Source organism: Plectropomus leopardus, chromosome 15 (genome assembly GCF_008729295.1).
Source record: "Plectropomus leopardus isolate mb chromosome 15, YSFRI_Pleo_2.0, whole genome shotgun sequence".
NCBI lineage: Eukaryota > Metazoa > Chordata > Actinopteri > Perciformes > Serranidae > Plectropomus > Plectropomus leopardus.
In genome coordinates, this window is record NC_056477.1 from 30,628,777 (window position 1) to 30,700,865 (window position 72,089).

Here is a 72,089-nt window from a genome sequence, read left to right on the forward strand (position 1 = left end):
TGCTGATGCGGTCTTTGGGGGTGCCTCCGAAGGCCGCGTAGGCCGCGTCCTCCAAAGGATGCAGACCCTGAATTGGGACACAACTACGGACAGTGATGACGAGGCCTACGCTGGATCTGAGAACGTCCTGCAATCTTATCATTAGCTTTGTTCTCCTCGTCATCATCTGAATCTGTACTAATGTGACTGAGGGGCCTACTCAGCCACTTAACAGTCACTGGAATCTTTGCAACAGCAGTCGGGATACACTCTGGCCAGAACACACTCGCTTCATCATTGCCATCACTGTCTCCAATCTCGTCATCAGCTTCATACCCCTCGTCATCTCCGAAATTATGTACAAAATTTGCTTTGTCACCTTCGCCTTCTGAAGTTACCTAACATCGTCCTCCTCCTAGTTGGCGATGTGCACGTGGAAATTTCATACTATCACTTACCTGTACTGGATGTATGGAATCATGACGTGACTGTAGTAACCATGAGGCTGCCTCCATAATGTATGTGCAAATTGCAGAGCTGCATACCTATATGTGTAATGGTGCCCTGGGCCAAGATGTGTATAAAAAATTCTAGTGTGGTGAGATGCTATTTTGAGGTCCACATAGAGCAAACCACAGGTGCCCTGTAGCACAACACACTCCAGTTAACTCTGCAAAATTTCCACTGAAAACCCCACACATAAAAAAGTTAATTACAACATTAAGCTGGTGCTGTCCTGACAACAGATCAATTATTCAATGAATAATAGTGCACTTTGGCAGAGCAGAAAGCAGCCATAAGATTAAAATACCAGGGTTACCACTACAAATCTATTTTGTTATTTCAGAGAGAAATAAACCTCCTACTGTTCTCAATGTCAGAATGACCTGATGTAGCTCAGGTTAGAGTTTGGCTTACAGCAGAGGACAGAGTGGCTGTCAAGTGGCTGTCAAGATAATCCATGGGGGAAATCACTTCAAGACAAATGACATGAATAGACACCATTTGGGGGATGACATTGCATAACTTTATTCTGCTCTCTCTAGAACAAAGAACATGTCAAATATGCCCTCCCTGAAAAATATTCATATTTGTTCACAAATGTTCAGAGATATCTAGTTCTGTATACAGAATATATGTTGATACATACATGATACATAAAACATTACAGCAAAACTGTGCATTGCCAGATTATTGATTTTATGTAGAGAACACACATGCTCACTCGTTTCCATAGTTACCCAACTATAACTGCACACTGAGTTGCTTACAGCACTGTTATACACTGATGGTATTAGAATTATTGTATACTATATATACATGTTTAATGGTTGCCATTTGAATATGTTGTGCCTGTGGCTTCTTCACTTTGTGCTTGTAGGATTCCTCTAGGACAGGGATACTCAACTTGCTTTGCTTGGGGGCCACTTTAGCAAAATGACAGGGGGCCCTGGGCCAGTTGCAGGATTTTAGGACATTTCTAAGATTTCATGAAATTTCTGGAATTTCAAGTCACTTCTGAGATTTCAGGACATAGAGTTCAGGATAGGATATTGGGATGTTTCTATGATTTTCAGACTTTTCTATGATTTTCGAACATTTCTAGGATTTTTGGACATTTCTAGGATTTTCGGACATTTCTAAGATATTAGGGCAGGATATCCGTTTCTTGGAATTCAGGACGTTTCTAGGATTTTAGAACATTTTTAGGATTTAGCATGTTTCTACAGTTCTCACTTTTTTGGAGTTCTGGATGTTTTCAGGATTTCAGGATATTTCTATTTCTTTACCAGTGTGAATCATTTTATTTTACTGTGAAATAGAAAATGGTTGGGGGGTCACGGAGCACCCTATCAAGGGCTGTAAGTTGAGTATCATTGCTTTTTGAGATGGACAAATTGCTTTTCTCCATTATGATTGCTGTATGATATAAAACAGGAAGCTTTCTTTGGAGCATTGTTAGCTGTGGATATTGCTGTTAAGCTGAAGCCACATGTACAGACAACTCAATGAATGGTAAGTAAAACTGGGGTAAACTATGACAAAATAATTGCAGCAAGATGAGTTAAAAGTTTGAAAAACAATATTAATGCTTTTCATTATTCACTGACATCATTAGGTGAGTACTTAAATGTACCTTTTCACCATTGGTGGAAACACATTGCACTAAAGATGGCACCTGTCAGGTATGTCAGGTAATGATGTAGTTAAAATGAGTCAAGAAGCAGAGTGTGATTGTCCTTTCTGGTCAGATGTTTACAGTATGTTGGACCTCTGACCAACAGCAGCTGTTTATCCAGGTGTATCAACCTAAGTACATGTCAACATCACTGCAGCAAGCATAGAAACCAACCCTGCTGTTAATACTGGAATTCTTGTGAATGCAACTATATAGCAAATAAGTATCACATAGAGACCAAAATAAAATAACAAATTCTAACTCTTGGAATCAAGAAAACAACATCTGTCATGATCAAACTGCTGCAACACTGACACTGTAGCCCATCAATCTTTGCAAACGTCATTTCATCCTTTAACCACAACAGATCATGATTGGATATAAAATCTGCAAATAAATAGAAACTAATGCTTTAAGTATTTGAATATGGGTTATTGCCAATAGAGTTCTCCCACAGATTCCCCTACTCTTCACAATCATCCTGCACGTGCAGCACCACGACCAGGTTTTCATAGTACTTACAGAGGGTCTGCGACTCAAATTTACTGCAGGAGGGTCACATAATATTTATATATTTTAGATTTAAGTTTTAACTTAATTTTAGTTTTTTGGTTTTTCTCAAAAATTAAAATATGTCTGAAAATACACAAACATAATCCCAACATTTAATTAGAAAAGATAAATCAGCCTATTCATTAATAAAATTCTATTTAATTTACTGTACACAGCATTAATGATATATGATTACCCACAAATCCTTGTGCAGTCATGTGAGCTAGCTGGAGCTAAGTCACTATGCGGCACTTTTCCACTTTTCGGCAAGGTGAACTAGTTAGCTTTCAGTTACTATTAAAACAAAGTGGCCAATAAGCTTTGTCATTTTTCCAAATGCACGGGCATTCTCGTGAGCCACAGAGGATTGTTTGGTTACGTTTTGAACAAGAACCTCTGACACCATGTCCTCCTCAGAAACCACTAGCGAAAGTGCAGAGCATAAAGCTAACACACTTAGCATTGCTACAACTGCTGCTGACTTAGCAGCTAACCTTACAGGCAGTGCAAACAAGAGAAGACCCTAAATTATTCAGAAAACTATCTCAAAAGCAACTCAGTTCTATACAACATTTGTAATAGGGGGCAGTTCTGCAACATTTGTTTGTCAGGTCCATGCGGGTAGTAAGTGGGCTGAAAAATGGGCTCTGTATGGGATTGTTCATGGTTTCCATATTGACTCTATGTCAATTGCTCACATTCTGGGTTTACCAAAGTGAACCCCAGATAAGATGCCCATTTTGGGCCCATACATACTTGGTACCCGTGCAAAACCCTTGTGGTGCCCACTTTGGTAAACCCACCCATGTGGACAATATGGAATTTGTGGACAATCCCATATAGGGCCCATTTTTCAGCCCATTTACGATGGGCTCCACGTACTAATGTTGGCTGGGTAGTGGAGGGTATATGCAGGTATTGTTTTATGATAGTTTATGGTGTTCTCATAGCCAAAAAGCGATCGGAAAGAGTGTACCCACTTTCACGTCCATGCAGTACACCCATCTTAAACATGTTGAAGACCTCTGTCCCAGTATATCCTGAAAATAACTTCAGGGTAGACACAGCAAGATTCATTTGTGTGGAATTATAGGAAGAGCCAGAAGCTATGTTGGTTTCTTCTAACCATGACCAACAATAACTAAGTATTTCTTTCCTACGACAACAATAATTTTCTAAACTTTATCACAAGTTGTGTTTTTAAAAAAAAATAAATAAATAAATCACAATATAGATTTATTGCTTAGAAATGTGGCTTTGTTAATGGTTATGCTTGACTCTGTCGACCTTGTTCAGAATGACAGTGTTGATTCACAGACTGGATGATCTGGTTTAAAGTGCATTGATGATGGTTGAGTTGGTTATGCAGTTAAGATTCTGATGATGGAGGAAGTCTTTGGTCATCCTGACCAGGTTTCAGCCTGTAATAAATACCTCTGTCACAAAGTCAATTTTTATGTGATTGATTTGCAAAGTTAATGTTTAAGCTCATAGCACTGTACAGTCAGTTTGATATTAGCACTCTCGGCTAATGGGTTTATTTGTAACTGCCACTAAAATTAAAACTCATTTTAGATAAAACAATACTGCACAGACTTTTAACTTCCAGAGCTATTTTGTGTAAATCTTTCAAAGAATGTGTTTTAGCCAAAGTTCTCCCAACACATTAGTCACGTTATGACAACTGAGCCGTTTCCTCGACAAAAGAGCAAACGCCATCCACTGATGAAAGCCATGAGATTCAGTTTACACTCTTGGCCAAATTTTTAATTTTTTGCTGTCAGTTTGTCTTTTCATTCTCTGGTGGCACTTTCAATACAATTTAGTGCATTTCTGAATTTTTTGAGACTCAGAACTTCATGCAATACACTTGCAACTTAGCCTGCTCTAGAGGATGAATACCAGCATTGACAGATAAGTAATAGCAACATTCAGTGTGTACCAGCTGGTTGACATGGACTTGCATCCCATAAGATTATAGGCCCTGCTGAAACAATCTATAGTGTATGGTCTGCAGTGCATAGCACCGGAGAATTTAGGGTGAGTCCAACTCCACTTTTGATAGTTTAGTGGTTCATAATCTGGGTGCAAAGAAGCAACAAGGTGCAAAAGGGTTGTATTTAATCCCTTAATTAGGTGTTTTTTGGCGTAACATAAATTTAACCAATCAGAGTGTCATCTCACATTCCCTTTAAAAGCTGGGTGTGCCAGCAAAACAAAAAAATGTAGTTATAAACTTGACAGAGGGAACAGAACTAAACTTTAAGCTCCTGAAGTAATCAATGAAGTAGGCTGCTCCTCAAGCCTAACATGCACAATGTCTCAGACAGCAGCTTTCACTCACCCACAACCCATCCATGCATTTCTGTGTGCCCCAAATGCACTTGTGCTAAACATTTTAGACCACGTGCTAGATATTGTTTAAATAGGGCACATGATCTGAGTAGATGGATGCAAGTACATTTTGCTCCTTACACAACGTGGGTGCTGGCTGTGGATAGGCGCATAGGTCTGAAAACACCAAAGACAGTTGTGTTACGCTTTGTGCTGAATGTAAAATAGGGTGTAATATTCTTGATCCTGTACTTCAAGGACAGTTACAATAGTCACTTGGTCCCGAGCAAGACACCAAATACTACTACTACTTGTCGAATTGCAGAGACATTAGGTGTCCACAGAATGATGTGGGGACCATATTTTGTTTTCCTCCTTCACCTTTCCATTTAGTGCCACTGACAAATAGAAGGGAAAATGTCAATGTCATTATTATTATGTAGACTAGATTTTAAATAACATTTTCTGTGGATATGACCTTTTCTCTAGTGCCACTGTTGATGCTACATTTACTGAACTTTTGTATACAAGAAATGTCAAAATCTAAAAGATAGGTTGCCATGAAATGCACTGAGTAAACTCATACTCCCTCAACACAAACCCTCTCCATTTTGGACACAGTGAACTTTCTTCTAACTCTAGGATGTCTCATAATCCATCTAGTAGATTGCCATGGAAACCGCTCCTGATTGGACAAATCACTTTGGTTTTTAGTCTTGCTCATCCTTAATAAGTAACATTGCCACATAACAGGTGACATTTTTAGACGCTATTTGAATATTTAGTAATATCTGTGCGGTGAGATCACTTGAATTAAAGTATGTCATTGGATAAGAATAAGATGGATAGCTCCATACAGCAGATGACATCCTGTGTTGCTGCAGTGTGCTGGTTTATCTGGTGTCACTGAGAGTGGTCAGAATGGAGCCGGCCTGTGAGGCAAGTTTACTGCTGCTGTGATCCGTCAGTTTACTGAGGCTTTCCTTCATGTTCACAGAGTTCAACTCGTCCTTCATCACACCTACAGCACACAAGAAAGAACAAGAGCAAGAACAAGAGAGACAAGTGTAAGATTATTGCAACTAGCAGTGCAGGTAAAACTGTGATGCATGAGAAGATGTTGTCTCTGAACATCAGTGTGTGCATCAACATGAGTGTTGTATGCATATTTTTTTCAGTTGAAAAGCAACATAAATGGGTATTTAGTGTTGTTGACTGACTCTGAATGCAAAGTATAAACATTTTGTGTATAAATATGCATAGTGACTGCCCTTTAAAAGTTGAAACCTGCTATTGGAACTACATTTTGCTATTGGCTGATCCTGGTAAGAGGAGGCTGCTTTCATCATCAAATGAGCCCCCTGTCACTGACATAAAGCCAATTTGCTTAACTCTCAAAGGGTTAAATGATTCATATCAATTAAAAAATAATTCATTTTTTCATAAGGCTTTTATTACAATGACAAATGTGTTTGGTGTTTCTACCTCATTCAGCAAACTGCAGTTTAAAGGAGGACTGTGTAGGATGAAGTGCCATCTATTGGTGAGAATGCAGATTGCAACCAGCTAAATATCAATTTCCCTCAGTAGTCTCTCTCCAAGCTTGTGTGAGAACCTGCAGTGGCCTGTGGGTTTCTTAGTTAGATGTTAATATACAAAAATGAAAATGAGAACTATACTAATTACATGTGATTCAAACTTCTGCCAATGGAACCCCACAGTCCTGTACACGGCTCCTTTAAGGCACTTGTATTGGGACCATAAACCAGCTATGGCTATTTCAAATCATCCAGACAGAATCACTTTAATTTTAAAGCCAAACCATTATTGTATCCTGATGGCGATGAAAACTATCCATTAATACCAGATGATTGTGACCTTTAATAGAGGCATCTAAAAATAAATGCTGATAGTTAAAGCTTTCAGTGAGATGAAGAAGCTGCACTGTGTAATCCTAATTAGGTATACTCCCTTTATCATTTATGTCTTTTTTGTGATTTTGAGCTGGAATCTGAAGAGTACAAGAGCTTAATGTACCCCTGCAAAACACCTCAGATTCATGTTGCTAAAAAAAAACATGCAGAGACATCTTGACATAAGTGTTGGAACAGAGTTACTGTGAATGTGTGCTGTAAACTCAAACACATACTGGAGTTAGCTAGGCTGCAGATGAGACCTAAAGCACTGAACTTGACTTCGACCGCCCCCACAGGATCCTCCAACATCTTCTTTAGCATGGGCAACAGCTCTGCCTCCTTGAATGGATCCTTCATACATTCTGTAGATCACACACAGACACATGGACACACACACATAGATGATGACACACCAGCTGCATTTGCATGTGGTCTCTAGCTGTAGTTTCATCTCTACAGTGGCCCTAAGAGGTCATGTGTGTTTTAGTTGAAGTTGTTTTTGAATTCTCTTGCAGTGTCTGCTGTCTTGATTTTTCTTCCAGATTTTACTCAACTGACTTTGCTTTGCTGCAATTTTAGGACGTTTCTGGGATTTTAGGAAATTTCTGATTTTATGACATTTCTAGGATTTTAGAATGTTCCTGTGATTTTAGAATGTTTTTCGGATTTTAGGACGTTTCTAGGATTTTAGGACATTTCAGATTTCAGAACATTTATTGTATTTTAGGACATTTGTGGGAATTTAAGCACATCATGCGTGTAGCTTAGACATAGCCTTCACTGGCACTTTTTGTTTGATAAACAAGCTCTATTTCGCCATTGTTCTATGCACTCTGGCACCTTATGTATAGTAAATGTACAAAAATGATTCCTGGTGTGAATGACTTTAATTCTATTGTGAATTAGAAAATGGGTAGGGGGCCATCCAGTACACTATCAGGGGCCAGTAGGTTGAGTATCACTGCTGTACAAGTTGTAGTCAACAACAGCTGCATTCAGTTCTTTCCTGTTCTTTTCCTTTTCTTGTTTATTGTTTGTTTTTAGTTTAGTTGTGTAAGAGGTTAAATTCGATCTTAAATCTTGTATCTTTGTATTGGGAGGTTCTCTGCTTCTGCATAATCCATCACAGCAGAGGAACATACAGGCTGCTTGGAATCATACATGTTTCACACTGTTTATTGTAGTCTCGGGCTAATAATAGACCCTGGTTAGCCCAAGGCCCAGCTGTCCAACCAGTGTGGTGCTCATTATCACCCACACACCCAGCAGCTTGTCACTCTTCCTCCTTCCTCCTTATATACAATTTGCCTGAGTTGGGTTTTTTTTTTGGCTGATCAAGCCAAAAAAAAATAAATAAATAATTTTGAGTTTTGTGTACATTTGAACATAGAAATATTATTTTCATTGTGGTTGGAATTACATTTTATCCGTTTTAACCCTTTGAAACCTGAGCAAAAATTGCTTGCTTTCTTTAAAAAATGTGGAAAGAATGCAATGAGCAGGAAAAGAGGAAATGGTCCAAAAATTAGCAAGAAAGAAAAAAAGAAAAAAAGAAAGAGAAAAGAAAAGAAAAAAACAAACAAGGAAATTAGTTCAAGAAATGCTTAAAAATAATAAGTGTGTGACATAAGTAATTGCTATCATTATAAATATAGTTTTTCCATAGCTTTTTCTCATGTTTCCAAAAATCTTTCAAATCTACTAATTTCTTGCAATTTGTGAAATACGTCTTTCCATTTTGCTCATTGCAATTTTCCCATGTTTAAAAAAAAAAATCACAATTTTTCTCAGGGTTAAAAGGTTTAGATACTTATGGAAGGTTTCTGAAAGCAGCAAGAAAACCTTTCCAGGTTTCAAAGGATTAAAAAAAATTAAAAACTGCTGTTTTTTTGTAATAAAATAAAAAACTACATACCGCATGGGAATGCAAAAGAATGTTACAAGAGAGTCAAAGCGTGGCTCACTGGAGACTTGTGGGCACAGTTACAGTTAACACTGTGGTCCGCTGACATGCCCAAATATCCCTTTCCCACCAACATGGAATGGGTTCTTTTCCAATTCCTGCACAAATTTTTGAACCATCTGGAGAATTTTCACCAAAAATAAATTGGTTCGGAACCTGAATAATTGATTCCCAGCTGGAACCAAAAAATAGCAGGTTTTTCTTGATGGAACGGTTTTAGTTAGGTTTAGTTAGCATGTCATATTCTACAGGTTGTAAAGAGAGAACAGAGAAGACAACAAAAGAGATGCTAAGTAAGAAATCATTGGGGGAAAAAAGGGCGTGCATTGGTCTCATTAATAGGTTCATGCTTGATTGTTGGTAAAACAACTATTTGAAAAAACAGAACAAGAGTTTGCAGGTAATCAACACAATCTACCATCATGTGTTGTGCATTTTATGATGACCTAATTACAAGGGTTCTGATAGAAACTAGTGGAAAAGTGGGCTAGTTCACTACTTAGCACCAAAGTTCCTGAGATGAGTCCTGGATGGAAAAAGCAGAGCTAAATTGGTTAAAAAGGGGTAAAAGCGATGCATTTTTGAGCTACAGATCCTAACCAACCTCCAGGCAGCTCTGGTGGCAAAGGACAGACTGTTGCTGAGAGTTTGCATTTCATTTTTAGAATTATTCTGACATGCATGTTAAATTTGAGCTCAGAATCTCTGACTTTACATCCTCTCTGAGATTGGCTTACCAATGTCAATGGCAGATCCTATGGCCAGGGCAACCAGGGCCTCATTCTGCATGATGACATGTTCACTTGTTGCCATGGAGATAAGGTGCCGAACCCCGTCTGCTTTGGCTACAGCATGGACAACTTCCTATCAGAAAGAGGGAATCAGGTCAGAACACGTTAACTAATGAGTGTGTGCAGAAAGTGCAAATACTTCTGCTGCCTTCACATGCTCCTTGGAAATATCGTACTTCCCAGCTGTGCTGTCGCAATTATAACATTCACATATTTAAGTGTTCTGTTCAGAGAAAAAGTAAAACACATGGATGAAAAGTAAAAAAAAAATGTTATTCAGTGATTGATTTGTTACCAAAAGCAAGTAGCACAGAGCTCCTTTGTGCTTCAGGGGCAGAACGAAGCACATAGAATGCACATCAGGGATGTAGCTGACGATTTGTTTAGCTTTGTTAAGCTTTAATATCATTCTAATTAGTTGATATTTGTTAGCTAGCTAGCTTTATGTCCCTGTTATTTCAGTAATTAAGGGCCTAAAGTGTTGCAGGGATAATTGCAACGAAAATAGGCTACTTTAAAGCGCAACTTTAAAATGCTTGTGCATGGCGCAACAGGTCAAGTTAAGTCACTGTGACTTAACTTGAAATATGGAGATCCATAATGCAGCAGTCTATTTAGCAGCAGTGTGCTTCTGATGATACTTTATAAGGCTACTTTATAACATTGGAATGTGTGCTGTTTCAACTCCCATGGATATCCAACTTAAGGCAGTTTATGTTGTTATCAATTTAAGTATCCTCGCCTGGCATGCTTTATAGTTCAAAGTTTGCTTTGCTTTGCTTCAGCTAACTACTAAAGTAAATGATAGCTACTAAGAATAAAATAATGGAATATATCATTTTGTACTGTCAATTGTTGACACTGTTTCCATACCGTCAGCCATTTCTGCTGCTCAGACACGTAATGCAAACATTACAACTCGGGTATCATCGAAATTTCCTTTTTTTCCCCCATTTGTAATTAACAGTTTGTAGGGCTATTCATGTGCACATAACTGGTAAATACAATATTTCCAAGAGCATGGGAAGGCAGCATTTCATTATATTAAACTCCAGCCCACTGGGTGGATGACCAAGAAAAAAATAATAAAATTTAGCTCTTGCTGAGAATAAATGGTCTCACAGGGCTGCGGCTGTGTCTGATGAAGGCGGCCAGGAGGCGACTGGCTTCTCCTCGGACTCCTGCGTGGTCTTTAGCTTGACACCACTCCATGACCCGAGCCAGCAGTTCTGCATCTCTCCCCAGCACCAACGCTGCCTCTTCTGACACACAGCAGAGAAAAGCCAAAGATTCCATTTCAAACGGTCACAGAAAGAGTGGAAAGCTAAACAACTAGGAAATATGGGCACAAGCTGCCATTGAGTTATACAGAGATAAAAATAGTCTTACAGCTACTGTGGCAAATGTCCAGCTTGGAATGAGAATGGAGCTAGAGGAAATAGATCATAATCAAATGGATTTATCCTCCTGCTGAATGTGCTCAACAAACTGTTGGACTGAACAAAAGAAGACATTTGGAGACAACTTGGCCTCAGGGAGCTTGCGATGAGCATTTGTCTCTTTTTCTGTTATATACCAAATGATTAATTGATTGATTGAGGAGACTAACAGGCTTGGTGTTCCAGGGTAAAAGAGTGAAGGTCAATGCAGTTGGTGAATGGATAAATAAATAATCTTGAATTGTGTCTCTGTGAACGAGTCAAGCTGAACTTAAAGTTTACATTATGCTTGTGAAAACATGCATGCTTCACACGCATCCTTCCCCCAAAAGCACAGAAGATCGCTACAATCAGCACAGATTCAAGATTAGTGTCATCAACTCCAATGTCTTCCTCTCTGTTACTGAGATGTGACGTTGAGTCATGGCCAGAAAAGTCAAGACAGTTCAAGTCAGTTTTATTTATAGAGCCCATTATCACAAATCACAGTTTGCCTCAGAGGGCTTTACAGCATACAACATCCCTCTGTCCTTGGACTCTCACATCAACTAAGGAAAATGTCCCCCATAAAAACCTGTAATGGGGGGAAAGTATTTTGAAATTGACCTTTGACCTCACCCCACCTAAAATCTCATCACCTTTATTATTTTATCCAATTAGACATTTGTGCGAATTTGGAAAGTGTAAAGGAATTCCTCCTCAGGCTTTCAAACCACACTCAGTATGTTTGCATGCACAGTTTAGTAGAACTGCAGTTATAGCTCAATAAGGTCATTTAACTGGATTCCTGTCCTTGTCCCAGTATACAGTCACCAGGTGGGAATCCACTTATTGATGAAAAAATATCCAACACAGCAGGGGGAGATATGCCCCCTTTTAGGTAGTTCCTATAGACCTAGTATATTATTTATACAGTCTATGATACTGACCCAATCACAGTCATAACTGTTTATTTACAATAACTTTGGGGCAGACAACCACCACGTCACATTCATATAATCAAATGGTGCAGAGCAAACTCTGCCTTCATTGGTTAGTTTTAAGCCACATAAAAAAATGAATATCAGTTTAAGTGTAGGCTATATTCGGAATATTCTCACCACTTTACCTTGCTGTCAGACAGAACTTACTGACGGGGATTTGAAACTGTTTTATCAAAAACACCAGATTCCACTGAGAAAAACATTATTCTCCACTGAACAGCAGAGGTGCTGCTCTATCGCTGCTCTACCACTGCCTCCATCAGCTGCTGTGGAAGGTGAAGGTAAAGAGCAGTCAACACTTACACTGATATTGTTTTTTTTAGGTGGATAAAATGTGTTTTGCTGCGTCCACAGCAGGACATCACTTAGCTTCTGTGCCAGTGTTGTGGGACTGTACTTTATTTATCAGAGGAGGGGGGAGTGGCTGGGGTGTGACTTTTGTAAAATATAAAATACCACCTTTTCAAGTTGTACATCCCTCATTTGAGCCAAAATTAAAAACACAAGTCCCTCCTCAGGCCGTCACAGCAACGACGAGCACACGCAGATCACAGAGTCCAGTTTAAGTTTGACAGAATAGCTCAACTTTCAATCGCATTATCTGCATGTGTTAGTCCTATTTCGGGGATATTTGACTTAGTCCAATTTCAGTCAGACTAACATGTTTACATGTTTTTTTAAAGTCCACTTTTAGTTGGACTGACACAATAATTCCACTTTTTCTAACATCATGTAAACATAAAGAATTAATTGGCGCCAGGGGACTATTCAAAGTGGCCTTTCCCATGGCCAGCCCTCTCTGCAGGGTTTGGGTGCAGCCTACAAGTCCCTTTTAAATGTGGGAGGAACAATAAATGATTCAAAGATGAGATGAAACACAAGGAAACAGTGGGGGGAACAAAGGAATAATGATCATAATCAGAGACCTTTCTGACCACTCCTCTCTGCCTCTGACAAATGTGATGCCATGTTAAACTTTTCTTGAGTTATAAAGGAAAAATATGGCCTGATTGTAGCTCTGATTGACACAGGGGAATCATACCTGAGGCTAATATACAGTAAGTACTGAGTGCTAACAGCTGCGCTCACCTTGTCCATCCACCATCATACGTAGTGTCCCCAGCAGTTTGAACTGAACTGGTGGCATGTCGGAGCGCAGCAGGGTCTTTATCCTCTCAGTCACCCCGTCATCCAGCATCCGCACTTTGTTGGTAGCTAAAACACACAGGGCATCCATGTCAACTTAAATGACATAAAATAATTTAAGTAAAGATAATTTAAATTATTTAAACTTTCACATGTAAATTTACTGTCTGGTGATTTTATTTTCCTGACTGACCCATGACGTGATGTGTTTTTTTAAAGATGACTTAGTGTTACATGTTTCTTAATGAGAATATGTACAGTATGTGACTCTGTCCTTTTAAGTCTCAGTGTTAACCTTTAAACAGAGTTCATGGAGACTGGAGTACCAGGAATGGCGAGGTTTCTGAGTGCGCTCAGTCCAGCATGTTGAACAGACACGTCTCCTTCGTCCACATGCTGCTCCAGCAGGGTCAGGATGTGAGGAACCACACCAAGGTCCAGCATCTTTACACAGTTACTGTCTGACAGAAAGACAGCAAGCCAGCAAACACACCGTCAGCTCCTCATCACTTACATTACATGCACCACATCACAGCGTAGCTCTGTCATCCCATTACTTACACCAACTTAAGGCAATATGTCCAATAAGACCTTTAACATTTAATCACTATAGGCTGACTATGAGTGATTTGGTATGCACTGGTGGAAATGTGAATTCAAGATAAAATCCTTAAAAATGATCATAAAATAAAATAATAAAAATCATTTTGACATATTACAAATATTTTCACCTGTAGAAATTACATTTCAACAAGTCAAAATTGATTTAAAGATATCATTAATTTCATTATAGATATTAGTAATTCCTCTTCAATAGTAAGAATAACGATTACAGATATCTCAAATTTCATCCAATACTTTCCACATGTTGAAAAAGGATTGTGCCTAGTGGAAAAGTAATTTCCTATTTTAGATAACAACAATTGTGTTTCTGATATCTGCGACATAACAGCAAACAATTTTGAAAATGTGGGCCTCATATCATTTAAGTACCACAAAGCCATTGGTTGAATCACCATGTTGATTTTGGATATGTATGTGCATCTACAGTGATATTTTAGTTGCTCGTATTGGCGATCTCATTCTTTTTGTAACTACTCAAAGCTCAGGACCACAGGTAAGGGTCAGAACATGGATTAGTGCATCTAGATTTTGACTTTTCCTCTCTTTCAAAAACCTCCTCTCTGTCAAAAATTCCCTCAAGCTGTTGTGAACAGTCCAGTTACCATGGCAATGGATGTCCAAAACATTGGCAGGTTTATTTCTATTGCAGCCACTCACTAAAGCCAATCTAATATTGCTGTAATGTCTTTATCTTTCTTTGTATAAGAGTAAAGAGGATCTCAGTCTCTTCTTCCGTCCACAGATACTGAGCCATGTTTTGTAGAATATCATGTGACTTTGTTAGATTTTTTCTTCTTCTTTGGGTTTAATGGCGGTTGACATCCATAAAGTGGCATTACTCCCACCCAGTGTTGTGCATCATATGAACCATAAAAGCGAAAAAAAAGTGTTTCCATTGCAGTTTTGTGAAATTTGGCTTTTTGGAATTGCCTGAAATACCACTTCATGTGAGCATAGAAACTTTTTTGTGATAAACACAAGTTTTTTCAAAACTGACGTGTTTCCATGAGGTGTATTTTATATTCACATTTTCAATTTGCACAATTCCAGGGTTAATGGAAACCCGCTTAATGTAAAGAGAAGCACGTACATTTCACTCCGTGTTTGCTTCACTGACAAATGTCTTAGCTGTGGTGGTGGCTGCTTGCTTTTCCCACATCAACTCGACATAGATGGCACTGGAGGCAGGGAACCTGTGGATGATGTCACAGACATCCCTTAATGTTTTTTTTCTGAAAGATATCTCACCATTCCTGGCGAAGTTGGCGATGGCGAGGGCTCCGGACAGCTGCAGCTGGGTGTTGGAGCTCTGCAGCCAAGACAGAACGTCCTGATACACCAGACCTGTTCCCTCTCCAAAACACTTCTGCATAGATTCATCTGACACACACACACACAGACACACAAATAGATGAACATACCAGCTCATTACAGTAGCCATATACATTGTTTTACGATATAAGTATGTTTCTATTTTAGGACATTTAGGATTTTTAAACTGAACTATTGAATTTTAGTACAATTCTAGGATTTTAAGAAGTTTCTTGAATTTCAGGACAGTTGTAGGATTTTAGGATGGTTCTAGCATTTTAGGGCATTGAGGGCTTAGCTATGTTTACTGACATTAACATCCCTGTTTAATAATATAACTGAGTTGTAAAGAAAACGTCTTGAATATTATTGAGGTAAAATTAAATCACTTATAAGACAACAATTGTGCACTGACGTCAGAGATTTGTGGTGAACACAGAGACATAATGGTCCACCCTATCTGTCTGTGACACACTACCACACAGAAAGGTCACACTGTCCAGATAAAAAGGGCTGCACAGTCACTGTACTGTAAGAAACCTGCGTGGCTGCTGTATGTCACTGCCTGCCCCTACCCTCCTCCTCTAGCTCCTGTTCTGTCTCTTTCTTTAAATGACAGCTATGGCACCACAGTTATGGTGCATGCTGTCTGAATGCAACAGTAGAGAACAACATTCAGTATTGTTGTAACTGGCCAATATAAATATGAATATGCACAGTAAATCATATGCACACACTTGTATAATTGTACAATAAGGGCAATGACATGAAAGACAGAGAGAAAGACAAATAAAATGCAAATACTGAAGTTTGTATACACAAACATTAATAGATATCCATTGAGGCTGCAGCTGCATCACTTACCTCCCAAGAGCAGGGACACGATGAGGTTGGAGGCGATCTTGATGCTGCAGAGGTCATGGGGGTCAGAACCTCCCTGCAGACGCCGGATCATCTCAGATAAAGCCTCTGGTACTCCTGACTCTGCAAACTGCAGCTTCAGCGCATCTGGTGGTCCAACGCATTTCCTTTCATTATTAACAGCTCACATTATCTTCAACTAAATGTGCAACCTCACTATGAAACAAAAGAAAAAAACATGCATTGGATGATACTGAGGAGTATTTGAGGTTAGAAAATTGGACATTATACAGCAAACAACCCTCGACTTACAGAGGTCAAGCTGTGCTGCTTGGGATTTTTTTTGAAGTGTTGTTTTTCTGGAACTACGCCCATCATATTTGGCATTTAACCACGGTCCACTCCCAGCACAACAGCTCAAGGTGGACCATGGCTCAACTATACACTCTCCTTTGAGTTTGGGTGTTTTGATCAGAAACAAAAAGCCTCACAACCGCATCATGAGCTGCTGACTGCCTGTGATTCCACTGAAAAGTTGCAAAAAATACACCACTCAGCCAAAACATTAAAACCACCGGCAGGTGAAGTGAATAACATTGATAAATTCATTACAGTGCAAAGTTCTGCTGGGAGACCTTGGGTGCTGTTATTATGTGGACTTGGACATTTGGTATCTAAAAGTGATTTTTTTTGGCTGATTGGTGTATGTTTCTAGTTTACTGTGTCCTGTATAAATGAAAATACTAAAGGGGAGAGAAGCAGCAAAACCCTGAACAGAGCAGGCATCAATGACAATTATAACACTGATTTAGTCAGAACAGCATAAAGGAGGAGCTGGGGTGGAGGAGGGTGGCAAAAAGCGGCTTGCAGAGGGAGCAGCAAAGAGTAGGCAGGCTAGAGTATCTTAAATAAAGCAGCATTTAGCGAATTGGATGCTAAGAGGCAAATCAGGTGGCCATCAGCTGATGAGGACTTGCCTGAACTAATGCAATGCTCAATTTTTCTTGGTTGCATCATACAGCGTCATCACAAGGCAGTGTGAGAAATGTGTTTGTATGTTTTAATGAAATTACAGCAGATTCAAACTTCAGAAGCTGTATGCAGTCTGTTGCCATCATTTTCTTTGCTGATGAAGCTGCAGCACCATTGTCTTTTTTGATAATTATGTGCTTGTAACTAATAAGCATAATCAGCAATGGTCTGTGACCACTCTGTTATCCCCAGATAATCTGAATAGTGTGCACCTATTAACAGCAGAAATTAGGGATGACATTTTGGGTTATACGAAATTCTACATTGTGATATCAGTTTATACAATAGAGTTCAATTTAAAGCCCATATATAAACTGTTGAAGGATAAAATAACCAGATAAAATATCTGTTATTAGCTAACCCAGAAATTAACCTCATGTCATACTTTTTCTAAACTGGACTCTAGAAATGTTTCAGGTGTTGATGGGACGGAATATGTGTAGACTGTTCTGCAGGGATTTTCTTATTCTATCCTCTTCGCAGATAATATTCATTGTGTCAGTTATTTTACCTGTGTGTGTTTACTGTGTTTTGTAATTGACAATTGGTACATTTTTTGTTTTTCATTGTCGTTTTTTATGACTGATGTCCCCTCAAACAAATCTCTCCCTCACAGACAATTAAAAGTGACTGATTGCTATGACCCATAGTCAGAGATAGAACAGGTGTAGCCTTCCTAAAGCACCCTGCAGGTCTCACCACTCTCGCCCAGCGAGCCAAGGATTTCCAGGATGACATGTCGGCGCTCGGCATCAGCTGCCCGCTTCAGCTGTAACGTCAGGACATCTGCCACATCTTGTTCTGCCAGGGCGTCCCTCGCAGAGTCTGAAAATAAAGCAGCCAATAATGACAGTGATGGAGTTAAATAATTACCCTTACTACCAGATTAAGTGATTATACATCTGAGATCTATTGATTGTTTACCCTCATCCTTGATTAAATCAGTTGGGGAAGAACTGAGGAACGAGTAAAGTCTGATCTGTTTTGGTATATTTATTTATACAACTGATTTCTCTTGCCACTGTACACAAACAGTCAGTACATTTACAAGATGTTAGAAGAAGTAGAATTATTGTGTTAGTTCAATTAAAACTGGATTTTCAAAACACATGTAAACAACTAAATCAAATTTCTTAAAGTTGGGCTAACCCCTAATTTCCACCAGATCTGCGTGTGGTCAGGCTCCGATCTGTCATGGCAGATGGAGCAAATAAATTAAACTCAATGTGTTAATTTCCACTGGCTCTGCCGCGTTGAGGATCGACTCTGTCTCAGATCAAGATCAGGATACGCAAGGCACCCAGACAAAATGATTGGAAGTTAGAAGTTATTCTGTCATGTAAACACCTCAGTCAGACTTTAACTGGACTCCGCATTCTGCGTGTGCTCCTAGTCGCCTAGTTTTTGACAGAATGGCTTCAAATCCCCATCAGTAAGGGGTGTCTTACAGCAGGGTAAAGAGATGAAAATATTCTAAATATATAGCCTACACTTAAAGCGATATTGATTTTCTTAGGTGGCTTAAAACTAATAAATGAAGGCAGAGTTTGCAGAGCACTGTTTGGTTTTATGTACGTGACATGGTGGTTTTGTACCCCAAAATTACTGTAAATAAACAGTAATGATTGTGATTGGGTCTATTATCATAGACTGTATAAATAATATAGATTTATAGCAGCAAGCGGAAAGGAAGCATATCTCTACCTGCAGCAGCGGTTAGACTTCCATCAATAAATGGATTCGCCCTCGGTGACTGTTTACTGGGACAAGGACAGGAGTCAAATTCAATTACCTAATGGAGCTATGACTGCAGCTCCACTAAACTGTGCATGTAAACACACTGAGTGTGTGTGTCAGCATTACCATGCCTTTCCCTCTGTAAGCAATTTAGAGTCTTTAATTTCTATGACTGACTGAAAGACATCACATAGAGAACATGGAAACATAACACATAGATGAAACGTAGCTGTGAGAGATGTAGGACAACACTGCAGGGGACAGTTCTGTCTCCTCGTCTGTTCACCTTATACACCTCAGACTTTAACGGCAGCTCTGAGTCCTGTCATCTGCAGCTAATGGGTTTATGAGGGGGATCGAACAAGAGTTGGATAATGTGGAGGGGGTGACCAGCTTCTCTGAATGTGACCAAAACTAAAGAGAGGCTCATAGACTTCATGAGAACATTCATCCATCCATCCGTCCTTCCGTCCATCCATCCGTGCATCCATCCATCCACCCATCCATCCATGCATCCATCTATCCATCCACCCATCATCCATGCAGTCATCCATCCATCAATCATCCATCCATCCGTCCTTCTGTCCATCCATTCGTGCATCCATCCATCCACCCATCCATCCATGCATCCATCTATCCATCCACCCATCATCCATGCATTCATCCATCCATCCATCCATCCATCCGTCCATCCATCCATCCATGCACCCATCCATCCGTCCGTCCATCCATCTGTCCATGCATCCATCTATCATCTGTCCATGCATTCATCCATCCATCCATGCATCCATCCATCCATCCATCCATCCATCCATGCATCCATCATCCATCCATGCATCCATCCATGTACCCATCCATCATGCATCCATCATCCATCCATCCATCCATCCATCCATCTATCCATGATTCAAATCACAGCTAATAAATATGAAAATATATCCAGTGATGAAATAATCACCCATGTCAGCAAGGTTACAGAGGGCCAGCAGGCAGACGTTGACCAGCGGGTCGTTCTCTGGATACTCTCTTATAATGGACACCAGTCTGGGGATTACACCATTCTGGACTAACTGGTCCTGTTGGTATGCTGGATGGGAGGTCAGATAGAGAAAGAAAAAGGAAGTGATCATGCTTAAAGTGACAGATGTGAACACATTTTTTTTTTTTGCTAAAGTATTTTAACTTCACATTGACTTTCAGGTTATTATGCAATTCCATGTTCTCACAGGTTTGCTGTCATTATTATCTGATGTGTAAATGACAACTGGATACAAATCATCCAATTTAATAGGTTGATCTTTTTAAATTTGAAACTTATGATTCATATACACAGTGCCTGCTGAAACCTGAAGAGTGACTGAATGTCTGAACCCAGAAGAACACAGTCTGTGCCTTATCAGCACTCTGCTGATTATCAGTGAGTCTGCTGACTGAGCTGCAGTGTCACATTAACTTACAGTTGTCAAAGCAGATGCGTCCGATGGCCCTGCCAGTGTTTAGCAGCATCTCCTCGTCATTGCAGTTCAGATGGGGAACCAGGACCTTCACCAGGCCTGCTTTGATGCACGGCTCCCTGACTGCAGCTGCAACACACACAAACACAAGATTTCAGCTGCTGAAAAGCAGAAGCCCTGAGTTTCTGTGGTACCTGAGAGCACATCATTCTGTGATGCAGAGTGGTTAAAGTGCCATGGCCTGCCTGATTCCAGCAGCTCAAAGAGATTGATGATTCTCTACCCAGCCCTTCTCGTTTGCCTGTTTTAACTGGATACCTGGTTTTGATCATCTAAATTAAGTGAACATGGACTTTAATCATAACCCTTTAAACCTGAGCATATTGGTTTAAATACTTTTTCAAAACAAGGGTAGAAGGCAGTAAACAGCTTACAGCACATGACCCAAAAATTTGCAAGAAATTAATAAAAAAATAAATTTAAAAGAAATTGCCTGAAAATGAGCAAAAGAAGAAGAAGAAACATCAAAACAAAAAACAAGAAAATCACCTGTGTTAAAAATTGAAAAATAATAATAATAATAAAAGTGTATATAAAATAAACTTCTCTGTAACATAATTCAAAATATATTATATACCATTAAAATCACTGTCGTTATTGTTTTCTGGATTTCCCTTAGATTTTTTAACCCCCCATCCTTTTGTCTGTCCATCCGTCTGTCCGTCCATCCATTCATCCGTCCCCATAGTTTATTGCAGTTTGCTGGACATTTCTTGCCGTTTTGCTCATTGTCTTTGTCTGTCATGTATTCAAAAGAAATCAAACCACTTTGCTCTTGTTTCACAGGATTAAATAGCTTGTGAAAAGTGTCTGAACATAGCATACAGAAACTGATGTCAGTTCAGGTTTCAAAGGGTTAACCTTTCTGTATGTGGGTGGTGAGGTTATTTTCTCCACTTTGGGGAGGACGGGTGTTTGGGCAGGAACTCCCCCACCGCAGATATCGTTACTGCGCAGATGCAGGGCTCGCGATGACATCGCCCTCGCAAGATAGCAAGGCTTGTATCTGGGATATTTTAACCTCACTTCAGCATAGCGGGTGTAAGTGGGGGTGTGTCGTCCATCTTTATTTACTGTCTATGGCTCTGACTGGCTGTTGGAGACATGACATTTGATCAATTACAATGTCATGACAACTGGACAATTTAGATCATGTGATCTGAAGTTCTGGCCCAGCTACTGAGCTGACCTTCATTCAATAATATTGTGGCAGTAAAGAGCTTTGGTGAGAGGAGAAGTCTCTACTAAACTCATATACTGAAGTATCAGTTGTATCAGATATTCAAAATCATGTGTGTAGCCGTAGTATCATACCTTCTCTTGCCATCTCTGCCACCACCAGAGCCACCTGGCAGCTCAGGCTGCTTTTACTCCGTAAGGCCTGAGCCAGCGTGGGCAGAATCCCACTTCTGGCGATCTCCACAGCAGCATCCTTCTCTGTCCACACACAAAATCATACATTCAGAATGAAAACAATGACAGGATATGGAATCAAAGTATTTTATAGAAATATGCATTTAACTTACTTAGAATAAAAGTCAGTTAGTTTTGGCTAAAAGTTTTCAGTGTATACACTAAAGCCCTGTTGCTCCAGATGTTCTCAAAGCCCAGGAAACGCCCCTGGTTGCAATACATATCTATAATAAATCATTTATAATTGCTAGCTTTGATGCTGACAGCCATATTTGTTTTCCCATAATGCACTGCGAGAGTCTTTTGAACCAATCAGAGGTTCCTGTGTGCCCTGCAGGCAGACCAGGCAGGTCATTCAGTCCACCCCCTGGAAGTGCAGTTGTGATGTGGCTCTCTGTCTCACTGCAGACACAAACTGCTTTCAAAAATGGCTGTGCTGTGCCGTGCCGTGCCGTGCCGTGCCGTGCCGTGCTGTGCGTGTAATTTCAGTAAAAATCTGTGACATTTAATTTTTGTTTTGATTGTCTTTTGTCTTTATGGTCCCATCACTATTTTTACATTCATGTGACATCACTGCAGCACAAATATCCTTTTAGCCCAGGTTGTCCTGAAAAAAGACAATTATGTTTACAGCTTGACTGTTCATTACAGGGTCGATGTTATACATGCTTTACTACACTATGAATCAAATCAACAAAACTGGTCATAGATGGCTAAGGGCTCAGAGGGTTTTAAACACTCATGAAGTCAGTGCAGCCATTCATCTTTTCTTCAATGTACGCTGTTTTTTGATAGCCTTCCACCTATGTGCATGTAACCATTCTCTCTTAATTTGGAGCTATGAATATTTTCGTTTTTGGTGCCACACAAAGTCAATTATACGACAGAGTAGTACATCTGTTAGTACTGTGTGGTCTGTCTGTGTAAATTGTTATATCCTGACATGTTCGGCCTTCACAGTCAAAATGTGAAACTTTGGCGATATATGTGTCACACTTTTTTGTTGCCCTTTTACTTTTGCCATGACAGAGGTAAGCAGCATTAGATGGGGATCCATTAACCCTCAAATCGATCGAATTGAAATTGAGAATATAAAATATGCCTAATGGAAACACGTCAATTTAGAAAAAAAAACCCATTTATTGCGAAAAAGTTTTTACAATCGCAGTCGTATTTCAGGCAATTCACAAATGCAAAACTGCAATGGAAACACTTTTTTTTTCGCCATTTGGCTCCCTCGGGCATGATGCAGCAGGTGCTACAAGAGGTGCTATTGCATCACATAACTTTTCAAAAGTTGAGTTGATCATACAGAAGTTTTGATTCTACAATTCCTCGTGGACTATCACCTCCCAGAAATCCCTCATACGTGGCCGCTCCCACGTATAAGGAGTTTGTTTTTCCATAATGGCTCATAACACGCATATGTGGCCTTGGATCGGAAATAATGACAGCTAGTGTGGTGGCTGCAATAGAAATTGAGCTGCTAATGTTTTGATCATCCATCACCATGCTTCTTGGAATGTTATCACCAGAGGAGAAGTCGTAGATCATCAGTCATCATCTCACAATCTCACAATTGTGTTTTACTGACATTTTGAAAATATCGCTTAAGTAAATCTGTAATGGAAACCCAGCTGTTGTATTTTAGCCTTTCTGTTAAACTACATTAACTACATGTATAAGTTTACCTACTATCTTAAACTTATTGTGCAACATGTTAACATTTTTCTGTGTCATTTCATTTGTGTAGGGGCTCAAGTCACATAAGTGACTAACGACGGAGAATTTGGGGTTTTTTTTTTTACATTTTTTGTGAGGTATTTTGTTCTGTGTTTGAGTGCATCAACTGTTTTCCTTTTTACCATTTTGCAGTTGTTTTCCATGGGAGGGAGGCTCAAGTCACATAGATGACAATTGACTGAGGATTTTGTATTCGACATATGGTCAGAATATATGAAGTCTGCCGCCAAAATATTCTGCTTGGGCTCTTCATATAAACACAACACCGAACACTACCACTTACAACAGCCTTGCAGCTACATGATGTGCATATGATTTGTCCCTCTCAACTCTGAGCTCTAAATATTGTCATTTTTGGTGCCACTGTTTTTCTGTATAAATTAATATCTTGCTGTATATTTAGGTTATATATAACAGGCTTATAGTGCAATTAGCCTGCAATGTCAACATGCATGTTTATTTATGCATGTACATTTCTGATCATTTGAGCGTAATAAATACAATGCTGTATATTCCTGCTGCGGCCATCCATGTGCACTCAATGCACCATCTCCTGCCCACTGTGCGGAGGCGTTTTTATTGATTTTTGGAGGTGAGCTATTAGAATAAACATTACAACATTGCATTATTTTACTGTGTCTATGTATTCCCAGGCTTAAAATTCTTTGCATGAATTGAAATGTATTAACAGAATATTTTTGCACATAGGTGGATGCACTGATGTATGCATGTGCACATGTGAGGTCCATCACCCACCTGACCACCCACTGAGGCAACTTAGCAACACAGCTTGGACTGCAGACCTGTTGTGCCTACAGGATGGAATAAATATTACAACTGCAGAAACTAGAATGTTTCTGCAATGTGCATCCTGCCTTACAGGGCACAGGTTAGAACTGTGACATCACTAACAGACTCATTGATGGATGTGTTTGTGTGTGTGTGTGTGTGTGTGTCTGTGTGTTAAGGTGCGGTCCATGACTTACTTTTTTCCAACAGAGCAGCCAGCACTGTGTCCAAATGTGGCTTGAGCTCCTCCTCGATCAGCTCTGTACTCACACTGATGGCCTTCAGTGCCTCGCTCAGAGTATCTGCAACACACACACACACACACGCACACACACACAAACATACACTATCACAATACGGTCATCACAACCAACGACAAGAGATCAGAGTGTGACAGCTTCAAAAGTCTTCCTTATCCCAGCGTAATACCATAAAACTTCAATTTTTAGCCCGGGCTATTATTTGCTTACATCATTGAAATCAACAGGTTTATATTTAGAACAGGCCTCTATATAGGACGGGCTTTTAATTCCTTTTACATAAAACTGTTGCTCAGCAAAGATGGAAAATACAATCAAATTATTCATTTAACTCTTTTAAACCTGGGAAAATAGTTTTTAAAAAAACATGGGAAAGTCATATGCAACAAAAGAAGAAATGACCCTGATGTTGACAAGAAATCTGTTAAAAGTACAGGAAAATGACCCAAAACTTTGCCTGAAAACCTGAACAACAATAAAAAACAAAACAAAAAACTGAAGCAAAGTAAAAAAAAAAAAGAAGAAGAAAAGCAACAAATGACCTGAAAAAAAAAACTTAAAAACTTAAAAATTATAATAATTCTGTTGATATTGTACAGAACTTCTTTGACCCACCAATCGTGGAATCCAAATCTTTCATTCTAACCCTTCAGAACAAAAGCCTGCATTAAATGTCTCTGAAAATCTAAAATCTCTGTTTCTTTAGCTAAAGTCAAGCGCTGTGCATTGGGCTGAAATGTACAGATGTGATGCAATTTTTTGGGGGGGTCACAGAAATATGTCCTCCCTAATGTACAGGATGTGTATCAGGGTTAATCCATGCATTTTGAACACATTACAGTCCACAGTATGAAGCCTGATTTGTTTTCAGTCCTCTGCTTATGACAGAATATTGTGCTCTGGCTTTGCCATCTGTCAACAAAACCCAATTTTGTGCTTCATTAAAATGCTGGAACATTTTTTTAATAATTTTTGCTGAAGATGACAGATCCACATTGAAACTTCTCCAATATCTCCATGGAGACTATATAAATAACACTATAGGACATTAACTAAACACCAAATGTGAGGAAAGCTGTGAGGTGGGTGCACAAAAAGTGGATTGACTTCAGCCATATTTAATGTAGGCCCACTATAATTCACTTCTTCACTGCACTACTGTGCAGCTGTGTCATTACATGCACAGTGATTGATCATTTTCAATTTTTATGACCCCGTGCACTTTTGACTTGTTTGATTGATTATAGTCAGGGTAACGGCTAAATTCCACGGGGTCCATCATCCCCCATTACGGTCAGGACAAGGCCTCCAGAGCTGATGTGTTCAGTGTTCACTGTTCTAAACAATGCTGGTGATTCCGCCCAAGCCCAGAGGAAGTGACCCAGGCTTTGATGCAAATTTTACATAGTGGCCAAACGTGGAATTACACCTTCCAGGTTGGTCATGTGATGCACACTGGCCCAGAAAGACTTTTTCCCATTGACAACCATCGGGAAAGAGATGTCTGTAAATCAATAAAAAAAAAAATTGTGAACGCCACAGCAAAACTTCCTCTGTCACTTACGATTTAAACCATTTGGTTTGATAACATTTGGAAAGTCTAAAACAGCCTCAACATTACATTTAGGCTGCCATTTAAGCTAGTGAAGCACTAGTCTAGAAGTTGATCGTTGCGCCGGCGGAAGTTGGAAATGAACAAGGCAGCAGCACAACAACGTGTCTAAAAACATCAATAAACTGAATTTTACAGACATATGTAGCCTACAGCCATGGTATGATCACAAAAATCAAGGAAAAATAACGAAATAAGTACTATCTCAGCAAGTCTACAGTACCAGCCGGCAGGACGCTCCCCACGGGACATAGGGCCATGTGTAGGACAGAGAAAAACAGCACACAGACGTAATGTCACCGACACGTCTCGAGGAATTAGCGGGTATGACTGTCAGAGTAAGCCAATGCTGGTGCTATCCTGGTGCTATCCTTTGGAAAGCGACTTTGCGTCCCTACCAATATTTTAGGAGAACAAAATTTGTCTGTAACAATATTTAAGTGAACTACTTTGTATTATCTTCATACTGCAGTTTTTCACTATTCTAAGAACACAGTTCCTGAAACAAACGCCCTGCTTGTCGAAACTCCCAAGACAAACGCCAAAAACACAACATATACACAACATACAAAACATCTTACGTGTTTTGCAGAAGTGAGCACTACATTCAAAACTATACAAACTCTTCTAAAAATGCTACTTTTGCTTTCAAACTATACACACAAACACCAAATAAACACATCATTCCACCACCAACTACACACAGGGCTGAGCTAAATCTAAAACATTATTAACATTTCAACTTTTCTTATGATAAAAGTATAAAAACACGAATGTTGTCATGTGTTTCGTGTGTAGCATGTTGTAAATATGAACACAAATCCTTTGGGTAAACAAAATCTGTTTATTCTCAATACTCTGTCCTTTTCCTCTTTCTACTCTTACTCAATAACCTCTTCCTCTAACTTTCTCCAAAATTGTCCAATGTTGTGCACACCAAAGAGCAAACCTGACTACTATTTCTGGTGTTCAAGCTCTGATTTCTGTGATCTGATTGGTTACCTGGTGTCTTCACATGTGCATTCTGAGCTCAGGTGATTGCTAACTGGGTGTACTGTTTTAGTGGCAGCGTTAAGCAATTTAAACATACTCAGGCTTTCAGTGTTGAATGAAGTTTCTAAGAGAGAAGTGTGTTTGGTGCACACAATGTATTGCAAAAAGTATGAGCCTGAGAGTGTGCATACATTTGTGCAAATCTGGGCTGAGGTTTTACTCCTTATTTTCAATTTTAGTGTGTAAGCATTTGTAAAAAAAAAACCAACAACAATCCTGTAATGCTTCTGAGAAAAAATAAACGGGACAAATCACATCTTGCACTGATTCAGTAAGGGAAATCACATTTTATTTTTCACACACACACATACACACACATTCTCTCTCTCTCTCTCTCTCTCATACACACACACACACACACACACACACACACACACATTGAGTAGTGACCTGCAGATGGTAATCACCTAAGCTAATCTCCTTTAAGTCGAATGAAAATAGCCTGAGTGGAGGGGGCTGTCAGGTAGATACACAGTCTGCTACATCTCCATCTAACCCTCATGTCCCTATGTCCTTTTGTGTGTGTGTGTGTGTGTGTGTGTGTTTCCATATGCTCTAAGCATATGGAAACACACTCTATGCTCCATCACTGTGAGGCTCATTGTGTGCAGTGCTCAGACTCAGACTGTGTCAGAGAGCTGCCTCTATGATCAGCTGTACATTGTGATTCTGCCGATGTGTACATGCCGTTAGAAAAATAAGAGGCAGCAACGGCAGGAGACTGAGACGAGGCAGGTTCTTGGGCGGTGGTGGTGTGTCTGCAGTGTGTAAGGCCTTAGAGCCACTGAATGGTTTGTTTCCCTTCAGTCTGAAGCTGAACCGAGCTCTCTTACTGCTCCGTGACACAAAAAGCTTGTTGTTTCTGGGATTGTCTGGTGTGCGTGTGACATCGCAGAGCAGTGCAGCTCCACGCCTTGCATCAAAAGAGATAAAATATTTTAAATTTTTGGCAGTGATAAAAGAGAAAAATTAGCCCATTTTTTAATATATGAAAATAATTATTTTATAGACATTGTGTGTTTGAGAAAATTTGTAATAATGTATCCACAAGATACACATCTAAATCGTTTTCTAGCAGGTGAAAATTGGCCTTGAAATTGCAATGACTGACCCAGATGGATAGGACTTTTAAAAAAAACAAAAATAGAATTCACACACACACACACACACACACACACACACAACTTTGACACACAGTTGATGCAGTGTAGTGTGTGCAGTGTTCACCTCTTTATCTCTGCTGCTGTCTGTCTCTGTCTCACTCTCAACTGTGATTTTAAGAAGGTGCATTGTAGTTTTAGTTCGATTTGGAGCCATAACTTACACCATGAAGTTGATTTGATTTGTTTGGGACACAGTCTAAAGAGGCCTGCATTAACCACAATACACTTTTTTGTCCCTGGGGGAGAAAGTAACCAACACATTTAAAAAAAAAAAAAAAAAATATGTCTTCTGAGGTAATCATAAAATCTGTTTTTATTTTTGTCTTGATTTTCTATCCTTGTAGGAATGTACAGCAACCCAAAAAGGTATTGTAGCTGAGCTCCAATGATTCTTTTTCAGTGAACTGGAAAAGGGGGTAAATTACATTTTTAAATAAATTACATAATTTCATGAAAGCAAGAGAACAATATTATGTTTTACATTTATAATATACAATTTTGTATAGTATAGAAAATGTTATGTCCCTGATTTCTTGTAAAATAATGAAACTAAATTCAGTCATGGAAACCTGTTCAAATAATGTATGAATATGATTTAGGCCCCGTGTAAACAGATAATTAGTAAACAGATATTTTCTTCACTGTTTGGCTTCTCATGCACATGCAGAAAGTTTTAAGTCACTAAAATAGCTGATTTAAACTGCCCTCTGAGGTTTCTGTTTATGTGGCTAGATGTGTTTGGGGAACAATGATGTCATCTCCTCAGTTTGTGCATGCTCATTTTTGCTTTGTGGAACCATACACTTCAATGATGCATTCAAATGGGACCACGTATACCACGTTCATGAGAAGAGTCCATATGAACACCCCCGGCTGAAATTTTCGAGGAACTCCGAGATTAATTCATGTTTAAGACTTAACGTTTAAGATCCATTTAAACACAGCATTACAATAACAACAACAACAACAACAACAACAACAACAACAGTGCAGACTACTGACGACTGGACCAATGACTATGTAACACTTAATACCACTTCACAGACAAATGCAAGCGTCTGCTGCGCCACCACATTTTCATCCAAACTTGTCACATGGTGGCGCTCTGTCAGTTACTTATGACGTTTTAGGTATCCTTCTGCATCAACTGTTTACACTCCGGGATGCTGTTATTATGAAGTCAACAAATGCACATGGTGGGATGAAGCAGCATGGTCCTGATGTTTACACAACAGCACAGACTGTTGTGTTGGTTGGGGCAAGTGGCACATGGTAATGGGTAGACAAAAGACACACACACACACACACACACACACACACACACAGAGGAAGCGAACTCCAAACTCCTGCACAAGAGTGAGTTGTTTGTGGGATCCATCCACCTTTCCACCCTAAGTGCACTCATGGTTACTGGTGGTGTTATTAACTGACGCTGTCCTTCAGCCCGGTTCTGCCTGGCCGTGTTTTTAAGTGATGCCGCCTGTGCGCGTTGCCTGTGGACACGCCTGGTGCAATGCAGCCGTCCAGCAGCGTATGACAACAACAGTTGTTCTGTTCGAGCTCATTTTGCTCTGATGCCATCCAGCCATGTTGCAGTTGGACGTGGAAGCTAGGCATCATGCTTGTATGCTGAAAGCACAGACAGAGCAGCACTATTTGATGAGTTTGAAGTGATAATGGGCTGACTGCACCCAAAGTTTTTGATCCACCTCAGCATCTGCGGTTTAAAGTTGCCCGAATTGAAAGTTTTAGATCAGGCCCACGCTGTGTTTCAATAGCTTCATTTCCCCTGATTCACATGCTCTCACCTTGGTGTTAGAAACAGCTGATGTCACACAGAGGTCACTTTGAGATAGGAGGGAAAGCGGGCAGGACACTGAAATGAAACACACCTGTCCTCGTTCTCTGAGCCCAACAATCACAGACCGACCACCAGCTGCAGGATTTGTGTTGTACTGCTTTTTACAAATCAACAGAAATACATGCAGATTAATATCTGTGTGGTGAAGACATCTGCTGCAGATAATTGCAATGAACCAGCAGGATTTTGGTAATTATTTGCATCAGTTTCTGATTTAGAAATTTTTTTTGTTGTCTGTAGAATTATTATTATTGCTATTATTTTTATGGGTTTATGATATCTTCCTATGCATTTACTGAAAATGTTTGCAATACGGAGATCACACAAGCTGAACAGGACAATAATATACATATATATAATAAATTATCAAGTTATCAATGATATTTTATAAAGGAACTATCTGCTAACAGATGAGTAAGTCTGTGTACATGTAAACATGTCTGTACTGACCTATAAGATGCATTAGAACAAGTGAATATGAAAAGCATGTCAGATAGTGAATGTATTTAATTTTATTTTTACTTATTTACTAATTTATTCATCTTCTTCTGTGGTGCAACCAAAGTTTTACATACATCACTGCCATATAACCATGAATGAATTTTCTTGCATCGGAAGCATAACCGCAATGCATTGTGGTTGATATAGACCTCTGGAGTGACCATCATTGTCCCCTCAGCCCTCTGAGGGTTGACCTCATCAAGACAAATGGAATGGCACTCATGATGCGGTGTGGATTCCTCTAAGGGGAAGTCAACAAGGCTGAATGACGACTGGAACACAGCACTACTGGAGCAGATGGTGGGTCACTTTCCACAGTGGGATTGTTGTCAATGAGTAGCAGAAGGAAAACCACAGCATCACTATCTGTGAGCTACATCGTCATATCGACAGTTGAATCAGTAATAATGAGATCTCCAGTAGGTGTTTGGAAGAGGCTAACGTTGGCCTGTTCACTTTACTACCTTTATGACGAGGGGACACTAACAGAAGGGTTTTCTATTTATGATTTATCATCATAATTAGAATTTTCATATATATTATGCTCATTCTTGTTCTATCTATCTATCCATTCATCCATCCATCCCAATGATGCCCTCACACTCAAATTTACACATGTTCACGCTGCTTAATGTGTGATGCCTAAAACCACATAACCACAGCTGGTATTGTACATGATCACTTATATGAAACCACACACACACACACGCACACACACACACACACACAAGGGGATGTTCGATATAGCTACTCACCGGTCTCTGTCATGGCTGCTGGTCGACAGGCTCTCTGCTGGCTGGCTCACTGCCTCTGCCTGTTAGCACTGTATATGTGTGTGTGTGTGTGTGTGTGTGTGTGTGTGTGTGTGTAAGTGTATGTGTATGTAGGGCTGGCAGAGGAGCTACCCTCCCTTCCTAAGATCAGGTGTACCCCAGCCCTGTCTCTCACTCTGTCTGTGTGTCTCTCTTTACTCGTTGCTCTTACTCCTTTAATCTCATTATCCAGCACTCTCTCTCTATCCTCCTCTCTCTCCTCCCCCTCTCTGCTGCCCCTGCGCTTGCGCTCTCCCTCTCTGCTCATTTGCTCTTGGTTTCCACCTTGCTGTCTCTCTCTCTCAATTCTCAAATTCAGTTGCCGGTAAGCTTTATTTTATTCAGAGAAGAATGTGAGTCATAGCCAACAAATCATTTTTTTTTTTTTTAGAAATATTTGAAATGTCTTTTGAAATAAAAAATTTAAAAAATCATTAATATATCACAAAACACTAACGAAATGTCGTAAAATCTCAGGTAATAAGGTTAATTCTGATAAAAGTGTATTCATGCCTCTTAATGTCAGTGCTACTGTTCAACCCCCTGGTATTGGGTTTCAATGAAATCCTAATCACATCACTGGCTTAAAACTCTCATGAAATGCAAGATACATTCTGCCTCAGCTACACACTATTACTGAAGAGGATTGCAAAAGATGGTCTGACTTACCACTGCCATTAAATGGCCAAATTGCATTAAAATTAATATTTTTGCCAAAAATACCTGTCTTTTATTTAGATGCTTCCAACCTGAGTTCCAAAACTATTTTTCAAACTAATAAATTCTTGTCTCATGCAGTTTGGAGAAACACCCACCGAGGTCAAAGCTGACAGCACTACAAAACCCCCTTGAAAAAGGTCTTGAAAAGGTAGGCTGAGAGTTCCCAGTTTTGAGTTCTTCTATTGGGTAAATTTGGGCAGTCTTGATGCAGTGGCATGCAGGGTCAGCTCACCCATCCATTTGGAAACAAATCAAACAATATCACCTTAAAGACTTTAAACTGGACATTGTATCACATGCCAGCTCCTTGAATTCCCTCCAGGTTACAGCAACAAACCCAATCACAATCGCACAGGTTGTATTCAATCTATTTATGAAGTCTCCTGTTCACACAAACCCTGCTTTACCTCAAGTTCTTAGAGACAGCCAGAGCTTTGATTCTCTGCCCGAACATCACTGGGCTGACCTGAACAGCTGGGTTCAGGTCAGGCCTGAATCGAGCTTGAATCGGGTTGGGTTCTCGCCAATTTAACATTTATTTATTATTTAATGAAACAGTTGTGAAGTGCTTAAATGGCACTTTGACAGGGGTTTTAATGAACTGAATCAATAGGGAAAGAGAGAGAAAGAGGGGGTTGAAAGAGGGGAAGCAATGAAACATGGAAAACACCAAGAGAGAAAGAGACTGCAGGCAAAAGAGGGGTGGAAAACGAGACAGAAAAAGGAGAGCTGCAAGGCGAATTGGTTGGCAGTTTCTGTTTCTGCAAATGGGGTGCGAGGAAACACTCCAGCCCTTAGCTTGTAATACATGTTTTAATTTTAAAGATATTTATTTTAGAATATATAAAATGTAATATACTATAGGCCTATTTTAACAGTACAAACTCAGGTTTTTAATCAGGTTTGGGCCCAAAACTGTTCCCGTGGGTCAGGCTCAGGCTGGAAAAAAAAAAAAAATTAAACAACCAGCAAGTTGACCACAAAAATTACACTTTGAAGCAGGAACATGAGTCCGCAAGCAAACACATGAGTCCCTGGAACTAGAAATATAGGACCTCAATAAAAAGTTGTTGAACATTAAAGATTCAATAATACAAAAGGATGTGGCTCTTCAAGAGAAAGGTCAGGAGCAAAAGATTTTTCAGCAGGAATTCAAAGATTTAAAAGACCAGCATAACATCATGAGCCAGGGGAACAGATTTGTGAGACAAGAAAACTCTGGAACAAGAAGAGCAGACGCTTAAAAATATATATCAATGTCCAACAAATAGACAACTATACCAGTGACTCCACAGCTGGGGTTGATTAGGTGTTGTGCAATACCTTAAATTGGATAGAGCTACTATTATTTCATTCTCAACAACTGACAGCCATAAACAGACAAGAGGCTGTGTGTTGCAAACTGCGGTAAAAACCCCAGTTGAGCTGCATAATTGAATGTGCTGCATACATGCTAAAACATGGCTATACTGACCAAATACATTTGCAGGGAATTTGAAAGATTTGTTGCTGACATAAAACATGTCAGGTAAACAGTAGGCCTAACTATATGCATAATAAAGGCACAAATGTAGAAACACAAAGTAATCACAACATTTGAAGCACAATAGAAATGAAAATAAAATTAAAAAATATTAAAACATTCATCAAGTGTGCAGCAGCACAAGGTCAATAACAGGTTTACTGCGAAAAGATTCGCCTAATACCCGCCGGTAACATTTCCTCTCTCTCCCTCTGTCCCTTCTGTTGGATGATGAGGAGTTCAGGTGACTACGTAAATGTAGGTAGTTGAGCGAAGCACCGCTTCACACATAAATGGCCGCAACAGGAATAAACACAGAAGTTAAATAGTGGAGACAGATGTTCGGAAATGGAATGGAATGAGTGAATAAACACACACCATTGACATATTACTTCTATTCTATTTTTAAAAATGATTTTAGGAACTTGTATGTGCAGAAAATATATAATTTGTAACACAAAAGTGAACCATTTTTTAGAGCTCCCCCTGAACGTCTGAGGGGAGCAGAGCTCCTCTTAGCTCTCCCGTGATTTGAACTATGCACACACTGACTTGCACTTGTTGGATACTGGGTGTGATCTTTCTGGTTGCCATTTTGGGAAAGAAAAAAAATGATACAAAACTGCAGCCGCTACAGTAGCTCAGCTGTTTGCGCTGTTCAGAGTATTCCGTGTCTCCCACGCAGTGACATTTCTCACTGACCAATCAGAGATCTGCATTAAGTTCACGTCAGCTTTTAGTACCTCTTAGTACCTCTTAGTACTCGGTCAGCTGTTTTTGGAACCCCAGGAGAGCAGGTACTAAAAAGCTGGTACCAGGTACCAGATACCAAGTACTTTTTCCTAATGGAAAACCAAAAAAAAAGGTGAGTAGAGTAGAGCAGAGCCGATACCACGTAGTGGAAAAGCACCATAAAAGACTTTCCTAGTGGTCTACCCTATCAAGGCTCCACCTCTTAGACTACCCGATCAGATCATATACATGCCCTATAGACTGTAGGCACACCCTTCACTTAGCTGAATCTTAGGCTCATTAACTGATGACAGGGTCCAGCTGGGTAGGCAATGAGAATGCCACACATGTAGTCATAGAAGGGGTTACATCCAGGTAAAAACTAGATGCTCGGTTCCCAGGTGAACAGCCCTGAACCTCAAGGCAAATGAAATGTGTTGAAAGTAAATGCCTCCCAGCTGTGAAGTGGTCAAAGCAACTATAATCAGTTGCGATGGCTTAAGCAAACACCCCTGAAAACACTCCTCAGGTTTGACTGTAATCAGACCTAACAGATCTGCAGAGATGCAACATATCCTGCTGGAGGCAAGGACAAAGGTTGATGGCCAACCTGTGAACGTGTACCAAAAGCATCAAAGGACTTTAATGCAGGGCGACTTCTAGCTCACCTGCTTGAGTGTGCACTCCATATGCCAAGGCCTTCACAGCAGCCTGGGTTCCAGCCTGTTGCCCTTTGCTGTGTGTCTTTCCCCCTCTCTCTCTCCCACATTTACAGTCTTTCTACAGCTGTCCTATCAATAAAGGGAAAAATAAATTTATAAAAAAAATTAATATTTATAAAATAAGAAGAGTTTCATGCATTTCGATGGAACCATTGCTTTCTATTTCTTGCAAATTTTTGTTTCCTAGGATAGCAATGTTTTTTTGTTTTTTTTTTGCTTTGACCACGTCCTTACTTTCATTTCCTCTTCTTTCAGATTTTAGGACCACTGGAGCTGAGCCAAAACAAAACATAATTTCACTGCAACAACAGAAGTGTTGGCAGGAACCAAGAACTGATGGCAAAGGACAAAAAATTGAATGCTGTACTTAAGTGATGATAACTTCTATGAGTGCAGACCTCAGAAGAATGCACTCCTGAGAACTCTATGTGCAGGGGACAGTTGCTGCAACATGTTCTCATCCCAGCCCAACACGTGGTGCTTCTTTGTCAATGACCTTCTGCATCTACTTATGAAGTTTTGGGCATCCTTCTGCGTCAGCTGTTTACGCTCTGGGATACCATTACTGTGATGTCAACAAATGCACCTGGTGGGATGACACAGCATGTTCTTATGTTTACACAACATCAGTGCATGGCAACTTCACATCCACACTAGAAATGAACATTGGACTTCTGACAGTCAGTTGTATGTGGGACCCATCCACTGCCATTGACCCTCCTCAAGTGCTCTCGTGCTCCTTAGATTTTGTCGTCACCAGCAGCGTTTAATTTAAAAAACAAGGAAATAACCTGAAAAAAGTGCTTAATAATAATAATGATAATTCAATAAAATAATTTTAAATATGCAATCATGATAGTTATGAATTTGTTTTTCTGATATTTTTCCCTAGCCACTTTAATAATAATTCCAAATCTACCAATTACTTGCAAATTGTGTAACAGTTCTTGCTAAGTTGCTCATTGCCTTTTGGCCCATGTTTTCAAAAGAAATCAAACTAATTTGCTTAGATTTCAGATGTTTAAGTTCTTGTGAAGGTGTCTGAAGGAAGCACGAGAACAGCACAGCCAGGGAAGCTCAAAGAGAGAGGGAGTGGCTGCATTTCTGCTGTTTCTGCTCTCTCTACAGCAGGGGGAGTGCTTGTACCTTTATCTGCTCATAGCAGGCAGCACCACCACAAACCTCCACCCCAACAACACTGGGCTTACATCCAGTTTCATTGTCTGCACATCAGTATGATGCCAAGGCATGAGGTAACCCTGCAGATCCTTTTAAATGACCAGAGAAAACTTTGAATGAGGTAATGCATCAACGGATTAGCAGGTGAAGTTATCGAGTGAAGCAAAAGCCCATATTTGAAATATTGCTCTGAGTTGGACATTCTGAAAAAAGGCTTTAAGTGGAAACAGATGAATATGGCAATAAATGCCTCCACAAGAACAGCACAAAATGGAACTGAATTTGATCTCATCTCTAGGTTGTCAGATAGCGACACTTTGTTAAGCCCTTTGGTGTGTGATAATGACGCCAAACGCACCCTTTAACAACTAGATGTAGTAAAAATGACGGCGCACAGACGCAGCGGCTCACGGCTCTCCCTATCTGTGCCTTTTTTTGTTTTTTTTATACATACGTCTACTTTCACTGCTAAATGCTATAGTCACTTAGACCTACTGGACATCGTATTTCAGCAGAAGATGACTGTTTCCAATGACTTTCACCGTACTTTTAATATCCCAGACTTGATTGCACGACCAGCGGGATCTCCATGAATTGTCATCGGGTCTCACCTCACGCCAGATCCTTAGTACAAAAAACAGACGATCTGGAATTATAACTGGCTGGGAACCGCTATGTTCATGAGTGCTGTGTGCTCATCATCACGGAGACCTGGCTACATCCACAACAACACCGCTGGGTAAGAATAGAGGAGGAGGGCTCTGCATCTATATACATGGTGGTTGGTGTAACAACAGCACTTTCATAGACATTCACTGCTGTCCTGATCTGGAGTTCAGGCCGTGAGATGCCAACCCTTTTTTCTACCGAGAGAGCTAACTGTCATCATTACTGCCGTCTACATACCACCAGACACTAATGTAAACATAGCTCTCTCTCTACTGCTAAACGCTGTAAACAAACATCAGCTGACCTACCCCGATGGCATTCACATTTTTGCAGGTGACTTTAATAGGGCAAACCAAAATCCAGTCCTCCTGAGATTCCACCAACATGTTAGATGCCCAACCAGAGGAGAGAACACTCTGGATCAGCTGTATTCTAACATTAAGCGTGCTTACAGAGCTGTATACCTCCCCCCTCCCCCAGCTGGGCCAGTCAGACCACCTCTCCCTGTTTCTCACCCCAGCATACACCCCCCTCAGCCGGCAAACAAAGCCCACAAAGAGAATCATCACCACCTGGCCTGAGGATGCCCTCCCCCCAACTCCAGGACTGTTTTGGACACACCCAGTGGGATGCCTTTTACCATGACGACTTGGCAGTATTCACAGGGACTGTACTTTCCTACATTAAGTACTGCATTGATAACGTCACTGTGGATAAATGCTTCTGGGTTTTCCCAAACCAGAAACTTTGGATGACAAGCCAGGTCCGCATGCTCCTCCGGGCCTGCGACTCAGCCTTCAGGTCAGGTGACAAAGCCCTGTACAGCGCTGCTCGTGCAGACCTAGAAAGAGGCATCAGGGCTGTCAAAGCAGACTACAATGTGGCAGGACATACAGACCATTATGGACTACAGAGGCTGTGATGTAACATCTGGTGACTCAGGGATGGCACTGGCAGAAGAGTTGAACAGCTTCCTTGCCCACTGTGAGGCTCATACACAGCACTCAGCCACTCCACTGCAACCCCCTTCAGCCTCCAGCATCCCCTCACTCTATGTGGAGGTGCAGGATGTAAGACGAGTGCTCCGGTCAGTGAATCATGGAAAGCAGCGGGTCCAGATGAGTACCTGGGAAGGTGCTCAAAGCATGTGCCTACCAGCTGTCACAGGTCTTCACTGTCATCTTCAGCCTGTCCCTCACACAAGCTTCCATCCCACCTTGCCTGAAATCAGCAACAATCATCCTGGTTCCAAAAAAGTCTCCTACAGCCTGCCTCAATGATTACCGCCCCATTGCACTCACTCCAGTAATCACCAAGTGCATTGAGAGACTGGTTCTACAGCACATCAAAGGCTGTGTCCCTCCCACCCTGGACTCACACCAGTTTGCCTACCATTCAAACAGATCCACCGAGGATGCCATAGCCATAGTTCTCCATTTGGTGCTGAGCCACCTGGAACACCAGGGGAATTATGCCAGGATGCTCTTTGTTGACTTCTGCTCAGCCTTCAATACAATAATCCTGGTCATTCTGGTCACCAAGCTAACTAATTTGGGGCTCCAACTATCCTCCACCCGCACACTTAGCACTGGTTCTCCTCAGGGTTGCGTGCTGAGCCCACTTCTGTTCTCTCTCTACACAGTCGGCTGCAGTCCCGCCCACCCAGAAAACATCACTGTCAAATTTGCAGATGACACAACAGTGGTGGGGCTGATTTAAAGGGGAAATGAAGCAGCCTACAGAGATGAGGTCCTAAAACTTGGTGAGTGGTGTTCATGGAACAACCTTAGAATGAACATCGCAAAAACCAAGGAAATCATTGTGGACTTCAGGAGAAATAGTGCTGACCCCGATCCCTTATGGTCTGAGAACACCACAGCGTTGGTCACAAAGGCACAGCAGCGGATACACTTCCTGAGGGTGGAAGGAACACCTGAACACGCGGCTGCTAGTGACCTTCTATCACTCTTCAATAGAGAGCCTGCTGACCTACGCTGTCACAGTGTGGTACTCCAGCTGCACTGAGGCTGACTTTTGGTAGCTGTGGCTCAGAGGGAGAGCAGGTCGTCCCCTGATCGGAAGGTATGTGTTTCCAGCTCCTCCAGTCAACATGTTTAAGTATCCTTGGGCAAAATACTGAACCCCAATTTACTCCTAATGGCTGTTCCATCAGTGTGTGAGTATCAGGTGGCACCTTGGTGGTCAGTGAATGAATGTGAGTGTAAATGGGTGAATGTTACTTGTATTGTTAAAGTGCTTTAAGTGGTCAAGCAACAAGAATAGTAGGGCTGCAGCAATAAATTGATAAAATCTATTATAATCAATTATTTAATGTGTTGGCAACAAATAAAATTATTGAATTATTGTGGCGTGCGATTATTACTTCACTCACTGTGTCATAGGACTGTTGACGGCACATGCAGACGGGAGAAGCCGGTGTTTTGAAGAGGAATGGCAGAGGCACAACGTTTTGTACGAATGGCATGTCACGGGGGGTACGACGGTTATGATACAGCACGTTCAGGTTTGCAGCAAGGAAACGTAATGGTGTGTTGTAAAAGCTGTCAGCATTTAGTTTTTTGAATTGTTTCATATTTGTTTTTGTAGATATTTATTTATAGTTTAATATTATTTTGACATTTCAGGGATGTTCCAGCAACCGCCTGTTGATGCACTTTTAGCACTGTTGTCAATTATAATCTGTTTTGAGCAAAGTGATGGGAGAAAAAAATGCTTATTTCATTATTATTTCAATTTTTTTTAATCGATTCATTGATTAATCAAAAAATAATTAGCACTAATAATTATAATAGTGCTATACAAGTGCAGGTCCATTTACCATTTTAAAGCATGGCCTTGGCCTAAACTTCACTGATGATTTATTGACGACCTACATATCTGGGTTCCCTATGATCTGTGGATGCAGCTCTGCTGGTTGTTCCTCAATCTTGGTTTCTAATCAAAGGTGACTGGGCCTTCTTAGATGCCCCAAACTGTGGAAAGTTCTGCCTATCTGGATCAGACACGCTACATAATTAGCATCTTTTAAACCCCTTCTTAAACTTTCTTTTATAGAAAAGCATTTATTAATATTCAGTATGTTGCTAGGTTTCATCTTCCCTCTGTGACCATTTACTTTTTTAAACTTTGATTTCTGCACCAGTGTTAATGATCACAGTTGTTTTCATCTTATTTATTGCTGTTTTGTTTGTTATCAGCTCTTTTTCTTAAAACACTCAATAACCTTGTTAAGAACGGTGCTATATAAATGAAGTGTATCATCATTATTAATATTATTATTATAGTTAGGTTGAGGCAATAAAACTTCTTGGCTGGGTTTAAAAAACAAGATTATTTTTTTTGGTCTGAATATTTTTAATATCATCATTATCACATAATTTCACATAATATCACAAACATACTTCTTTTAACCCAAAAGCATGACCTTGTTTTTTAAACCCAGCCAAGAAGTTTTATTGCCTCAACCTAACTAGGACCAGGTCAAAGTATTAACCACGCGTTACACTGTGTTTCAGCTGTACATCACATAGATCTGTTACATGTTGCCCTGTGCATTGCTATGAGATGCCAAGGGGCGTGACAAAGCATCAGTATTTGATGACCTGGGGAGAAGGCTGGGTTGTCAGTGTCTTTAAATCTATAGGTGTATAGCCAAAATAATAAATAGTCAAAAGGTGCTGTTTTATGTGACTTTATGACCTTTTAGAATGTCCATAATGAACTTCACTGCTTATGCTTTGGCTTTAAATGCTAAAGAATGATAGCTGTTTGACTGAGGGGAATGACAATGTGAGGAAATGTAATTAGGGCACCAGTTAGAAAGCTTATTGAATGGTTTCTGACTGTAGTTCATAAGGTCATCTATAGATCTTTATAGGCAATATTCAGGCCCTAGATGCTGTTACACTGTTGTATTGGTATTTGTTACTTAAATAAAGGATCAGAATACCTCTTTGGAGCTTTTTCTTTTATAAATATCAAACATTTAGCTGGCAGTTTGAACAGTCTTAACCCAATGCAATGCAGTTGGAACATTTCTTTCTGTACTACAGGGAGTTTCTTCCCCTTTGGCTAATCAGATTACCATAGCAGACAATCTAATTGTGCTCAGGTTCCATAAGTATACGCTCAAAAGCTCTTTTGGCACATCACTTTGCACATACACTTTCCAGTCTAGGTTGAGTAATCTAAGGCATTGAGGATCTGTTTAGTGGGAATGAGGCTTTGGACTAATATATTTGATCAGCCTGATCAGCATCAGTCAACATTCTTACAGGGGATTGCCACTAATTTTACACATCAAAGTCTGTTTATAGGTGTTGAAGTTCTTCTGCATGTGTGAAAAAGTGGTATAAAGCCTTTAGTAGGATTTCAGGACATAACCAGGGTATTAAGACTTATCTAGGATTTCAGGACTTTCAAAAAAAAAAAAAAGATTTTAGAACATTTACATCCACAGGACTTAAGGCCTTTTCTAGGATTTTATGACATGTAAAAGACTTTTAACTGGCATCGTTCATGCACAGCTCAGGACAGGAAGGCTCTACAGCAGGTGATTAAAACTGCCCAGAACATCACTGGTTCCCATTTACAGGGCATGAGTGACCTCTGTGAAGTGAGGTGCCTGCACAGAGCCCAAAGGATACTGAAAGACAGCAGCCACCCCAGCCACTGTCTGTTCCCCCTGCTGCCATCTGGAAAATGATACAGAAGTATCCACTACTGAACCACCAGACTACAAAGCAGCTTCTTTCCCCAGGCTGTGAGACTCCTCAACTCCTCCTTTGACGCCAAAAAGAGATACCAGGATTTAGGATCAACTTCAATTTACTTTTAGAGGTATTTAATTAGTGTACCTTGTACCTTGTATCGGGATCTTGTGCTGCAATCCCTGCAAAAGCAGCATTATTTGATGACTTAGGCTGGTTTATTGCATACACCCCAGATGACAAGACATGCAGCTAACTATTCTTGGAGCATTATAAGTTGAGGTACTAAAAGAAAGTGCCAGGTGGTCATCAAAATTCTCCTTTGGGGAACTTGAATGTGCATGGAAAATCTCATGTCCATTAGATTTTGAGGTTTATGTTAAACTGTATGACATTGTTGGATTGGTGATGACTACATTGAGAAAATTAAAGGAAAATTGGGGGAAACTGGACATTAAGGTAGACATTAGCGTGAAATTCATTGATCTTATGCAAGATCACTCCATCTGTCCCTGTGTTCCCTCATGGCTGCTCCTCTCTGCACATGAATGCGGATGGTTAATGTTGTTGCTCCTGTGTGAGGAGGGAGGATGGTCGTTTCTCAGAGGAAAACACAAGTATTCTCCAGACAGACACGCTCTTCATTAGCTAATGGTCTTGTCGAGATAATCAATTCAGTCTGCCAGACAGCCAAAAACAGTCTGATGCTTTCCCACCATGCTGTCCTTCACCTCCCTTTGGCTCAGACTCACTTCCCCAAAAGCACTAGTTCCTATTCTCTTTTTATCTGTCTTTCTTGGTTTCTGTCTTTCTTATTTTCTATTTAACTGGTCTTGTCTTCAATTTGAATTCATTCATACATCCCTATGCAATTAGCTTTAATAGCTCATCCAGTGAGCTACTCAGGCTGTTCTCATGCACTGTTGGTACATTTTCCCGCAAAAAGTAATGCACCATTTCCCACATAATTTGTGCAAAACCCTCATATTTAGGAAGGCTGCAATCATGCAACCAATGTGCTGATGGGAGTAAAGAAAGATGTGGTCTCTGTAAGGAGGCAGGTTGGGGCAGTCACAAACACAGAACACAGAACTTTTTGTTAAGACCAGTGTTTGGAACCATGTGAAGTTTGACTTAACTCTGATTCATTTTAAGTTACACTGTCACCATGCTTACCTCTGTATTGTTATGCTAATTACATAACTCAACCAAGTGCATAACTTCATTTGTGGGATGCTAATTCATAGGATAACATATGAACTGTTGTATGAGAATATATTGAGCTATTTTGTCTGTTTACTTTTGGTCAGATCTTGGGAAAATAATTTAAATGATTTATGTATAATTAAGTTTGATTTAGAAAGCTTTACCAGACTTGTGGTGCTTGCGCTGATCATTTTTGATTACTGATTATTACTAGTACTAGTATTATTTCCATGCATGTATTTTATATTACCGTTTTTTGAAGGCATCTCAGAAATTTAAGAAAAATCATACTGATATAAATACTTTCATCAAATATATCCTTCCATTATTTCTTAAAAAGTGTTTATAATCTTAGCATCACTATCTTCACCATGAAAGGACAATTCAATTGGTTGAGCATGGCTTCAGACAAAAAATCAAACTTACAAAATGATTTCTCCATATATATAATTGGACTGCCTATCTCAGCAAACTGTCAGTTATAATTTCATGAGCATAGCTTCACTACTTTTACTATGGAAGCCAAAACAACTGTATTGTAGAGCATGTTTTTAGAAGAATTATTTAACCCTTATTGGATTTGGGCTAGCATCAATACTTTTTTAAGAAGCTTGTAATCATTTTAATTTAAATTATAGTGAGAAACAAAAACAGAAGAAAAAATAGTACCATTAAATTTAATCTGGTAAGGATTTTAAAAAAAGACCTAAATGTATCCCATAATCCTACTAGGCCCTGATCAAGATGCAATAATGTGGCAGCAGCTTGTTCCATCCCTATTAAATCTTCTAACCAGTACCAACCAACCTATTCAAACTAAAACATTTTGGAGTGCATAGCTTCCAATTCAAAACAGTTTTTTGTTTAGCAGCTAGAAAACCCAATGCTACAATTTTCATTTGTGACACAGAAAACCTCCCATTTTTGTCTCCTAATATACATGTTAAAGGGCATTTTGGAACATCAACTTGAAGGATCTCTGTCAAGACATTTGTTGCAGCTGACCAGAGGGAATTTAATGCGGCGCATTCCAACAGGTTGCCTTTCTTCCCACAGCCATATGCCTACCTTTTTAAAACCCCACCACACAGAGCCCTAATGTCTGGAGTGATTTTTTTTCTTTACTTTTTTCTTTTTTTTCTTGTAGGAGGTGAACTGACAAGGCAGACTTTTTTTTTTAGTGTAACAAACCTAAACCGAATGGTAGAGATTGCTCAGTCAGGTTGAGTCTAATTAAAAACATTTTTCATTAAGATCAGTGATTCAAAATGTGCTCTACCAGACTATTTAGCAGTACGTTTAAGGGTTAATCAGATTTCACACAACTCCCTCTAGATACACTAAAGGCTATATACTAGGCTACTTATTCACATAATCCTATGTATTGTATCCATTATGTATCCCTCATAAATTCCAAATGCAGCTAGTCACATCAAATAAATCTTCAGTTTCAAATAGTGCTTGTTTTCAAATGTGCAGTACATATTTAAAGCTACGAGACAATGAGAGGAAAAGGAAGTTGGACAAAAAAATGCAGTTTTTAGCCTGAGACTGAGTGTGAAGTGAAATGAAGTGTAGTCTTAGGTGTATCAGACCGTATTTCAACTAAAAGATAATTATATTTTTATTACAACTTGGGTCATATTTTCATAGTTTTTACATTTTTATTGATTATGATAATTTAGCTTGCATTTAAAAAATATTTTTTTTAAATTTATTTTATGAAATTCAGTTTTCTTAAGGCCCAGACACACAAAACCAACATGAAAGAACTTGTGGTGCCAAAAGCAGTCTACCGCATCGTCTCACGTCGCCTCTGTCTCTGTAAAAAAGTTGTACCTGAACACACCACAAAGACTACAACCGAAGGCCAAACAGCACAGAAGTTCTGCACCTGCGAGAGGAAATAACTGTCCATACCAGCAGATGGTGGTCGTCTGTAATGGTCTGTCAAAAAAGGAAACAGGAAGACCAGTTCCAGTTAATCAAGCCAATGCCAAAAGAAAAACGTATACTTACCAACCACACAAACCATGAAAAAAACGTTTCTGCTAAAGAGTTCAGTGGCTAAAGAAAAACAACCTGACCTTATAGAACAAGTTTGTCTTGACTTGACCTCACTCCCTCTTAACTTTAGCTTGTTTACTCTACACATTTCCATTTGTCTTCTCGTGTGCTGAGCTGAACAGCCAGTCAGAGTGATTTCATTAATCAGTGGACTCTGCCGGCACAGATGTCGACTCAAGGTGCTGAATTGGCTGGGGGCCAACGAGGGCCAGAGGTGTGGGACACACCACAGCAACTAGGGCGACACATGCTAACTGCCAACCCAACGTTGATCGACCGTCGGCTTGGTGTGTCAGGGCCTTTAGAGCTAAAACTACTAATTAACTAATTAACTCAGTGTAGCCTATTTGACTGTTTTATTAGGTAATAATTCCCTCTGCTACTGTCTGATTATACAGGTGTATTGATGCTGGGCTGAGCACAGACTTATCACCCAGCTCAGACTACTCCTTATGGCTGAACATGTATTTTCCGCTTACAGGTATGATCTGCAGGAATGTTGATGAATGATTGTAAACTTGCTTGAAGTGAAAGTAAGAACCAACCCAGGATTAACTCTGGCTTGGTGTTTAGCCTTGCAGTATGTGGGGTTTTTTTAGGCGCCGTGTCTCATGTTGCTGCTTTGCAGTGGACTTTTGTGGCTCCGTATTACCTTTTAGGTCCCCTGTTTACGTTCTGGAATGCTGCTACTGTGATGTCAACAGATGCACGTGGTGGGATGACATGGCACTTTGTTATGTTTAGACAGCACAAGCACATGGCAACCAATGCTGAGACACCAACATACACATATGTTGGCAAGGATGGTTAGGAGTAGGGGAAGAAGGCACAGGAAAACACCTCTCATTCAGATGGAAAGTGAACACAGGACTCCTGCATGAAAGTCCAGGGTTTGTTCGATCCATCCACCACCCCTTCCACCCACCCTATAGGCACCCTCGTGTTCCTGGTATCACGTCATTACCGGCAGCATTTCAACCTGATGCTGCCTGATGTGTGTCATGCGGACACGACAGGTTCTGTCTGTCCGTGTTCTTACTTGATGCCATCTAGCTGTGTTTAATCCACATGTGAAAGCTGACTTTTGGTGTTGTGATTAAAGTGGTGTTATTTTGAACGTTTGGAATTAAAATAACGTGTCCATAAACATCCCGAACACAGATAAAAATCGGAAAATAATAAAATCCAGGCAGACGGCAGAGTCTCTGCAGATAAATACACTATCACACACTGAGAGTGGCTCATCAGTGATGGGTGAGAGAGATCAGTGCTGTATGTGCCTATACATGGTGTAAATCATTGACACAGGCTTTACATACTGCTCCATTCATTATCTCTGTGACTAACAGCTGCGGTTGTGGACCAGCACTCAACAAGGGGCACACACACACACACACACACACACACACGCACACGCACACGCACACACTCACACACACACACACACACACACACACACACACACACACACATTTCTTCTCCTCCACACTACACCAGCTGTTGCTTTCCCCAGACCCTGTGCTCCCATTAATTATTCAGTTTTAAAAGACAGGCAACAAAACACACACACACACACACACACAATCATACACAACAGGGGGCTCTCTCTTTATGCAGCATAGATGACTCATACAGTCAGCCCACATGGGTCTATCATGAGAGATTCACGCTAATAAATCAATAGCTAGGCTGTCAAGCCAACTATTAATCATCATTTGAACCCATGTTGTTCAGGGTGCCCACATGTGTCAGGTGACATGCTATAGATATACTCCTCCTAGCATCCGTTTTGGCTGGTTTCCAAATGTTAAGTGCTATGGGTAATGGCTGGCAGAGAGTGTAACTGTTGACCAAAGAAAATCAGTCAGTCATACTGGAGGGCCTCCAAACAACAACAAATGCTTATCAGCTGGGATAGTGGCACTTAAAATATGATTTCAGTCTTCATTCTGCTTCATTTCTTATGCTGACGGAGAATGGCAACAAGCATGAATGAAAGACTTGTAGAGGATAAGCATCCAGTCCCAAATGTATATGGACATTTAGTAGCGTGTAAGTCTCTCAAACAGCCTTGAAGACAGACTTCATAAAAAGGATTCAAAAGGACATTACCACTTTTCACTGCTCCTGCTTACCTAACTTGGAACAGCTGGTGATCCAGCCCATTCACATTCTAAAGTTGTCAAATACCGCTGCTTTGACAGTGCTTTTGGTGTAAGATCCCAACACCCAAACCCTTTCGTGTTTGCATGATGCGCCGCTGGATGGCATCAGCTGAGAATGCAGCCAGGCAGAACCACTAATCCTAACCATCCATGGATGCATGTGCATTTGTTGTTGTACCAGCACTGGTTGCCAGGTGCTTTTGTTGCCTAAACATAACCACATTCAGCATAATTCCACCATGTGCTTGTGCTGAGCATCTTGGAACGTAAATGGCACACGCAGAAGGATACCTAGAGCATAATATGCACATTAACAAGTCCACTGCAGTATTCTGCAAGGTCATAGCATCATGTGACCTATAAAAGCAAAGAAAGGGTTTCCATTACAGTTTTGCGATGTTTGGCTTTTTCACATCACCTAAAATACCACTTTAGACGAGAGTAAAAATGTTATTGCGATAAATAGAAGGTTGCATTTTCACTTTGCACAATATCAGTGTTAATAGAAACCCCCCAAGTGAGTCAGATCCAAATATGGTCACTTCTGGCTCCAAAAAAAAAACAACAGGCCACAATGCTGAATACAAGGCTTCAAAATGTGAGTCCACATACCTGAGTGACAACACACTATCTACATCCATTATTTATACAGTCTATAGTTGGGACACATCCTGGCAGAAAATTTGAACACATTCAGCACACACTTTAATATTAACACTGCAAGCATAAACATGAGCTCATCTGTTGGTGAAGACTCAGACTGGAGGATGAACATACATGACTGTGTGGTCAAGAACTGCTTCATCTCCATTGTTAAATTTGGATGATGACACAGTTGTGGCAGGCTGGATCACCAACTATGATGATCATTAGCTGAGAAAATATGTGAATCCTGTCTCAATTGTGCAAAACAAAGAAACTGGTTCTGCACTTTGGAAGGAAGCAGTAGAGGAAGCCTTGAGAATGGATGGGACACTTAGAGAGAAGATGAGCACCTTCAGGTACCTGGAAGTCCACATCATTGAGACCCTGACATGGTCCATAGACAGCAGAGGCAGCACTTTGGATACCTCAGCCATTATAATTTAGAGTCTCTCTGAGGGTCCTGAAGACCTTCTGCTCTGGTTCTGGAAAAGGCTTCCTGATAGGTCTGGCAGCCCTTCCGGTCTTCCAGTCAGGGGGCTTTACTGTAGCAAACACAATATAACTTTACACTTTCCACATAGGTCCCATAATCTCTCAGTATGATTAGTTTAATCTGACTAGAACATTGACTGGAACCTAATGACACACATAGCATGTCAATCCCCTTTCTAGTTAATTGATTTGCTCCACCTCAGCATTGTGATGCATTTTTTCCATAATCTTGTTTCATCTTTTTTTGCCGCACTGCTGTGCGTTATCTCCCCATTCCAGCCAAATACTGGGAAACTGTCTAGCCTCCTCCTCACAAACACTAACAAGGGCCTAGACATGTTGGCTTGTCTCACAATCTTCTTGCCCCATGCAGAATGCACCAGTAGTAAATGGTAATTACTGTTGTGTATGATTAAGTCATCATTTATGTGATGTGATTTCACTTGATCAATTACCTTTACCTCACTTTACCTTACTGCTGGCAGAGATCAATGGGAACAAAAGCAGAACTGTAAAATGTTTGTTTCTACAGTAAAAAATCAATGAACTGATCAATCAATCACTTTTAAGCCACATCTAATATTACAAGGTCCAACTCCAGTGAAATGTGATCCCATCAGCTCCCTCAATTTGTGCTCTATAATGCATGGTTTCTGGTAGTGGAATGATTTAACTGCCCAGTCATACCGACCCCATCAAGATGGCCCTATGTTCACTTCTTCCAAGCCACTCTGAAGGGTGCATACCGGTGACCCGAAGCAGAAACGGGACAGCACCTCACATCTCACCATCACACCTGTCCTTATATTCACTGTTAAGCATCTTCTTCCTCTTCTTATCTTGCCAGAGTCTTTTGCTCTGTAACATCAGTAAATAGAAAATGTGTCACCTGGTTAAATGGTGCTGTCCAGGATTAAGCCAAGGATAATACAGTTCCTCATATTTGAAAACTGATGTGACACGGGGATCATCCAGTCTTATCTCCAATGCCTGTACAATGGTCAGCAGGATTCTAGTTCAGCTGGTGACCATCTTCAACATCTTCTCCTCTGTGTTTACTGATGATTTCATTTAAAAACCTTGACCTGGCTATCAAGCAACTAGCTAGCAGAAGTTGGCAGAAGGAAACTTTAGAGTTGATTTTCTCATCCTGATTGATGACTTGCAGCCACATGCCACCACTGTCCAGTATTGCAATAAAGAGATGCTAACACTGTCGCATAACTTTAGCACAAATTCAGTAAAGCTAAAAGAGAGGCAACTGGAAACATCAGCACCTAAGTCTACAGGCACTATGAGAGCCAGAAGAAGGATTCAAATGACAAAATGAAACAGTTCCTTTTGTTTCTAGTTATAGGCAGACAGATCTTCTCTGAGATCTTTGTCTGCTGTAACCGAGGTTTGTCTGACCTCTTTAGGAGAAGTCAGAGCTAACAAAGCAGTAGTGACCCAGCCTGGCCTTCCACACACTGCAGTGGTAAATATGCAGATCTGCCAGGGGCTCTTAGGGCTGAGTCAGACTTCACCGCACTGAAGGCAAGACAGAAGGGTTCAAAGGTCATGCGACAGCTGGAGAGGCAGGAACACAAATAAGGCAAAGCTGTGCTGCTAAAAGACATTCCTCATTTCCCAGTTTGGTCTGTTCTCAGCACCAAACAGGATCTGACCCAGAGGAGCAGGAGACACATTCAGTGACATTAGCTTACAACGAAAGCAAGCAGTGCAACTTCCAACTACCTTCATGAATTTGAGTGAATAGTTGGAGCACCTGAGCCATCTACAACATTAAAATACTGCTGACAGGTTGGTGCAATCTAACACTCTCATGGTTAGTGTTAGTGGCCAATTGCAGTGGAATCAGCATTGGCAACCTAAACATTTAATTTGATCATATTCCAGATGTATCCCTATCAATGTCCAGCCCATTTTCATCCCAAAAGCACTGCTGCTTTTTCCATAAGATCACAACACCAAAAGCCAGCTTTTGTGTGTGCATGAAATGCCACTGGGTGGCTTGAAATTAAAATGCTGCTAGTAACAACGTGATATAAGGAGCATGAGACTGGGTGGGAGGGCCTGGTGGATGGGTCCAACAAACCCTGGACTTTCATGCAGGAGTCCAGTGTTCGCTTCCTGTGTGACTTCAATGTTTTTCCCTTCACCATACCATGTGCCTCATGCCCTAATCTTAACCATCTGTGCCAGCATGTGCATTTGTTGATGTTTCCATGTTGGTTGTCATGTGCTTTTGTTGCTCAAACATAACCATGTGCAGCGTAATCCCACCATGTGCTTTTGCTAACATCATGGTGGCAGCATCCTAGAATGTAAATAGCAGACACAGAGGGATAACTAAAATTAAATATGTAGACATGGAAGTCCACTGCAAAGCGACAACATATTACGAACTGCAAAGCAGCAACATGTAATGATTTTGGAAGCAAGTGTGTTGCAATGTTAGGCAGATAGGTAACAAGAACTTGCAGTATAGAAATGCCAAAGATACAGCTTCAGTACCCCTTGTTAGGCCAGAGATATACGTGCTGTTCACATACATGCAGTCATGAATGCTGCCATGCGTCCCCTGCATCGGTTTTGCGTTTTACATTGGAAAATGGACTTGATTTAGAGGCCCTAGATACCACCGCTGCTGTCCCCTTTTCTGTCTTGATCTCAGCATTAACACCATAATAACCTTGTTGGATGTTGCCATGTCTATTGTCTACATCTCACACATCTGGTAGTTGTTTATGGCCTGAGCTCTCTCATTTGTCCTCTAGATGTATCCTCCAGTGACTCGCATTGCGTATAAACAAGTAAATATACAAAAATGTTCATAACACAGCCAGATGTGTACGCTGTTTAACACATGGTTAATTATCATTTGGTGTTTCATTTTGTTTTGATGATAGTGGTAGAGAAATCTCCCATGGTTCAGTTGGGTTGAGATGTGGTGACTGTGAAGTTCATAGCATAGAATTAGTTTACATACTTATCAGATCATTCTGTGAGGCCTTTTACCTTGTAAGGATTCATCTGCAGTCTTCTACACTCATTTATTCAGGCTTTGTCTTTCATTTGCTACTTGTTTGTATGTAATTCTAATTCAGTGGGCCCCAGTGGCACAAAGCCTGGTTACAGCTCAGTGACTACTGAATAATTGTTGAATCTCAACTAATAAGCTGTTGAAATGTTACAAATATCCATCAACTAAATACAGCGTGACCAGAATACTTTCATTGTATTTGTGCAATCTAACTTGTGTTGTAGAAGTCTGCAATAATAGTCTGTAATATAATAATTTCAAATGTGTATTCACTATTTGGGTTTAAACTTTCTTTCATGGCTCAGTTTAGTCATTAACATGAGTATCCTCATTTAATTTTTTCCTCAATATTTCTAATCTGGGGTCTAAACAATCTTGTGACCCTGACACCAGAGTACCATACAACAATGAAAGTAAGCCTCTACTACAATAATATTTCACTACTTTGTTTTCTAAACAGATAAAGGAGGTATATTAAGAGAACTATTTTGAGATATAAAAATGTAAGTATTTAGTGGAACCGTTTGTAAGGTTTATGAGGATTTATTGGCACTGCTCAGGATTTGGCAGAAATCAATCCTGAGCAGTCTAGTTAGGAGCCAGGTTGGGGTGGTAGATGAGTCACAAAACACAGGACTTTCCCTAGGAGACTGGTGTTTGGAACCATATGAACTTTAAGTGAACTTTGAGTACATCCTCAAAATATTTTGTTTGCCTAAACCTTAACCGCAATAACTTTACTTGCCTAAACCTAACCTCCATGACTTTACATCAAGGATATATTGTCATACCTGGGCTGCTAATTTGAAGGATGTTGTACAAACCTTTGTTTGTGGCTATTACAGTAGTTCTTTTGGAACTGCACAGAGACTGAGGTTAACACTGATGACATGCTAATGAAAACAAAGGCTGTTGCTACTAATGTGTTTATCATTATCCATTTTTGGTTATTTCACTCCAGTAAGCCAGCAAGCCCCTCTATTGCAAAGAATGTCAGAAATGATTTAGCATCCCCATTATCACTGTAACTCACCACAAGCTGTGAGCTGTCTGTCTGCTTGTATTTCCTGCAGTAAGAGCAGAATAGTTCTGTGGTGACTGGCACATTGACTTGTTGGCAGGCATATCATTTTCCCTGTTTACATAAGGATTATCAAAAGTATGTTGTTATTGTAAAGACATTTTGAATATGGTGAAACCTGACTCATCAGCAACTAGTTTCACGGATCAGTTTTGATAAACTCCTCTCGTGTTATAGAAAAGTCAGATATCATACAATGTGGCTTCTCAAATCATAAGGGCTGAAATTAGATCTTTGGGTTAACATGAGTTCACGGCTTATGATATGACTCTTATCTTGAAAGAATCATACCTGGGGAAATGACCATTGTGTTTCTTTTAGTGTGTGTTTCAGTTTTTGGCAGTGCATTATTTTTCTGCATTTTCAGTGCAGTAATGTGTAAAACATGACAGTGTGTATTTGTCCACTGGAGGTTAACAGAAAAGGATAAACTGCTTGATTGGCACATCTGAAAGAATGTTCAAACACTGTCAGCATGATTTATCAGTCCACTCATATCCTCACAAAAGATTCTTTAAGACAGCTCTGTGTGTGTGTGTGTGTGTGTGTGTGCCTTCACACACATTGAAGCTTTGCTGTCACACACATATACACCTCATGGTGAGAGTAAGGAATGAATTTGATTTGTGGTGTGACTGAGATTGTGTGTCAGATCGCTGTGGATGAACTGATCCTGGCACAGAATCAAGCCTAATGTGCAGCACATTTTCTCAAGGAGAACAACATGCAGAGACACAGAGAAGCCACACAGCTTCCAGGCACACAGTGGCAGGAGAGTGCCAATGTGTTTACCTCTGGAAACTTGAGGACAGAAGGCGAACACACACTGTTTCCAACAGAGAGATTTCATTAAAGTTAGATTTTGTGTGTGTGTGTGTGTGTGTGTGTGTGTGTGTGTGTGTGTGTGGATGCCACTTCTGAAGCCCTTGCAAAGGGTGTATCCCTAAGGGTAGGGTAATGCTAGACAGAACTGTGATGTGTTGTCGGATCAGGTTGCAAAACAAAAGTGTTTACAGTTTTTACAGAGCCTCACTGGAACATAGGGGGTTAAATATGGGGATGAAGGTGCACAGTGGTGCAATCAGTGGTTCACATAATAAGTCACAGAATTAGATGTTTAAAAATGTTAAAAAAGAGTTTCATTTTTTGTATGTATTTTTATATGCTTAATTAACCCCAGGGGAAATTAAATTTCACACTCTCATTTACACATAAACCCGAAACTCAATCACTCCTTCTCTCTCTCTCTCTCACACACACACACACACACATATACACAAAATAAGAAGCTATACATCAATTAAATGGAGAAATGTCTGTAGGCAGGGTCTACCCATGGTCAGGCACCTCAAGCAGTTTGGGGTTGGTGTCTTGCTCAGACGATTCCCAGGCCACCCCAAAGAGTTCAACTCTGCTAACTTTCTCATCTCATATCTCTAGCTGCTTTTAAAGAGGTGGCACTACAGGGCTGTAAAAAAGCCCCCCCTTTGTGGAGGCAGTGGTAGAGCCGCAGCTCCACTGTTCAGTGGAGTAAAATGTATTTTTAAAATAACGGCTTCAAATGCCCGTCAGTAAGGGCTGTCTTACAAAGAGATAATATATATTCTACATATAGCGTACACTTTTTGCTGATATCTGTAAATGTCAGTGGAAAACTCGATATCTGTATAATTAAAAAAAGATTCAAGTGGTCCCAATATGTGAACCATTGATGTACAGTAGTGAACAGAAGGCCTTTTGATAGTGATCTGTGAACAGCCAGTCCTAACTCAGCTGACTGTAACCTTCATTTAATCAGTCCAGGTGCTTTATTACTTTATAACTGTTTGAGCTGGAAAATTCTGAAACATAAGTAACACAGTGTTGGAGTGTGGGTGTGTTGTTTCCTCTGATGTTTTACAGCTGAACCTAATTTGACTTGACACGGTACCAGCTGTGATACATGCATCAGATGGGCTGATGTTAAGACTTGCTCTGCATTCTCCCTGAGTGTCATGTAGCCATAGGCCATGTGCCAGAGGAACGCAGTGCTGTTTCTACTGGAAACTGTGCACAACACAACTGTTCTTCATCACTGTCAGCTGGTAGCACAGACTAATGCCACGTAACAATGGGATTGATCGGAAACACATGAGTACAATCAAAAAAATGTCATTATACCCTTATGAAACTTTGGTGCTGTAGATCTACTTGTTCATTTTGAAGACTGGGTGGAAAATATTGGTATTAAAAGAGAAGTTCGCTAACAAAAATATTGTCCCTTTATCTGGATGTTTCTGGTCGTCCTTATTCAATGATATGTGTAAGAAAGCATGGGGAATCAGTGATAAATACTGTCTAAATAACAAGCTTAAGGGAGTGTCTGTTATTGTGTTTGTTTATAAATGCATCTGGATAAAACCTATGCATCTAAAACCCATTTTTTTTTAGAGATTTCCTAAACATTCAGGCTTGTAACCTCTCCAAAGACATCTCTACTATGTTCAATATCAGAACAGTTATGGTAAATATGTAATTTATTAATGTAAATGGAAAAATATTTCTAAAAATATCAATCCACAAATGTAAAAAAGTCTCTTAAACTGTGTCACAATTTCTGCTATTTTGACCAGATTTCATTTTGTTTTAAATCTGTTAGTATTGTTTGGAAGAATGCAATATTTTGTTTTCCTATTCGAGTTTGCACTGTTGAATTGTTCTAAATAAAATTAACCCTTTGAAACCTGAGCAAATTGTCCTGATTTACCTTCCTCTCATGTTCCTGAAAGGTCAGGAACATGAGAGGAAGGAAATGATTTACTTTACATGAAATGACCCAAAAATTGGCAAGAAAGTAGTTAAAATTAAAAGAAATTACCCGGAAATGTCCATACAGAAACAAAACAACAGAACATTAGGCTAACACAACAACAACAACAATAAAAAACAAACTATGAAATAACCTGAAAATAAGTGCTTAAAATATAGACATTTTTTTCGACAACATAATTTTGAATACATAATAGGTATGTATAACTAATAAATAATAGTTATAAATATGGATTTTTGGAACCCCTTTCCTAGTTTAATGTTTGTTTTTTTCTCTCTCTTTTCTTTTTTCAGATAGCCTAACTTTTCTTGTCACTTTTTACATATTTCTTGCAATTTCTGGGACATCTCTTGCCAAGTGGCTCATTGTTTTTTTCACCCCACGTTTTTCAAAATAAAGCAAACCAATTTTGCTCGGGTGTTAGATATTTAAAAGCATCCAAACACAAGAGAGCTGCTCGACCCAGCTTTCAAGGGGTTAAAAAATCGTCAGCTCTGTGAGGAGTACGACAGCACAGGCTTATGCTTGTTGGTGTTTTACGACACCACATTTCATTTTACGGCTCAATATGGCGTCCCACTGGTGAGCCGAGTGACGGAGTGGGAAAGTTTAGTGACATTAAAGTGAAAATTGTTCGCTGTTTTCGTCAGTTTTCCGTGTCAGAGAGGTCCACACAGCAGCTGCCCGTCAGCTCTCACACAGTGAGCGGTCAGGGAGCAGCAGTGAGCGGGAGGGAGGTGAAGGAAATGGCGGCGCAGGGAGGCATCGCGTTCCAGGAGAAGGTCAGCAGGCTGCTGTGCAAACGCGAGGGGAAGAGACCCGTCCTCAAACCCAACAAGCCCCTGATCCTCAAAGACGCTGTGGCGAAGCGCAAACCCAGCAAAGGAGGTACGTCAAGTTATGAAGAAACACTTCGTGAATAACATTTCTGAGTGTCTGTAGCGCTGCTCTGCCAAATACACACACACACACACACACACACGCACACACACACACTGAACATTAACAGGGACGAAACCAACCTGCTTTGAGTTGCCAGTATCTATGCATAAAACTTCACAAGGTGATGAATGGATGTCGTGTTTTCCTTTCTTTCTTTGTGCATTTTATGTAAGTCTCTTGCTATTGTTTTATGTAAAAAAACAAAATACCAAATGACCATTAAGACCTTTCAGTCATTTAAAAATGAAAACTTAATAAACCAGCAAACATATTCATGAAATAAAAAATATTTTTTTAAAAAAGAAAAGAAAAGAAAATCATATTAGGTGATGAATAGGTCGAGGGGTTAAGTATATAAAAATTATTTTAAAAAATAAGGGTAAAAGAATAAGTAGAGAGACAAAAAAATCCTTGTATTGGATCACACCAAACACATGTAGACAATGGGTGGCTCCTAGTTACACTACAGTGTGTGATCTCGAAACATACATTGTCCATCCCTTAAAAGTCATCCTCTCCATGACATAAATACTGCATATGCCATCAATCCGTTAGTCGACACGGGGTATTTCTTTTTTCAGCCATTTCTTGGTTAGGGATTTCTTACAGGGCGCCAATAATATTTTTAACAGGAATTTGTCCTTTTTTTTCCATTTGAGTTCCTCCTTTCCAACCAGATACATCAGTTCAAAGTAAAAGTAATTTTGGTTAAAAAAAAAAAAACAGCATCCAGGATGTCAGTTTGCAAAACATTCTTCCAGCTAAATTCTCTTCAGGATGGCGAGTTTGTTGTTTTCCATTGATGTCTAAACACCTCCTCCCAGTAACTCTTGTGTGACAGTCATATCACCGTCATTTTCCTATCTTGTTTTTACTTAAAGTGTATTTTCATTATCACGTTGTTGAAGGCTCACGTGTACCTTTGAAATAATCTTTTTATGGGGTTTGTTCTCATATGCTCTAATAAATATTCAGATGAAGTGATATCATATTTTCATACATCAACATTTTTGTTACAAATAAACAGTCGTTTGTTTCTAAGACCTACCGTTTAGGTCCAACTGTACCAGAGGAGAAGTGACATGTTCCAACCTCCCCCATAGGCAGAGTAACCTCTAACAGACAGAGGGTTAGTTCTAACACTTAATTTAATTGTAGTTTTACCCTACAGACCCTCAGGAATATGTTGTCTTTCGAATCATGCGTGGCTATTAAAGGGTAAACATGTGTCCGTCCCTCCACAGAGGCCACCTGTGTCACAGAGATGTCCGTCCTGATGGCCTGTTGGAAGCTGAACAACTTTGTGGAAGGTCTGTGCTCCAGCGAAATGAACTCCTTTTACACCTGCGTCAAGGCAGCTCAGGTATGTTCTCATACACAGCAGCACAACAGACACAAGAAGTGGTGCTCTAAGATGACACATGCACTTTAAAATAGGCAGAGTAGAGGAAAATGCAATTCTACAGGGCCCCTGAAGTGACATGCAAAAATGTCTTTTTCTAATGCACCCTGAGAAATTACACATTCACTGGAAGTATCAGTTTATAAAGTCTGCAAAATCATTTTAACACACTTGAGCTCTGTGTTATACATGAAATAAGTATCACAATATTAATCTGGATGCTTTGATGTGTGTATATAGTGTATGACAACTTGGCAAATGCATGCAAAACATGCACTGTTCTCTTGTTTTTAGTTATAGCTTGTTCAGATTCAATAATTTAAAAAACATCATTTTTAGAATAATAGTATGAATAAGATTATATTCTCTGATATCTGATAAATGGGGATCTGGAATTGTGGTTCAGCCATAGTACACATGAAGAGTCTCCTGTAGTGTTGGGAGATATATGAGATTCCATCGGCCGCTGTCAGACCAACAACAACCTGCTGATAGATTTATGCAGGTTTGTGCACCTTGAACTGTAATAAGGTTATTTGTTTCAACATTTTAACTGTGCTGGATTGTGGATCAGATTTTGTGTGAGTGACAGGACGTTCTTTATAATAAAGTTTTTCCCTTTGAGCTCTGATAAATTCCACACACTCATGGTCTTTACTGCACTATGGCAATTACCAGAAATGCGGCACACAAATAGGCACTTGACCCCTCAAACGTACCGTGTGGTGTTTCCCACAGATTTAGAACCTCTGCGTTGCAGTAGCTGATGATGGCAAACCTTCCGTTTTCTTTTTTAAGCTTGTTGTGTTTGTGTGTTCCTTACAGGGCTTTAAACTTTAAACTATTTAAACTTTAAACTACTTTTGCAATATTTTAAAGCTATATCTATTTGAATACTTTTAAATGTCCTCTTAATGAATGTAAACAAAATAAAATAAAAAAATCTGAATGAACTGCAGTTACAGTTAAAAAGAGTAGCTACTGTCGTTTAATAAAGTTGAATACACTACTGTCATAATAACATTTAATGAAATATGGTTATAAGGAAATTAAAACGGTGCATTTACTTTGAAGGACCTGGCTTGTCTCAGGCAGTAAGTGTAGATGTTTTTGCTGTGGACCTGAAGCTTCCAGTCAACGGTTGGTAGTTAGCATAGCAGACAGTTAAACAGATACCTCAGCGCCTTTAGCTGTGAGAACTCATTCATTGTGAGCAGGAAACAAACTAACAGCTCCCCAGTTTGGATATAACCAATATTTCAAGTCACACTGCTGCTCCATGGTCACAAAATGTGACTAATACACTGCCACCACTACCACTCATTAAGACTGTAACTGTAGCACCGTTAAACCTAATGATTTATTCTCTGAGAACTGGAAACAAACTCGCAGCTCTCCAGTTCAGATATTAATAGTATTTGAAAATCAAAGTGGTGCTCCATGGTCACAAAATGTGACTAAATAGTCACAGTCTGGAGCTCTGCAAAAGCCATGCTTTGTGTGTGTGTCTGTTAGAGGCAGAGAGCCGCAGAGGAGAGAGCAAGGGAACCAAAGCGCCACTGGCTCATAAAATTGATGGAACAATTAATACTCGATGTCTGCAATTTCATACATAGCAGGCAAGGAGCAAGGCGTGATTCCTCACGTAGTTTTGATATATCGCCCACCCCAGTCTGTTATTCATAATTCTGTGTCCCCTCTAAATTTAGACGTTTTTGCAGGTTCATTAACGTAGCACTGCTGAACTCATTATGAGTTCTTTTTTATTTTCCTCAGCAGCAGTTTGTGGAGTTTGAGATTCAGCACAATGAACTGTTACATTTCACTTTCACTGCACCTGGCATTCTGTTGCTCCACCTGTGCCTAGATTATGTTCTGTGTTTCAAGAGTGTGGTGCAATGAATAACTGAATGGTTTATATAATTCAGCAGTGCTCCTAATGGAACAGTCCAGCTCCAAAAATAGAAAATCAATACGTGGTGGCAGATGTGTTAACTGTGGCAGGCCGCCACAAATAAATGAATGTGTGGGAAACCCTGCTGTGTATCTGACAGCGAAGGTTATCAGACCGTTACAGAATATACAAACACAGCAGACAACATGAGGCCCGTGTGTTGTACGGCTTAGCACTTAACAGATAAAAGATGCAGAGCAAAGGAGGGCAAACTACACAATTTACTGATACTATATGGATTGTTAATGATTACTAAGTGATTAATCAATCACTGTGTGTAATATTATTGGTCAAGAATTAACTGGTGGAGCACAAACGTGGTGAAACATTATTTATGCATCACTGGTTCATGGCTTCCATCTGCTTTCAGCAGCTGGACTATCTTCGATTTAGAGAGTAGGGCGAGGCGACCTCATATGTCATGTGAAATTTATTGAGCGCAGACGAGTAACAGTTCTTATTGCCTAAATGACCTAGAACTTACTTTTTTGATTTTCAAAACGTCACTCTATTTCACTAATTAAACAAGCAAGTAGAAATAGTATGAGGGGGCTGTGAAATGTCAAAACCCACTGAAGTTACTGCTTCAGACTGAAAGTCATAAAAGGGAACACCACCTAAATTTGAATTTCAATGTTAATTCCACGACCAAGGAAAGTTCAATCACTCTCTGTGAACATGAGCTACTGTCTCTCAAAGCCTAAAAAAGAGAAAGAAGTCTCAAACTTGTGATATCATGGGGTCTAAAGTCTGGAGCTGCTCCAGAGACGATGAATGGCTGGTTAAGTGTACCCACAGAATGTTTGTTTTCAGTTTTATACCAAAATGAGCTGTATTCTATTGTACCGTCATCAGTTGTGAGAACAGAAAATGTTCCCATATGCTCAGAAGGTTCCTCTGGCTGCTCGCAGTGTCATCTACAACATCTTTCACCTTTCGTCGTCTATGGAGCAGCTCGAGACTTTACACCCATGACATTACAAATTTTAGTGTCGCACTCTAGTTTCTGGATTTGGGAGAGAGTTATGCATGCTCACTAATATTTTTGGACTGTTAGACCAAAGGAATAAGATGTATGAATTCTGAATATGGTGTGGTTACCCTTAAAGTCAATAAAATCTTTTGTTGAGATAAATGGATATTGATGATTTGTTGTCAAATTAACTACAAATAAGTGGTCAACCTGCAGGAAAACTGTTGCAGGCTGAAAAAAGGACATTTCAATGATAACTGTAATATATTTATTATATAGACTTTTTATGAAGCTTTTTGATATGAGAATCATAAGCATGAACATGGCAGGCCTCAGTACTCCAATACACTTCAGACATTCTCAGTATAGTGAACTAAGATTCTTTTCACTGCTGCAGAGTTTCTGAGCATGTCACAATAATAACATCTGCTGCCATAAATAGATTTTCTATTTTTGGAACTTGACCGTTCATTAGGAGCATTGTTGAAGTATGTATATTCTTAGGTTATGCATTACTTCACACTCAAGGAGTGCAGAGTGTACTCGGGGCACAGATGGAGCAGCAAGTTTGCTTTTACTTGCAGCAGCTGCTCCTCTAATCCATTGATCTGATCTGATCAGCTCTGATTGGATCGACAGATCATTTATCCTCCCTGTGAGACACAAACTGCTACTGTTGTTGTCCCCCCATTGTTCATCACTCTAATTCTGTGGGAAAAACCGTGCTGTATATTTTCAAAAAAGTACTCATTACTCGCTTGACAACAAACTACTAATTATGAGCCATGTTTTCCTCTTTTTAGTCATTTGGTGCTGCTGGTCAGCAGTGCCACTGATCAATACCATGGAAATAGTTTTAAGTGCCAAATTAGCAAACATATGAACTTGCATTAGTGTCATCTAAGAGTAAAACTAAGCTACAAACCAGTCTAAAATATCTTTGTGAAACTGCCCGGAGAGCTCTCAGTTGTCATGATCTTGGGAAGTCTCTCTACAGAGGAAATGTTCAGTGTTCAGTCTGCGTCTTACCTCATCATTCATGTGAGACTTTAAACTTTCTCAAAGTTTGCCTGACCTCATGTTTACAGTCATGGAAATCTGTTTCACAAACTTATATAATAATACATGATGTGTCCAGGGATCTGAAATTTGATAATCCAATGATGATGTTTCTACAGTTTCTGGCTTTGATAATTGGTGTCATTTTGGTGATTTTTGAAGAAAATTCAAAAATCACCAAAAAGTTTTAAAGAAAAAAAGCCAAAATGAATAAATAATAAATAAGAATAAATAAAATGAAATAAAATAGAATTTCTTTTTTATTTATTTTTTGAAAAATCACCCCAAAACATTTTTAAAAAATATCGCCAAAATGTTGTCTTCAAAAAATGGCAGTTTTATCCAAAGAAAAAGAAGGCCACTTCTTTTTTTAAGAAAAGTTTTCTTTTTGTTTTTCATTATTATTATTTTTAAGATAAACTATATTTTTAAAAGCTATTAAATAGTAGCGAAAAAGAACAGATAAGGAGCATCTATGGCCGTTTCAGAAAATGTACGGAAAATTTGCCCAAGGGTCATGGAAGAGTCTTTAAACATGTATTGGTAAAAATATGTACGAACCCTGTGTACTTAGCTAGCAGATTACTCATTATAAGGCACTGTAATCCAATGATCCTTTTTCTTACACAGGCTGCTATGAAGAATAAATCTGAACAGACCAGCCTCCAGGGCGGACGTCTGCCCCCAAAACAAGCCACCAGCCTGCTGAAGAGATACCCCAACGTGCACACTGAGATCTAGGAATGAAACCTTTTCTTGCCCAACCTATACAAACGTGCAGGTTGAACAAAGACATTGGGCTAAGTCTTAGAGCTGGATTTTATTGTGATAAGGTGTTTACAGTTGTCAGCTACTGTTTGAATCAACACTGGGTTACCATACACATGTATTAAATGTCACAAACTCACTGCATGACTCCTTTGGTATGTAAACTTATCCAAACATTCACTTTGCTGACTAATGTTCTGTATTCACAACACGCTGCGTTTGATGGTTTAAACTATAATGAGACTGTCTCCTGGTGTCCACATTTGGCTCTGATCAACGCGTCGCCATTTAGTCTCAATCTAATTTAGCAGAGTGGTCTCATTCAGTGCACTGATGTTATTAGTGGATGTGATAGAGTTATTCTTCTTGGGTTTCATGGCTCCTGGCTGGAAGCTCAGCGTTATCACCAAACACTTAAATGCCTCATCATTCCTGTGGACGCTGAGATTGGTGGTTAACAGATATTGAAATCAACCTGCTGAACAGATTACCAGTAAGCAACGCTTAGTGTGGTTGATATGGATATTCCTGAATAAATTAAAACTGTTTGTTATTGATTCTTTTTCCTGCCCAGTGAGTTTGTTTCTTTCTTGGACTGTGACCGGGTTTCATACTACACATTAATGTAAAGCGGGTTTTATGGCTGTGGTAGTGGTGGAAGAAGTACTCAGGTCCTTAAGTAAAAGTACTAATGCTCCCCAAAATTTGACATAAGTAAAAGTAAGGAAAATGAACTTATAGGATTAAAAGTAAAAGTACCCAATGCAGACAAATCTAAAAAAAAACACACCCCAAACTCAAAATTATAAAAATAAATTAGAAAAAACATCAACAATTTAAAAAATCATTCAAAAACTTGGTCATAAAACCTTAATTGAATATTAAATAAATTAAATTAAATAATTAAACACAACATATGTGATTTTTGGATTTCAATGAAGACATACAACTCAGTTTATGTACAAATCAGCTATTGATTTCATTTTATTAATTAATTTTATTATTTATGACTTAACATCCTGATAGATGTAACTTTACACAGCTTTGGAGGTTTTTCACTTTTTTAAAGAGCGAGACTAACATTTCCCTCCAGCTTCTGGTCTTTGAGCTAAGCCAAACTAAACTATATTTTAAAGAAGCTCTATGCTGCCACACCACAATAAAAAACAGTAACTGATCAGAATCAGGTAATAATGTGAAAGTTTATTGTTCCAAAGTTGTTTTTCATATTTTAACAAGATATTTCTTTTTTTTCATGTGACTTTGTACAAATTTATGTGATGATAAAAAGACACTTTGCCCTTTTTTTAACGATATACCATTTATCTTGTTGTAAGTAAAATGTTTAATTTCACTTTATTATACAGTCTATGGTTACATCGTGGAACATTTACAATAAGTGATCAAACATGAACACGTTTTATAAAATACCATAGTTTAACATGTAACACTAAAGTTATAATGAGATAATTAGTATTTTGTTATAACTATATACATTTCTTGTTCTAATGTTATACATTTGAATACAGTAATAATGTGAAAATATCTTGTTATAACATGAAAATATTTTGTTATAATGTGAAAAAAATCTTGCCATGACTAACTTCTCATGTTTTGTGATACTGATCTGTTTTTGTTTTGTTTTTTTCTGGCACAGCAGCAATATACTGATGCAGACACAAAATTCTTAACACTCATCTGTGGCTTCAAACAAGCACGTTTAAGGCTGAACTCATCCTATGTCGCGTCATGCCTTTTCAATGACCTCCCTCTGTTAATTGATGTTTTCTTGCTATCAACACATGTCTGTCAGGACTATTGATATTCCGTTAATGACCTGAGTGTGGATTTAGTTCATGTTTAGTCTGAAGGACAGGAAAGATTTTTTGCTATGTTTGCACCCACCATTGTCACTATGTGGTATTTTTGCTGCGTCCTTGTTTATCTGCCATCGTTATACAGAGCCATTTCCCCACCCTGCTTATCACTTCCTTTCCAAACATGGAGAGCGCAGAGGAAACTCCTCCACAGCCCACAGCCATCACTCACTCACTCTCACATACATGTCTTTCCTCGTACAAAGATTCAGTAAGTTTTGATCCCTCATGATCATCTATGCACACAATAGTCTTAAGTTTGAAAAAGAAAGCAATTCATGATGGTCATCTCTCACAAAAACAGAAGTCCATGTCTTCTCCAACAGCATGGAGAGATGCTCATTTCTAAATACCTGGATGGAATTTAAGAAACTTTGTTATTTTCAGATCTTTATCACCAATGGAGCAATATTTGGTCTGAGGTTGGCCCCAGAGGAGAGGCCAGGTTGTTTGATTTATCAAAATGATTCATCCAAATCTCAAAGAGTAACTAAGAAACCACAAACCAACATTTATTCAGTCGAAAAGCAATATCTATGGGTATTTAGTAGTGTTGTTGATTGACTCAGGTTCAACTCTTGGCATCGTAAATATGCATAAATATAGTGATTGCCCTCTAAAGGTTGAAACCTGATATTGCAAGTGAATTTTGCTATTGGCGGATAATCACCATCCGAGCCCCCTGGTACCGCCCCGTCTCCATGCTCACACCAACCGATTACTCTGTGTGTGTGTGTGTGTGTGTGTGCGGGGGCAGGGAGGTGCTGCGGATCAAGAGGCGGCACATTTGGGTGACTGGGTGTGTCTTAGCCCTCCTACAAGCCCTGCATATTTTTAAAACTTTTTTCATGACATCTATTGCACATCTGTCTGTCCTGGAAGAGGGATCCCTCCTCAGCTCTTCCTGAGGTGTCTACCATTTTTCCCCCCTTTACAGCTTTTCTTTGGGGGAGTTTTTCCTAAGTCGATATGAGGGTCTCAGGACAGAGGGATGTTGTGTGCTATAAAGCCCTCTAAGGCAAACTGATTTGTAATTACGGGCTTTATAAGTAAAATTGACTTGATCGACTTGACATTCCAGGATGGGGGCACTCAAGCCAAAAGTGGGGCATTAGTTGCTCTTTAAAACTTTAACTTTTTTGTATAACAACAGAAAACATGGACAAATGTAACATATATTATTTACAGTCCCAGCCTCCAGCATATTTACACCACACCATAAAAGCAGCATGCAGTGCACATCTCAGACACAGAGAATGGGAAGAAAAGTGGATGGGTGTCTTCAGAGTAATAACTAGAAGTGATTGTGGGTTTTTGAAAACTGTGCAATGTTGCTGACAAACAGGTTTTGAGTTCAAATAACTGTAACATTGCGTGCAGTGTTACCTGAAAATAAGAGTTGGCACTGGTGTTTAGTGTGTGTGCTGGTGATGATGTGGAGACTGCAGATATTTGGTCTGTTAGCTGTCGGTTGTGCGAAACTTTGCTCAAGCAAGATATCTCATCAGTTACTGTCCCTTCATCAAAATGATTTGAAACACCAATTAAGTCTTTTTTTTCTCATTAAAATGCCGAATATAAAACTCGTTTCAACTGTAAAGACAATGACAGGAAGCTACCATGGAATAATCAGTACCCCCAAATGGAGAGTAAATGAATACTGTGAGGCTGTGGATGTCTCCTGGTGCTGAATGAGGTCTAATAAATAAAAACACTTCCTCTGAATAAAACAGTGCTGTATTTCTTCTATTTAAACACATGTAATTCCTCTGTATTTTTTAACCAAAGGGGATTAGCCTCTTTCATACACAAATGGCCAGATTAAAGGCCCCAAAACACAGACTTTTCAACCAGTTTCTTACTTTTAGTGATGGAACAGACGCTGGGCCTCATGTAGCAACATTCTCTTAAATTTCTCTTATATTATGTCTTATTTTTCTGGTGAGAGAAAATATAAGAGAAGTCAGCTCCAGATGCATGAAATGTTCTTAACAATCCAAATCTGCTCTGACCAGTTGTGCTCAATGATGAACCCCACTTATTATAAGTCACCTGTTAACATAGGTAATGCCCCCTAAACATAAGGGCAGGTTTGATGCAGTGCCTGAAGACTGGCACATGACCAAGACTGAAATATGACACCAAAAAAGATTGTAAGAACTTTTGTAGTGCTGAAACTGACGTAGGCCTATTGTTGCATGAGAGAAATGTACTGAAATCATAAAAGTGCTCTTGCAAAAAAGGACACAGCACACCGTGTACATGAAAAGCTTAAACAATAAAATGTTTTTTTTTACATGAAAAATGATTTACATTAAAATAGTTAATCAATCAATTTTCTAATGAATTGACTAATTGTTTTAGATGCACTTGTATATTTTTGTATTTTTGGTTTGTGCGTTAAAAATCTTACTTTGTAAAGTAGTTATCTTATAATTTCAGTGGAGTAAAAACTACAACATTTCCCTCTAAAGTGTAGGTGAGTAAAAGCTAAAAGTGACAGGAGATTAAAATACCCAAGATATGTAAAAATTCCTCATATTTGTACTTAAGTGCAGTATTTGAGTAAATGTACTTAGTTACATTCCAGCTCTGGTCAGCAGTGGGACACAGTAACTGAAATGGGATCAATGCACCAAGTATAGCAGTATTTCTTTAGCCCTGAAATTTAATAATGCAGTCAGTACAATCACTCCAACATTATCTAAATGTGATTAAATTTTATTATTTATGCATGCATTTTTTAAATGTTTCTCAGAAGTAAAACTTTTCCTTGTGCTGGGCAACATAAGAGGTTTTTTCTCTTGTTGTGAAAAGAAAGCTCTCGACCCGTCATAACATTTTCTCTTTCTGAAGAAAAAAGCAAAAATTAGAAACCATTGGTGTATTCCAGAAATCAGTGGATACTAACAAAATAAGAAAAAATAAAGAAAAGAAAAAAATAGGCTCTAGAAAAGCTTTGTCAACTCTGAGATTCGGTAAAAAGTGACATCACTTTAGGAATCTCAGTTTGGCCACAAAATCCACAAATTGTGTCTAAAAGTGTCTAAAGACAGATACTATTAAGTCCCATAGTTGAAAGTGTATGATCGAGTGTTTTGAAACTGACTTGTGGGGACTAGATATCAGGATATCTCAGCCACTGTCGAGTGAAATGGTATAATCTCTGACAGCCATCCCCGGAGTCTGGAAGCATCTGAGGCTTCTTTCCCAGGAGGCACCCCAAGAATTTTGATGATACATCAAGATGAAGCTTTCTAAGGATCTGTGTTTGTGAGAGGTGGCCAGGAAAAACAATCAGAGCTTTGAAAGTTGCCATTGAAATCCAGCCTATCGGACCTTTTTATTTGGAGAGACATTATGGGCTTGCCCTGCTTATCTCAATCTGATCTTTAGAGTTCTTTGGTGCATGTTACAGTGACAGGATGTTGACTTCCACTGCTGTTGCTTTCGGAGCTGCCATTGTTTCCCAGGTGTCAGATAGTCACTATCAGCAAGGGTAAACTGTCCACACAGAATATTAGCTTATCAAGTTATGACCACACCCTACATGATAAGATATCATCTGAACTCCTTAGTACTTAAAGGAGCAGTGTGTAGGAGTTAGTGGTGTCTGGCTGTGAGGATTGCAGTTTATAACCAGCTAAAACTTGTCTCATGTGCCAAGTGTGAAGTCCTGGTGAGAATTCCTTCAGTGTTGATTGTTCAGGAGGTGTTAACCCAGAGCTAAAATATCCACAGAGGTCTCTTCCTTTCTAAAATAAATGGACCAGGTGGTTAAGAAGAGGAAAAACTCTCAACATCATCACATAAGACACTGAGTCTGAGCCCGACAAAGCCCAACCTTAACGCCCTGGGCGCACTACCAGTGTGGTGGTGCAAGCATCTTGAGTGGAAAATGCAGCAGCTCGGTGGATCATTAGGCAGGTTTCCATATCAGATTTGTGCAGCAATATTTAAGCAATATTTTTGAAATGTTGAATGAGTGATGTTGTGTGACTGCTCCTCTGGCAATAACATTCAAAGAAAATTAGCAGCCACCACACTAGCTGTCATTATTTCCAATCCAAGGCCATAATGGAAAGGCAAGCAAGCCCCTTATACGTGGGAGCAGCCACATATGAGGGATTTCTGGAAGGTGATAGTCCACGATTTCACAGAGGAATTGTGGATTCAAAACTTCAGGATGATCTGCTCAACTTTTGAAGAGTTATGTGATGCAATAACACGTCTTGTAGTGCCTGCTGCATCACTGACTGAAGCTCTGTTCCGGCCAGGAGAAAGGGCAGAGAGCCCTGAAAGAGAAGATCATCTGGATCAGTCAATCAATCAATCTATCTATCTATCTATCTATCTATCTATCTATCTATCTATCTATCTATCTATCTATCTATAATATCATCAATATGTTGGATTTTCATATTAAATAAATAATACATCAATTGCAGAGTGCTCATTTTTATATATTTATTTAAGAAAAAAGTTTTGTGGTTTTCCATTGCAGCCTGAGCCCTACCCAATCTGACCAATCACACTGGTTTGAACCCATTCCCGGGCTTTCCGGCTCGGCCTCAGGTTGACTGGACAATGCATTTGAATTTAGTGTGTTTTACTGTAATTTAAAAAAACGGAACATATCTGCTAGAATTTGGCCACATTTTTACAGCAGCTTGATACAGCGTGCGCCGAATGCCACAGTGATCGAGATCTATAACTATCTATACTGCGCGCGCACGCACGGCTTTATGAATCTCATCAAAAACAATGCGTATGCATGTTTCTGCCCTTGTTCCTACACACAGTTTGGGCCATGAATGAACACGTCTGAGTTTCATGCGCGTGGCCGCAGGGCTCCTCTGTACTCTGCGCTCCGGCTGCGTCATATTATCCATAACGAGATCATAGATCATATATCATATCATATATCTGGCACCTGAAGCCTGGCTGTTATACATTTACCGTCATAAGACCATTGTATAAGAATGATTATTTTCAGGAAATCTTATGTCATTGATTTTTAGGCTCAGTATGAGCGCGTCACAGCTCTGATATAAAAGACAAATCGCTTGGAAATGTTGGAGCGGCGCCTCACAGCGGCGCACTCTGTGTGTGTGTGTGTGTGTGTGTGTGTGTGTGTGTGTGTGTGAGAGAGAGAGAGAGAGAGAGAGAGAGAGAGAGAGAGAGATAGAGAGAGAGAGAGAGAGAGAGAGAGAGAGAGTTCTCGAGTGTCCTGTCCTCGCGCTCTAGCCAGCAGCGCGTCATTTTTAGCCGTGGCGCGGGTTGGATGTCTGGAGATGGGTCTCGCGCGGAGCAGCCGGTGTGTCTGAATGTGTTTTCCAGTGTCGGGACATTACCTACCGGCCGGGGAGGATCGGTTCTGGGCAGGCGGGCTGAGCAGGATTTGGTGAAGGTGTGCGAGGAAGGTGTGGAGGAGATGGTTCCTTCAGCAGGATGGACCGGAACAAAGTGGTGCCCGGGCTCTTGCCCTGCTGTGTGCTCCTCGCGCTGTGTGTGTGTGCAGAGGTAAGGCGGCTGCTGCCAAACATTCTCCGGCTATATAAAGCTGATGTTTAAGAGCTGTCATCGGGCTTTGTCACGCTTTTATGGCACTAGGAATGGTTCAGCTCCATAGACTCCGGTGAACTAGATAAGTGTAAGACTTTATTCTCTTCTCTGTCATTTCCGAATCATTTTATGCCACAGTTCCTGGAAATTACTTTGGCTGAGTTATGATTACTGGGAAAGTAGAGACAACTGTGTTTATTTCTAAAGATCATTTCTTTGAAAGAACGTCAACAAACTAATAAGTCACCAAAGTTCATCACAGTTATTAATATTTGTATAGCCTACATTAGAAAATTAGAAATTGAGCAAAAAGATGCATACAGATACAGAAACCATGTTCATTTTAACCACCTGAAACCTGGATTGACATCACTTTTCTTGTGCTGCGTTTAGATGCCTTTCTCAAGTATTTTAACCTCCGAGTCCTGAGCGAATTGGTGCGATTTCTTTCAAAAACTAAGGGAGAGGCAATGAGGAACTTGTCTAGAAATCATTAATTTAAAATTTTATTTTTAAGAAGCTAAAACCAAACTATATTTCTAATTATCATAATTATTTAATTGCATTATTGTCTTTTTTTTTTTTTTTTTTTACTAATTTCTTGTCAAATTCTGGGTCATTTTGTGGAAAGTTGCTCAGAGCCTTCTTCCATGTTTTTCGAAAGAAATCAAGCCAATTTGCCCAGATTTCAAAGGGTTAAGAGTCTGTGCCTATAGGCCATTTCCACAGACTGAACTGCTGTACTGTAGAAATCAATATTTCTAAAAGCTATGGAAACATTTCTAAAGCCAAACTATATTAATATTTATCACACTTATACATGTTAAATGATTTGAGTGAATTAATATAATTTTTAGGTCTCTTCATTATTTGTCTGTTTTTGTTTTTTGTTTTGCTAATTTTCAGGTGATTTTCATGTACTTTTAACTAATTTCTTGCTAATTTTTGGGTCATTTCTTGGTAAGCTGCACCTTCTTTCCATGTTTTCCAAGTAGTCCATTTGCCCAGGTTTAAGGGTTAATACTCTGTGTATGTAGGCTATTTCCACAGCTTGACCTGCTGTGCTCTAGAAGTCTAGGCAAGGTTATCGTTTGTGTGAATGAATGACACCGTCCTCCTAAGAAGACTTTATGGAGAAATATCGGTTCATTTTTGGGACAAATCCAAAACCTGCAAATTACTACAGCTCAGACTGTCCCAGACTTTGAAAAAAGGAAAACAACACACAGAACCATGTCCAATCCTCACTCTCCATACATCAAACTACATATTCATACATGAACCTGTAGATAGAATATAATAATCCTGTCACAGTCTAACATGAGTGTCAAATGGATGAATCCCTTCTGGAAACCAGAGGTTAGTGCTAATGCGACCATAAGCAGCAGTGCACAGCAGGTACCTAGCAAAGCTGTGAAGCAGTGGAAACCCCTGTAACTCTTTTATCACCTAACCCTTACCCCCCTCTCCATATCTGCTTACATTCTCAGGCCAGCCTCAGATAACAACACATCTAGGATGTGATCTGTTTTCAAATAGGATTTTCACTTGTCAGTTTGGAGCTCACAAACTGACAAGAAAACATTTCAGAATCAGATAGGCTATTTAACTGGATTGTTTGCTTCTTATTATGGTGTTTAAACCAGTCTGAGTTACAGTCATACCTCCTGCACTCTGCAGAACAACAGTCAGCATAGGGAAAGGAGGGAAATGAAATCAGCCAGAGAATGTAAACAGAGCTGCACTGGGAGTACAACACAACATACACATGCAGCGGTGCAGTAGTGATAAGTAGTATAGATGGCTTGTACCTCATGAGCAGGATATGTATAAATAGCAAGTATGTTAGACACAACAATAGGCGGGTTTCTGTTACAGATCTGTGCAAAACTTAAGATTTTTTGAATAACCAACTATGCTATGAGGTTTTTACGATTTTTTGGAGGACATACTATACTATGACGTTTTCATGATATTTGACCCACATACTATAGTATGATATTTTCATGATATTTTGAGAGACATATTTTATGATGATATCTTATGATTTTTTGACAGCATACTATAGTATGACATTTTTAGGATTTCTTGGACGACATACTATAGTGTGATGTTTTCAAGATATTTTAGAACGACATACTGACATTTTCATGATATTCTGAGTAACATACAATACTGTTATGTTTTTATGATTTT

The 72,089-nt window shown here is 39.7% G+C and overlaps 3 protein-coding genes across 4 annotated transcripts in view; 2 read left to right on the plus strand and 1 right to left on the minus strand.

Moving 5' to 3' along the window:
• Nucleotides 1-5,842: 5,842 nt before the first annotated feature.
• si:dkey-191g9.5 (rap1 GTPase-GDP dissociation stimulator 1) lies at nucleotides 5,843-31,717 on the minus strand. Its single transcript, XM_042502616.1, has 14 exons — nucleotides 31,512-31,717; nucleotides 24,504-24,608; nucleotides 21,676-21,798; nucleotides 20,305-20,430; nucleotides 19,806-19,934; nucleotides 17,810-17,935; nucleotides 16,082-16,225; nucleotides 15,155-15,286; nucleotides 13,609-13,743; nucleotides 13,226-13,351; nucleotides 10,837-10,976; nucleotides 9,661-9,787; nucleotides 7,194-7,322; nucleotides 5,843-6,065 (listed from the first exon to the last, which is right to left on the minus strand). Exons 1-14 carry the CDS (start codon nucleotides 31,522-31,524, stop codon nucleotides 5,938-5,940), a joined length of 1,683 nt encoding a protein of 560 aa, XP_042358550.1. The 5' UTR covers nucleotides 31,525-31,717; the 3' UTR covers nucleotides 5,843-5,937.
• A 24,184-nt stretch (nucleotides 31,718-55,901) lies between these two features.
• chchd1 (coiled-coil-helix-coiled-coil-helix domain containing 1) lies at nucleotides 55,902-63,008 on the plus strand. Its single transcript, XM_042502399.1, has 3 exons — nucleotides 55,902-56,241; nucleotides 57,540-57,658; nucleotides 62,314-63,008. The coding sequence occupies exons 1-3, from the start codon at nucleotides 56,100-56,102 to the stop codon at nucleotides 62,422-62,424; spliced, it is 372 nt and encodes a 123-aa protein (XP_042358333.1). The 5' UTR covers nucleotides 55,902-56,099; the 3' UTR covers nucleotides 62,425-63,008.
• Nucleotides 63,009-69,603: 6,595 nt separating this feature from the next.
• The window catches only part of si:ch211-51a6.2 (neurotrypsin), a 26,021-nt gene continuing 23,535 nt past the window's right edge, over nucleotides 69,604-72,089 (plus strand). For both annotated transcript variants that reach the window (XM_042501892.1, XM_042501893.1), the window contains exon 1: nucleotides 69,604-69,851. In XM_042501892.1, coding sequence (XP_042357826.1) covers nucleotides 69,780-69,851 — 72 coding nt within the window. In that variant the 5' untranslated portion in view covers nucleotides 69,604-69,779. The remainder of the gene's footprint in view (nucleotides 69,852-72,089) is intronic.

Bases quoted from the DNA above. Each gene is read 5' to 3' on its own strand.
- si:dkey-191g9.5 (XM_042502616.1), bottom strand. The intron at 15,287-16,081 runs GTAAGTGATGCA...TGTGTGTGTCAG, and splicing joins CGTGTCCCTGCTCTTGGGAG to ATGAATCTATGCAGAAGTGT. The intron at 13,744-15,154 runs GTGAGATATCTT...TCTTTCTGTCAG, and splicing joins CGCCAACTTCGCCAGGAATG to ACAGTAACTGTGTAAAGATG.
- chchd1 (XM_042502399.1), top strand. From the start codon at position 56,100: ATGGCGGCGCAGGGAGGCATCGCGTTCCAGGAGAAGGTCAGCAGGCTG. The intron at 56,242-57,539 runs GTACGTCAAGTT...GTCCCTCCACAG, and splicing joins GCGCAAACCCAGCAAAGGAG to AGGCCACCTGTGTCACAGAG. The intron at 57,659-62,313 runs GTATGTTCTCAT...TTTCTTACACAG, and splicing joins CCTGCGTCAAGGCAGCTCAG to GCTGCTATGAAGAATAAATC.